At 43.9% G+C, this 72,058-nt stretch overlaps 1 long non-coding RNA gene and 1 other non-coding gene across 5 annotated transcripts; one reads left to right on the top strand and one right to left on the bottom strand.

Moving 5' to 3' along the window:
• The first annotated feature begins 32,476 nt into the window (after window positions 1–32,476).
• Window positions 32,477–32,580, top strand: Gm26159. The gene has a single exon (XR_003952060.1). It is a non-coding gene; the product is annotated as a U6 spliceosomal RNA (small nuclear RNA).
• A 1,809-nt stretch (window positions 32,581–34,389) lies between these two features.
• On the bottom strand, window positions 34,390–60,496 carry Gm29936. Of its 4 annotated transcripts, none has more exons than XR_875877.1 (5): window positions 57,110–57,831; window positions 52,069–52,255; window positions 50,129–50,217; window positions 37,999–38,111; window positions 34,390–37,244 (listed from the first exon to the last, which is right to left on the bottom strand). It is a non-coding gene; the product is annotated as a predicted gene, 29936 (long non-coding RNA). The 4 variants fall into 4 exon arrangements; XR_384640.2 differs by lacking the exon at window positions 34,390–37,244 and adding an exon at window positions 55,194–55,461 and having other exon boundaries at window positions 37,251–38,111; XR_875878.1 differs by lacking the exons at window positions 34,390–37,244; window positions 57,110–57,831 and adding an exon at window positions 60,320–60,496 and having other exon boundaries at window positions 37,251–38,111.
• Window positions 60,497–72,058: the final 11,562 nt, after the last annotated feature.

The following is a 72,058-nucleotide window of genomic DNA, read 5'->3' on the forward strand; positions in this document are numbered from 1 at the left end:
CATTTTGCCAAAGGGTTTTGTGGTTTCATTCTTTAATTTTCATAGGGGGGAGGAAAGGAAGGAGTAAGAGAAATGCTTCATGGGAAAAGAATGAAATTTGCAGTGTACTAAATACAGTGGGTTATTCTACATGGTAGAAGACTAAAACGCAGTATAGGAAATAGATGTAATGACTCCTTCATGTGTTTCTACAACTGAACAGTTTGCTTGAGTGCTGGTTTTCAACCCATTATCCCCTTGTGAACGTAGGGGACTTTAATGATCAGATAGATATCTCACCTGCTTCAAAGACCACTCTACAGTTATCGTATTTTTCCAATACTTTTTAAACCCTGTCACTTTTTTAAAATAAATTCCTGGGTTTTTAATGTCCACTCTTCAACAATACTGATTATATATCAGAACAAAACTGTATATATCAGTTGCTGAAGTGGACTAAGAATAGAAAACCAGAAAAAGAGAAGGTGCAAGTCTCAGCTTGGGACTGAGTGCAAGCCTCATCTCAGCTTCTTACTCAGAGGGGCCACTGAACACCAGAAACACTTGGGCTCAGAAGCAGCCCAGTTGAAGGGATTCGAAGGGTGGGAGGGACACATCCACAAGGTCAAAGTCACATCACTGTCTTTTAAACACTCTTCTCACACCCTCTACTGCTTGCTTCAAACCACAGCAAGCTTATCTACAGGGTCAGATGACATGAATTGAGCACCAGTAGCTTGCCAAGTCCTGGAAAATCAGAGATACATGTCTCGTTCAATGTCACTGAAGATCTCAAAATCTAATCCATGAACAACTAGAATTGGATTAAAGGAAATAAGCTTTAAGTAGTCATTATCCTACATAACACCCTTTGAGTCTGCTTTATAACATGAATTATTTCTGTTAATCCTCACAGCGGTCCCAGAAGGTAAGTTTTTACTGAGTCCCTTTTCTGAGAGGAAACAAGCTCTCAGAAGTCTAGTGAGATCTAACTGGTCATCACAGAAGGGTGGAAGAGGGACAGGGAATCCCTCAATGCCTGAGCCAGCCTCTCTCTCTCTCAGCCTCTCTCTCTCTCTGTCTCTGTCTCTGTCTCTGTCTCTCTCTCTCTCTCTCTCTCTCTCTCTCTCTCTCAGCCTCTCTCTCTCTCTCTCTGTATGTGTGTGTGTGTGTGTGTGTGTGTGTGTGTACATGTGTGTGTGCATATGTGCACATACTGTGTTTGAGTGCATGTGCACATGTATACCCATGCATGGAGAAGCCAGAAGTTAATGTCAGATGCCTTCCTCAGTGGCTTTCCACCTTGATTTTTGAAACAGAAGCTTACCAATTCAACTAGTCATGGGCATTCTCCTGTCTCTGACTCCTCAGCTCTGGGATTTACAGGCATGGCTACCACTCCCAAGTTTTACATGGTGCTGCAGATAAACTCAGATCTTCAAGTTCGTTCAGGAAGCACTCTCACTCACTAAGCATCCCTTCAACACGCTGAGCTCCCACTCAGGGCAATGTGCAAGTTATAGTTGTGGGCTGGAGGAGATATGGAGAGACAGGGGCACCATACTGACAGCCCCAGCTTGGGCCCCTGCTCTACAGTTGTTGTGGAGCTGGAGCAGAAGGATATAGAAAAGAGGTCACTACTGACACACAGCACAGTGTGTATATGGCTAATGGCCAGCAAGCAGGAGTGGGTGGGTTGGGAAGCAGGGCCGGGGGATGGTATAGGGGGCTTTGGGGATAGCATTTGAAATGTAAATGAAGAAAATATGTAAGAAGAAAAAAGAAAAGGAAAGGAAAGGAAAGGAAGAGAAGAGAAGAGAAGAGAAGAGAAGAGAAGAGAAGAGAAGAGAAGAGAAGAGAAGAGAAGAGAAGAGAAGAGAAGAGAAGAGAAGAGAAGAGTTAAATTGAGCCTCCTTCAGGTCTCCACTCTCCTAAGAGCAGACAGGCCGGCCGGCGTGTACATCCTCCTAAGCAGAGAGCATGAACCACATGTCTGTCCCAAAGGTTTCTCAAGTTTTCTGCGTTACAGGCATCAGTATGGAAAGCTCTTGCTAAGCAACGCCCACAAGGCACTGTGCTTCCTGTGTGGCTATACCACATCCAGTTCACACTGTGCCTGCCTCGCTAACCTCCCCCTCTACCGCCCACGTGTGGTTCACATCTCTTGTACTGCTTTATTCTTTCTTCTGCCTCAGCCCAACTGCCAGGTTTCTTTAAGAAATTTTCTTCCCATCACTCATATCCTCAGCTAGAAGTTTTACTTCTAGAGAAAAGTTTGCCTTGACATCCTCCCTTCCACCATCCCAGAGACCTTCAGAGAAAGGCAAAGACAGGAATTAATTTTATTCCTGTGTCTAACATTATGAAAAAATCCTGGGTGCTGGAGGAATAAATATCACAGGAACTTGGAATGTGTAGAAATGTAGAACTCCATTTCCATGTAAATGACCCAGACAAGCAAAGCCCTGACTCACTCCAAGAACATTCTACCTGGAAGGGGGGTGACGATGCTCACAAGAACACCAGATGTTGCACTGAAAATGACCCATCCTGATTCCTGAAGGCTACCAAGGGAGGTGCTGGGACTGGAGTGTGGGCAAGACAAAAGCAGGAGGACAGAGTACATTTAGAAGTGACTTTACATATTATATTAATTCCCAGTATAATTCAGGACTCTGAAGGGGGATGGAAGGGATAATGGAAAGAAGAGTCCTTTAAAAGTGCTGAAGACAGAGCAGAATCCATAATTCCATCTCCAGGTAATGGTAGTTGAAATTGGTTGTCCCTGATTTGAATAATCTTGATGGCATCGTTATTTTTAATTGTGATTAGTGGTCTTAATGTGCCAATAAATAAGACAAGGGAGAAGGCACAACCTTGCCTTGTCCCACAAATGATTTGGAATGGAGACTACTAGAGGCAGGCAGGCTCGGGATAGGCAGAGCCACCACTCAGACAGTATTTCAGAACTAAAGGATGAATTTCAAGAGCATTTGAGACAGAATACATAGGAGTAAATTTCCTCTACTCCAAGGTCAAGTAATTTCACCGAAAAAAAATAAAAAATAAAGGAACACTGGTCCTGTGCACCCAGGTGGCAGCTCTCTGGTGGGAAACAGTCTGATCCAGAAACCAAGGACCCCGCTGGAAAGTGGCACTCCCGGCTTCATCAAATGGCTTCTTAGCATTGTTCAGCCCTGAAGCAAGGTATCAGCACAGTGGCCCAATGGAAGGCTCTTCTCTGAATTTTAAATATATTCTCAGCGTTAGGAAAAACCAAAGTGGATAAGTAAGTGCATAAGAAAGTGATCACAGATCCAAGATGGCCCGAAAAGCAAGACTCTGCTGCCAGTAACAGGTGCATCCCTAATCAAACTCTGCCCCAGAGAAATGGCATTTTCTAGGACTGCCATAGTGAGGTAGCCACATGGGGGTTGGGGAGAGGGGAATAAAACAATTAACACCTGTTTTCTCACGTCTCTAGAGGCCAGAAGTCTGGAATCAGCCATGAAGCCAGTCTCCTCGCTTCACACTGTGAATAGTCTTCCCTCCAGCTGGTCTCCATGGTCACATAGTTACCTCCCCTCTGTGTGCTTGTGACTTTGTGTGCCATTCTCCCCTGTGTATCTCCCCGTTTCTGTGTCACTTCAACTTTAATGACACCACTCATAGTGAATTCTGAGCCCACCTCCCTCCAGTCTAACCTCAGTTACATCTAAATTATGTCCACAGAGACTGAGTTTCCAAAAGAAGATGCACACAGAGCAAGGTTAAACATCTGTTTGGGGAGTCTTACAGTTCTACCCTCAACAGGAAATAAGTTGCTATGGTGAGAAAAAAGGGCTAGACAAGAAAGGGAGGTGGAAGGAGGAAGGAAAGAAGGGGGAAAGGGAGAGAAAGAAAAACAGAAAGGAGGAGATGGGAAAGGGGGAAAGAAATAAAGGTAAGAGGAAGGAAAGACCTCAGTGATGCTCACTTAACGTGGGCATTTGAAGAATTTATCTATTCCAACAAATCAATTCTGAAGTTAATAAACTGCTCTTAGTTCTGTAAGTCCTATCGGCCTATAGCGCACTACACTAAAATTTCTGCTGAATGTCACTCAGTTGCTAGACAACAGGAATGAGTACAGCTCCCTCCCTTCAGTCCCGTCCAAACAAGGCTCAGAAAGGCTAAATGGTTTGCCAGTGCTTATGGCAGATGTAATTTTCATCCAGAAACTGTCTTTCACTATACTGCAGTACTTTTCTAAATTTTAAACTTCAGTAACTGAGTAGCTGAATAAGAAAATGAATGGGTGAAGGAGCTATACATTCACTCATGCAGTAATCCCCAAAGCTCCTGAGGCAATCCTAAGAACTGGAATAATAGAAAGGGAACTTAACCTATTTGTACCAGTATTTAGTGCAGATTTAATCATGGTGTTCCCAAATAAGATCCAATACTTTTAAATATCAAGCCTTTTAATTCAAAATAGTCCTTTTGACCAACTGACCCATGTCTCTGGCCCCAGATATTTATTAGCAATAGTCAATTGGTATTTGACTTACCTACACTATTGCTGTTGGTTTGGCTGAAGCATTAGTTTGCTAGCAATGCTCTAACAAAGAACCACAAGCTGGATGACTTAAACCACAAACGTATTTCCTTACAAATTGGAGACTAAAAGGTCAAGGAGTTGACAAGATTAATTTCTACCTAGAGCTAGGAGAGACCTGCTCTATGCCTCTTTCCTAGAGTTTTAGTTAGCCTTCTCCTTTCTGTTTCTTCCTCTGTTCCATGCCCATGTCTTCTCCTCCACCTCTGCCTGCTCCTCTTCATCCTCTTCCTCTTCTTCTTCCTCCTCTTCTCCCTCTTCCTCCTTCTCTTCCTCCTCTTCCTCTTCTTCCTCCTCTTCTTCCTTCTTCTCTTCCTCCTCCTCCTCCTCTTCTTTTTCTTCTTCTCTTCCTCCTCTTTCTTTTTGTTTTTTGGAGGATCATCACCATTCTAGATTAGAAGCCACCTAAAGATTTCATTTTAAATCACCTCTTTAAGGGCTCTGTGACCCAATATGGTTACATTCTAAAGACCTGGATATTAGAATATCAATACAATTCATCCCATGCCACTGTTTTCACTTGTGTTATAGAGACCTAAGGCAAGATCTTTAAAACAAGTTTAGATGATTCCAATGGATGCACAGCTTCATTTGGGCCCTGAGTTTTATAATTCTCGTACAAGGAATAATTACATGTCTGAGATATTAAATTTCTCAGCTACAGGGACATTGCAGATCCCAAGCTATCCATAGTCCTGAATAAACTTTGAACCTCAAATTTAAAGTCAGGAAAACTAAGAGTATAACAGAAGCTGTGTGAAAATTAGTTGGGCCTTGAAGGATTGGTAAAATAGGTATGGGGTTCAGGAGGAAGGGCAACAGAAGGTAGAATAGGAAAGGTCAAAGGTCCAATTGGAGGTCAGGGCACAACCTATGGTGTCAGTCTTTGACTCCCACCTTGTTTGAGGTGGAACCATTTGTTGCTGTCTACCTTTCCAACTGGCCCATGAGTTTCTGGGCATTTTCCTGTCTAAGCTTCTCATCTCACCTTAAGAGAGCTGAGATTACAGATGCGAGCTAGCATATCCAGCTTTATCTGGGTTCTGGGGACCCAAACTCAGGTACTGTTGCTTACATATCAAGAGCTTTATCCACTGAGCCATCTCCCCAGGAACCCTAGAGAGAGGGTGCTATGTCTCATAGTGAAGCTCTTTTCCATCTTACAAGAGTGTGTTTCCTCTTCTGATGTGTCTGTTCTTGCCAATTATCACACAAAGCTAATGGAGGGGAGTTAACAGGAAGTGTCAGAGAGTTTTATAAAATTATCGTGTCAACTCTCTTCCTGTCAGTGTGCATAAGGGAAGAAGACAAGAAAATGATATTGTCATTTAATAGTTCACTTAGATCTTCATCTCTTATCACTCATCATTACTCCATATTAATGACACTGTATTGGCAATCTCTGCCTGTCAGTTATCCCATAACGGATCTCACAGAGACTGTGACTGGACACCTTTCATTAAGAAGCAATTTGAACTTAATTTAACTTGGGGAGACTAACAAACTAACTAAAGCCATTACCTCTCCTCACTTCCTTGCTTCTAACCAAGGAGCAGGCAACCAGAGATAGGTGGAGAAGAACATGGCTCTTGAAGGCACATAAGCTTGGACCAGGATGCTGAACTTCTTCAAGGGAATCACTGTAGAACTTGAAACAAATGTAAAAAATGTTTGACTTGTTGCTCAGCCCTAAGTTGGTATCCACTTATGGCACCTATCAGACGTTTGATTAGTACAAACAGTGAGAGAAGACTTGCTGGGTAACTTCTTCCCAAAGTGATGCCCAGTACTCTTGTTCTCCCAGCAGGAAAGAAGCAAAAGAACTTGTTGAATTCTTACTGCAGTATCTGGCTCCTACTACATGCCAGGTGTGATATCCGCTAGTGGGTCCTTGAATGCACCATGCTGTCTCCAGCCTCACAGGTTCCTCTCTCTGTTGGGATGTTCTATTCCCTCTTAACCCTGATGATCTATAGGAAATAAAATGTCATTTCCTCTGAGGTCAGCTTCCTTGGTAAGGCATTCCCTGACCGTCCTGGACACTAGGAGCCATGGCTTCTTACAGTAGTTATCACAGCTGTAATTATTAGGAGTTGCTTATCTCTTCCACAGACCACAACCTCCAAGAACAATGTTTCTTATTCATGGGCCTGGCACAAGGAAGGAGGGGACAAAGAAAGGGATCTTGGAGAAGATCCAAACACATTAAACATGCAAAGTGACATAATTACCACTGACTTAACACAACTCAGATGATAGAGAGATGCCACCTTGTCCTCCTTCTCCAATCCTCAGCTCTGCATCCCATATATCTACAACTAGAGCAGATAAGCCAATTATGGTGTGTCCATGCAACAAAGTGCTATTTGGTAATTTAAAACAAATAAAGGAAGTGACTACTGATGTTCATGCCATGAATGAATTTCAAGAAATGTTATGCTGAGTGAAAAAGCAATGGACAAAACATGACACAGGGTGTCACTTCACTCATGTAAGATCCTAGCTTACAAATGACTGTCGCATCATAGAAACATAAAGATTGAAGTCTTCCCCCTAGAGAGGGTGATTAGGGACCTATTGAGAAAAAGGGTCCAAGAGAAGTCTTTTGAGTGATGGCAATGTTCTAGACCACAATGAGTGTGTGGGGTACAGTGTGTGCATTTATCAATGTGTGGGCAAATGGACATCTTAGATCTCAAGTGTAGCTAATTTCGTATGAGAGGAAACATCTGTAAAAAGTTAAGGTGAAGATAATATAATCAATAATGCTGATTGTTCCTGGAAGGGCTAACATTTTTACAGTCCACTCCCTAGTATGTGAATGACAGCAAAAGGATTATTAAAATAACCTTCCCATGCTACAAACCTGTCAGGATTTATCAATGAGTGTGGGACAATCCGAAACAAAGGCCCCTTTTCCTACCCACATTGTAGCCCCTTGTGGTTCTATTTCACTTCTACTCACCTTCTTTTCTCTCTTAAACCCCAGGAACGGCCTGTGAGAGCATCCCTGGCAGAGGCAGCTGCCTTGGCCTCTGGCTGTCTATCCCCCACCCCCAAGCACCTGCTAATTGTAAGAAACAACATATGGCAAGCAGCCTGGTTGCAGACCCCAACGGCTCTCCTGACTTGCAGCCCGACCGTGGAGGCAAGCTGCATGCTGAGCTGCTAGGATCGAAGCGATGTCATTAGAAAATGATTCATACCCCTCTGCCTTAATGAGGACTCACACCTGAGGGCTTCCTATTACCCAATCGATGGCTGTGGTGCTGCTCCCAGCCAGCAGACTCTTGCTTTTTCCCATCTCTAATAATATTTGCAAGTCAGTTAGGTGGGTAGTTTCTTTTCTCTCCTTGGGCAACCCAAATGGAGACGAATCCAAACCAGAGAAACATCTCATAAAACATCCTTGGTCAAATGATGGGTCCCATATGGGACACCCCAGAAGAGAGAAAACCCACAGGGTGTGATGGCACAAGTGTGTAATCCCAGCACTCCTGAATAGAGGCAGAAAGATCACACTTATGAAGCTATCTGGGCTACAGAGTGAGTTCAAAGCTGGTTTGGCCTGTCTGTGACCCCCAACTCAGAGGAACACAAACCCTTCAGGAGAGCTCCAGCTACGGGGGCTGACTCCATGAATACAGCACTAGGAAAAAGTAAGGGGACACAAAAGACCCAAATGCTAGAAGTAGCTTGGCATGTCTGAGGACTTGTAGACCTCTGAGGAAGGGGAGGCAGCAACACTAGGGATAGGAATCAGCTAAGAGAGAGATGAAAGAAGAAAGCACCAGAGTTTTGGACTCGGAGACTGAGCATGGACCCCATTACCCATGCCCTATGTGTGTGTGGTATTGGCATGGTGACAGCTTTGTATGAATGGTATTGGCATAATGACAGTCACCTAGTATCAGTCAAAACCTATGGTCTCATCTGCCACAGCAGTACAATTGTAGCTGAGATGTGACTGTCCATCCTACTTACTACTGGAAAACCTTGTGTTGTATACAGGTTTCCTTATATTCACATCTTTGCCAGAATCTGTTGTTATTTATTTTCTTATGGATCACTCTTCTGACTGGGGTAAGATGGAATCTCAGTGTAGTTTTGATGTGTGTTTCTCTGGTGCCTAGTGACATCCAGCATTTATTCATATGGTTTATTGGCCATTTACTCTGGAGGTTCTTATCAGAAATGAGTGAAGCCACATCAGTAAGAGCCCTAGCCACAGGGTGGCTCAGTGAGTGTATCTTCCTGCCTTGTCCCTGCCTCCTACAATCTGTACTCAGGAATCCAGTCTTAGATTCTGTCCTATTCTCTACCTGCCTGCCCCATGATCAGCCGCAGCTGGTTACGGCAGCCACAGGGCCTGTCACACAGCGCTAGACAGTTCCTTGTGTTTTTCTTACTGTCCATAGCACAGCTGGGTTTGTTTGCTTCTTCTCTTTGCTCTGTCACTGATGTTCCCCAATGGCTCTGACTCTTGATCTCTCCTTGTCAGAGCTTTCTAGAAGCCAAGGGAAGCTCCTATAATGCTAGACTTGCTTATTGTATGAATTCACCTGTAAAGGTAAAATTATATGGGGTCTGGACAGATGGCTAAAATATTTGCTGTACGAACATAAGGATCTCATTTCAAATCCCCAGCAACCATGCAAAAGCCTGTTGTGAGGAGTACCCGTAACTGAAGCACTGGGGGAAGACAGAAGATCCTGGGGACTTGATGGCCAGCTAGCCCAGTCAAAACATCACTTTGTCTTTTAAAAAAAATAAATAAATAAGGTGGAGCACAATAGACAAAGATACCCAGAGTCTCCACAAGTTCAATACAGGCAAGTGTGACTGTACACACACACACACACTGAACTATGCAGAGTCAATGGGAGTAGTGACTTCTGAGACCAGAGGATGCTCACTAGAATATACCTTTCAACTCTGTTGTACTGATGGAAAAACTGAACTCCAGGGATAAGAAAGTAACCCAAAATCACACCAGAAGTTAGGCAAACTACCAGCAAACGCCATCAAAATCAACCTACTCATATACTTATTCTTTTTTTTATTAATCATTCCATTCATTTATCTCAACTGATATCCCACTTCCTAAATTGATCCATTCTTATCTCCTTATACAAAGCTCAAGTCCAAGTGGATAAAAGACCTCCACATAAAACCAGATACAGTGAATCTAATAGAAGAGAAAGTGGCGAAGAGCCTCAAACACATGGCCACAGGGGAAAATTTCCTGAACGGAACACCAATGGCTTATGCCCTAAGATTGACAATTGACAAATGGGACCTCATAAATCGCAAACCTTCTGTAAGGCAAAGGACATGGTCAATAGGACAAAACAGCAACCCATGGATTGGGAAAAGATCTTTACCAACCCTACATTCGATAGAGGGCTAATATCCAAAACCTACTCATATTTTTAAAGCTTCAATAAATACTTATAGATAGTATCTCAGAAAGAAAAGTTAAGACTGCTACTGAGAACTGGCTTCTCTGACTTAACAGAGAAGGAGCTCTGTGAGAAGTGTGCCCTCCTGTACTTAAAAACTTCCTGTACTGTGACTTCAGCAGCAGATAGAACTGCACCTGGATGTCCATGCCAACCATGCATATAGCTGGGCTTTAAAGAATCACTGACAAGCACAATAAGAAATGTCCTCAGCCCCTCAGAAGCTCTGCTTCATAGCAAAGCATCACAGGAGTAATCCAAATATCGAAACTCAAGCAAATAGAGCTAGACATAGAACAACAGGGAAATCTTGGAAAAGAGGGACTAAGGGGCCTAGAATGTGGAGCTCTCTGCCCTGGGAAAGAGCCCCTGTGACCTGAGAGGATACTGAAAAGACTGTCTCCTTTTCCCATATTACTGACTCAATGAGCACTAATTGATCGCTTACTGCATACATGACCTCATCTAAGGCATAAAGGATATTACATTGAGCAATACAAACAAAACCCCCACTAAGATGGTCTTACACTCTCACCATATTTGACTCCCAGGTTTTTGGTCTGCCCAATGTCTGTGACTGAGAGTCCACATACACTCATCTGTCATCTTATTTCTCAGGGCCAATTGACATCTTATATTATTCCAGCTGTTTCTAGATCAATATGTGTGCCACACCAACTTACTTCCATGGTACGAATGACCTAGAGGGATAATTTCACACTCAAATATGAATGACTGATACTCAGGCTGTGTACAAGATGATGGAGGATGCCCAGGGTGCTTTCCTGGAGAAATCCCAGTGGTAGACTGTGACTGGCTTCAAATGTGCTGATGGATGCCTGGCAGAGTGAGGCAAGCTCTTACAAAGGGAAGGTTACATGGTGACAGAGGTCAATGTCACACTATTTAGAGCTAACAACAAAAGGATTTTCCTATGCCCTGGGCTTCTCCTTACTGGTGACATTTAGACATGGGTTGCTTGGCCATTTATTGAGTGAGGGTCAGTTTCTGTGGGCTGCTCGGAGTATATTTTACTCCCATTCTTTGTTTTAATCTTTGCCAACTTTGTAAGCATCTAGACTGAGTTTGGGGTATTTTCATATCACATTATCCTCCTCTCATTCATTATGTTAATCTCCCTTTCAGAACATAAGCGTTGTTTTAAATTTAGTTGACTTTTTTGGTTGGTTGGTTGGTTGTTATTTTCATTGACTTGTTTTTTGTTTGGTTTGGTTTTGCTTTGCTTTGCTTTTCGAGACAGGGCTTCTCTGTGTAGCCCTGGCTATCCTGTAACTCACTCTGTAGATCAGGCTGGCCTGAAACTCATCGATTCGCCTACCTCTGCCTCCGGAGTGATAGGATTAAAGGTGTGTACCACCATGCCTGGCTCTAATTTTAGTTTTTAATTAACATATAAAGTAATACTCTCCTTGAGGCATTTTCGCACTTGGTCTTTCCCCATCTCCCTGCCTTCCTCCTTGATTTCCTCCCCCAGTGTTCTCATTTCCATATTACATTGCCCTCCCCATCCACCTTCCTCATGGGCTGCTTTCTAGATTCCACACACACACACACACACACACACACACACACCACACCTTCTTTCCTGCATACATACACATGAAAATTAGAAGCTAGGATCCACACATAAGAAAAGACATGTGGCAATTTTCTCTTTGAACCTGGCTTATCTAACTTAATATGCTTATTTTTACAGTTACTTCTGTTTTCCCACAAAATTCATAATTTCATTTCTTCTTTACAGCTGGATAAAATCCCACTGTATAAAAAGGAATGAAATAATGAGCTTTACAGGCAAATGGATGGAACTGGAAAAGAGCATTTTAAGTGAGAAAACCCAGATCCAGGAAGGCAAACATCCCTTATTCTCTCCCATTGGAGACTCTGAGCTCCAAATCTTCATATCTTGGATATTCTGGAACAGCTGCAGAAATCAGGAAAGTTAAACCATTGCCGGGTTTAGGGATGAAGGTTAGCAATAGAAAGAGGAATCTCAGGGTACACATGATCTGATAGGGAATTGAAGAAGACAGGATGCTCTAATTAGTGGTAAGGAGGGAAGGATATAAATACAGAAGGAGGAAGAAAGGTAGAGTAAGAGTAAGGGTGTCTGGTAAAGTTGTAAGGAATCACACTATTAACTATGTACCTAAAACTACCATGCTGGATAGTTTTATGTCAACGTGACACCAGCTAGAGTCATCTGAAATGAGGGAACCTCAATTGAGAAAATGCCTCCATAAGATCCAGCTATATAGCCATGCTCTCAATTAGTGATCAATAGGGGAGGTCCCAGCCCATTGTGGGTGGTGCCATCCCTGGGCAGGTAGTTCTGGGTTCTATAAGAAAGCAGGCTGAGCAAGCCATGAGGAGCAAGCAAGTAAGCAACACTCCCCTATGGCCTCTGCATCAGCTCCTGCCTCTAGGTTCCTTCCCTTGTTTAATCTCTTGTCCTGGCTTCCTTCAAAGGTGGAATACAATGTAGAAATAAAAGCCAAATAAACCCTTTCTTCCTCAACCTACTTTTTGTTCATTGTGTTTCATCATATATGGTTTAAATGAAATGTTCCCATTTGCCTTGGCAGTGCTCCCTCCAAAAGCCATAGACTGTCTACTAAAATGTATATACACACTAAGTGTGAGAAGCTTACTTTCCAGTTGTTGGTCAGGCTTATCCAATAGAGCCTCAAAACATTACAGGTCATTACCGTTGGCCTTGTTAGTTCCTTATAATGGTGAAAGGGAAGTCTCTGTGACTTAAGCATCAATAAACATGCTAAAGTAGACAGGGGAAAGCTCACCATAACTCAACTACAGGCAACTAAGGGATGCTGGGTGTGAAAGAGTCTTCCCAAAGGAAAAGCACACCAATTGGGTGGCCAATATTAAATAGCCAGCCCTGAAAATTCACATGCAAATAAGATTATATAGACTGAGCTACCTATATACAGAAATACATATATGCATATAACAATTAATGTAAAAAATCATGAATGTGAAAGAGATCCAGTGATTACATCCCCAAGAGTTCAGCCAATGTTCACAGATCCAGTCCTCAAAGAGATGGCAGGGTTTGTAGAGGGCAAAGGAAATGAATAAATGATGTAGTTACAATCTCAAAACTAAAACTATATTAATAAAGCTCCATTCTGTTATGTACCCCATTTTCATTAACCATTCATCTAATGATGGACATCTAGGCTGATTCCATTCCCCAGCTATTGTGAATACAGTGGCAATAAACATCTATGTACAAGTATCTCTGTGGTAGGATATAGAGCCCAGGAGTTCTATAGCTGGGTCGTATCATAGTTGTATTTTTAAGTTTTGGGGAAACCTCCACAGTGATTTCCACAGTGACAACAGTTCACATCCCAACCACCAGTGAATAAGGGTTTTCCCACATCTTCAACAGCATTTATTACTTGTTTTCTTGATGATAGCCATTCTGAAACCAAGTCTCAGAGTAGTTTTGTGTTTCTCTGATGGCTAAGGACCTTGAACATTCTAAGAAATACTTACTGGCCATTCTCCTAACAAACTTTTCAGCTGCCCGAACTCAAGCTGGTCAGAATCAAAACCATGGAACTGCCCATTGATAGCTCTCCACCCAGCTACCCAGGATTTTCTGTGTATCCCACCCTCACAGACATTTAGAATCTAGGTGGAGGGCACTGCCCCACCGGAGCAACCAGAGCCCACTAACCTCCAATGATTACATCCCTGAGAGTTCAGCCAATGCATTCACAGATCCAGTCCTCAAAGAAGTTTAGCATGGCTGAGGGAGAAGATAAGGATTAAATCATCAAGCAGATATAACTCCATCATTTCAAGTAGTGTGAAGAGGAAGGCTGTGGTGCTTTGAGGAGATAGCTTCATTAAGTGGGTAGCACCACTTGTATTTAACTATACCCAATAATTTCTCATATAGTTATAGAACTGTAAAATTTTTAATTGGCTTCCACTAGCTTATATAATTCTCCCAGAAACCCAGTGATGTGGAAAAGACAAGGATCCTGATCTCCATTTTACACATGATGGACTTAGATCTTAGCAATAGGAACTGAGTGACAATCGGCTACATCACAAGAAAAGGATAAAAGCAGTAGTCAGGCACACAACTGGGACTCCTGTACTAGTGTGGGCTCACAGGTCTACATTTCAGAAATGCCCCATACACATGAGGAAAAGGGTAATGGCTTTGGGAGAAGTGAACTAAGAAGAACTATTAAATAGATGAGTTGAGGTGTCTCAGGAAACCAAATACTCAGACCAGCATCAGGGGATATCAACTGTATACCAATGTGTTGTCTCTCTGTCATATAGATAAGAGAATGAATCACTTATGCTATTTTGTTTTACACAGATAGGAAAGGGCAGGAATGTGGCAATATTTGTGGTGGTCATGGGCAATATCATTGGTACTATGTAAATCAGAGGTCGAAGTTTAATGAGTCTAGAATGCACTACTAAAATCAAATGGGAGAAGTTATTTGAGACAGTCTCTGTGTGGCTCTGAAGAGTTTTGGAGAAACTGTTTCAACCCAGATCACAGATATAAATGCCTGACAATCGGCTGTCTGAACTCACTGCTAGTGTCAGGCTCCTGCACAAGTGAGATGAGTAGCTGCTTCCGAGATGAAAGATAAGAACATCAAAAGGCTGAGACCCCAAGTGCGTGATGGACTCAAGACTACGGGGTTTCAGGGCTCTGAGACTGCAGCCATCTTATTGACACTCTATGCAATGAGCGATCAGCGTGGTCCCAGCAAATCCCTTTTCCTTGGAGATCACCACCACAGTAGCAAAATAACTACAATCACCTCCTCTTCCTCCCTCCTTAACCTAGTCAGCCCTGTTCCAGAAAATATCTACTGGGCAATGAGTCTGTCTTAGCTATTTTTCCTGTTGCTGTAATAAAATACCAGGGCAAAAGCAACTTAAGGGAGAAAGGGGCTTATTTCAGTCCAGAGTGCCAGGTTCTATATAGCCCGTTGTGGGAGGGAAGTCAGATCAGCTGATAGTCTATAGAGACAGAGAAACCACGGGAATAAGAACCTGGGACAGCTGCTCACTCTGCATTCATAGTCAAGAGGTACTGAGAGTTTGTGCTCAGCTCTCTGTCCTATTTTTATAGAGTCCAGGGTCCAAACTCAGGGACTGGGCCACACACAGAGGAGCAGTCTTCCCACCTCAGTTAGCATAATCAAGATAATCCCCCACAGGCATGCCCAGAGGCCCCTCCCTCAGGTGATTCTAGATCACATCAAGTTGACAATGAGATGACCCATCACAGTAACTGAGTCATAAAAGAGAAAATTATGAACTCTAATGAGCTTATTATTAATTCATAGGATGTGAGAGAATGGGATCGTATAAACAGAGTTCGTGGGTCAGAATCAAGTCATCCACAGTGAAAGTCAGTGTTAAATAACTGCCTATTGAATGTCTACTTGCTGCTCAGACTTGTATTTTCTTGTGATAGATTTTTTTTTCCTTCACTCAACTTTTATTTAATTAAGCATCAATTTTGCAGATCAAAAATCAAACTAGACCTTCAAGTGGCCAAGGAGGGGATGAATGCACCTAGAATACAGAGTGTCAACACAACACATGTGTGCAAAATTGTGTATTTAGATGTATTGCACCTCTGCAAACCTGTTGTGGCTGTGAAGGGAGGTCAGGCAAAACCGGGATGGAGATGGGCAGTGACACCCTGACACTCTTGACCAGATCATGAGTGTCCTGGGTCAGATAATATTCTAAAACAAGCTGGGTCCAGAAAGGGAGGTTTTCATGAAACGCTTGCAAACTCCAAAATTGCAGTCATTTCCTACACTAATTCAGCGTCCTTTCCCACCCTGCCAGTAATGACCTACGTCCATCTAGAATTGCACAGTAGGGGATGACCTACATCCATCTAGAATTGCACAGTAGGGGATGACCTACGTCCATCTAGAATTGCACAGTAGGGGATGACCTACGTCCATCTAGAATTGCACAGTAGGGGATGACCTACGTCCATCTAGAATTGCACAGTAGGGGATGGAAACAACCTCAGATCAGCAGCAGAGAAAACGGACATCTGGTCCCTCCCCCGACCTTCCTTCAAGCTCTTGTTTCTTAAACACGCATGTGAGCTAGAAATGTTCTCAATCCTACATTCTCTAAAGCAAAATTTCTATTTCTAAGCTAGGTGTCCCCATCTTTTGACCTAAAGCCTTGCTAGAAAATTATTACTCCCAGACTTCTGTTTTGAGGGCCTGTTAGCTCACAAGAGTACTGTAATTCTGCTAATTAGACAGCAAAGAGACAAAGAAAGGTCATTATAAAGATATCCAGTCATTTAGTACCAAGATGCTCTGGGCTGGGCAGATAGCTCAGCAGATAAAGGATTTGCCATGCAAGAATGAGGACCAGAGTTCAGAGTTCTAGCACTCTAAAACAAACAAACAAATAAATAAATAAATAAAATATATATAGCTGGGTGGGAATGATGACCCAGCATATGAGAGGCAGAGATGGGATCCCTAGATCTAACTAGACAAAGAGTAGAAAACAGTGCTGGGTTTGAACAGCTTCATTCAGACCTGTGTGTGCTTGATGCAGCTTTTACTAAAGTACAAGAACACTGTAAGACTCCAGTTCTCTCTATTCATGTCTCTTCCTGTCACCATTCATACTCAGAGAGTTTGAGCAAATTCTAGAACTGATAAGAAGCAGAGATGGGAGCCGGGCAGTGGTGTCACATGCCTTTAGTCCTAGCACTTGGGAGGCAGAGGCAGGAGGATTTCTGAGTTTGAAGCCAGCTGGTCTACAGAGTGAGTTCCAGGATATCCAGGGCTAAACAGAGAAACCCTGTCTTGAAAAGAAGAAGAAAGAGGAGGAGGAGGAGGAGGAAGAATAGATTGCAACTCATGGTTCTACATCACTACAACTATTATAAATTTCTCCTATGAATATTCAAGGCTAAACAACCCTGCTACTCCACAGAGCCAGAGCAAAGTACTAAAATAGGAATTTACACACACACACACACCCCAGCATCCCAGAAGTACATTCTCCATTGTCCAATGGATAAGCCACCTTAGTCCAGCCTCTTTCGGTTCAGATTCGATTTTCAGCTTTGATGTTGGGCACTTTGGTTTGCATATAAAATATCCCCCTATAGAATTATGTTTGAACATTTGGTCCCAAGCCCCCCCCCCACATTGCTCTCTCTCTCTCTCTCTCTCTCTCTCTCTCTCTGTGTGTGTGTGTGTGTGTGTGTGTGTGTGTGTGTGTGTGTGTGTGTGTGTGTGTGTATGTGTGTGTGTGTGTGCGCGCGCGCGCGTGTGTTTTCCTCCCTCCATTAATTCCCTTCCTTCTTCTTCACTCCTCCTTGCCTCCCTCTTTCTCTTCCTTCTTCCTTCACTCTCCTCTCTCCCTCCTTTACTCCCTCTCTCTGCCTCCCTTCCTCCCCCTCTCCCTGTCTCTCTCTCCCTCCTTTCCTCCCTTCCTCCCCCTCTCCCTTCCTCCCTCCCTCCCCCTCATCCTTCTTTCTCTCCATCCCTCCCTCTCTTTCTTTCCCTCCTCCTTCCTTCTCTCTCTCTCTCTCTCTCCCTCCCTTCACCCTCCCTCCCTCCCCTTCCCTCCTGCTCCTGCCACCATGCCTTCCACACCTGCCTCCATTGCTTCCATATCTTCCTACCATAATAGACTCCATCTGTATCCTCTCAAGAACTGTGAGCCAAAATAAACTCTTTGTCCCTGGAATTGCTGGCTTTTGTCTGGTTATTTTATCTATCATACAACAAAAGAAAAAGAAACTAACACAGGCATTCTACTGTATGGTCCAGCTTGTGCCTTGGACCATGCCCCTCCAGTGGTCTTAGGAAATAAATTTCCAACTGTAGTGGAAATTTGTGCCCTAGTAGCTGAGCCAGGCCCTATTCTCCTCTCCCATAAAAGGGAAGTTTGAACACACATCTACCTTTAGAAGTTAATTCACTTTTTCACCTTGGGGTAAACTCTGCATTTGGCAATACACACTCAACAAATGAGCTCAGGGAAAAAAATAAATAAGTAAAAGTCTTGCCATTACACTGGACAGTGTGAACCGTAATTAAAAAGCCCCATTATGCCATTTGAACAGGAACACTTGAGCCGTCATTAAGCTGAAACAGAATTCCTTCAGGGAGAAATTATTTCTCGTTTGATTTCTGTCAGAATGGCTTTGACTTTGAGGATACATCTACAGAATGGTGTCTCCAGGCTCCACCCCCGTGGCCGTGCTCAAACAAAGGAGACGGTTGCTTCGAACAGATGAAACCTGATTAAAGATTCATTTCAAATTAACTTCCCTTGCTTATTTCTCTTTTGTAATCTTTATTATTACTTTAAGGGGAGAGAAAAAAATAGAAAAAGGAAGCAACCCTTCTCAGCTCTGCACATAAATCTTCACAGTAGCCACTCAACGATATCACCAATTCCCTCTGAATATTCGAGCAATGCAAAGCAGCCAGCACTTACACAACGGCAATTTGTTGGGAAGTCAAGCCAATCTATTTTGGATGTTGTTTTATTAAAGTGGGAAAGGAAGCTCACTGACAAAATACAACGATCTGGGGGAAGATGCCGCATGAACTTGACCTGGTGTGTGTGTGTGTGTGTGTGTGTGTGTGTGTGTGTGTGTGTGTGTGTGTTCTGAGCCCTGTCCTCAAGGTCACAAAATAGACAGGAAGTAGGAAATGAATTAACCTCTGAGTGCCCATGCCCTGGCCTCTGCAGTTCATGGCTGGGCCGAAGTGGGGTTGCAGATTGCTTCTGCTGTCTTAAGGCGAACAGGCCAATCTATCTGAAATCTAGAGAAGTAGACATGCAACTTGGGATGGTGTGGGGAGTGGGGAGTGGGGAGGACATCCCTAATCCTGGATGCTACTGGGATGGCAGTATATGGCATGCATACGTGAAGGGTGGAATCCCAGAAACAGAGGTCAAGTGTGAGAGAACTGAAAATCATACAGTGTGACATGGCTCTCAACCACTCCCACAGACTTCTACTCTAAACTGCCATCCCCAGCTGTGGCTCCATTTTAAAAGCCGTGGAACTTTTAAGAGGAAGGGCCTGGTTAAAGAAAATAACTTACTAATGGTAGACCTGAAAACCTTGTGTGAGCTTCTTGTTTCAGCCTATTGGCTCCACCTCCTGGTGCTCACCATTTTGGAAAGCCAATGCCTCACACCCTCACTCTGAGCAACAAGCCCTCAAGACCAATGGACCACAAACCCTTTCCTCCAATGAGAATTTTATAACCCTGAATAATAATAACAACAACACAAGAAATCATTAACTAAGAAAGAAGAAAGAAGGAAATGAGTTATAGAGAAAGATGATGGGTGGGTAACATGGACATGTTTTTTATGTTAAATCTCTATGTAGCCTCTAAGGATGACACTCAACATTGGCTGTGCTGTGCCTAAATCTTTCAGAACACATGAGACTGGGGATATGGCTTTGGAGTTAAAAGAGTTGAAGCTATGGGGAAGGGTGTAATAGGAAAAAAATCTCACAAGTCTTCTAGAATTCTGAGAATCAACAATGACAGACACAGAAACTGAAGTAGGACATTGTTCCAAAAATGAGACAAAAGCCACGCCAAAATTCAGGGGGTTCAAATATAATAAAATTCAAGTGCCATGCCATTTCAAGTAAAAGACCAAATCAACAGTATCAGACACATTAATGAAATCTAGTATAATAAATGAACTAGACCCAACAAAGCCAAAAGCATTGAATATCTCAAAGAACATCACTGGGGCATTGGAGAAAAATCTGATAATCATTAAAAAGGAAATAAAATAAAAAGGAAGAAAATAAGAGCATACAACCCTTTCAAAAACATAAAGTAAGAAATGGGAGGGAATAAGACTAACAAAATCTTTGGGGAGATGATGGAAGGATTGATACTCTACAAGATAGTGGTGTGTCTTACGAAAGAGGAAGGACATCTCTACTCGACCTTGAGGAAGCAAGAGAGTGGTATGTCTGATGCAAGTGCACTCTGTGTCTCAGAGACTTGCCCCTGCTAGGCTTCCTTTCATACCTTGAAGGACTAATGGGTCTTCAGAGCTGTATATCTTGCTGTGGTCACCAAAAAAAAAAAAAAAACAGATGATGTTAATATCATTCCAACACACTTGCATGGTGGTATCGTGGCAGGAAGACATGTGGCATATCACACATCTGTGCTTAAAGCTGCTCTTATGGAGCTGGGAATGGGCTTATTTGGTAGAGGTTTGATGCTCAGCAACACAAAATAATAATAATAATAATAATAATAATAATAATAAATAATGTGATGGCCTACATCTGTACTCTCAGCACTTAGGAGGTGGAGGTTGAAGGCTCCGAAGTTCAAGGTCATCCTGAGCTACTTAGTGAGCTTGAGGCCAGCTTGAGCTACAAAAGACTCCATCTGTGATCTCACTTGACTGTGGTCAAAACAAGCCCCAGGGCCAATGCTTAAAGACTGATGTTTGTCTAGAAGAACAACGTGTAGAAATACTTCGTAAGAAGTACAGGCATTTACTACACTGACATTGTAGGTTCACTTCCCAAAGAGCCAGAGAAGTGTGCCATGAATTCAGAAGGATCTTCAAGAGACATAGCAGGGGAAATGATTTGGGATAAATAAAGGGATTGGCAAGTGGTCTTGGTGACCCACTGATGCTCAACAGCCAGTAGTGGTATCAACTTCACCCATTTCATGATCTCCTCTCAAAGGTTTTCTTATGGTCTGATGATTTGTAAGGGCCCTGACAGATCTTATATTGAAACACCATGCTGTTTAAGATCCCCTCTGCTGATCTTGAGTCTTGAAAGGACATCTAACACCATTGATAGCACACACACTGTTGGCATCTATAGCACCAATTCTGATGCATTTAATAAGTAGAGCACCCTCCCCCGCTTCCCAGACACTGTATGAGAACAAAATTCAATCAGTCTCTCCTCCTCCTCCTCCTCCTCCTCCTCCTCCTCCTCCTCCTCCTCCTCACCACCACCACCACCACCACTACACTTCTCTGCCTTCAGTTCACTGATGATGCACAGAGCCGCAGAGTGGGTGAGCAGAGGAAGAGGACAGAAAAGAGAAGTGGGGGTGGGGAGAGGCCAAGAAAGAAGGCATTACTAGAACAGAGGCACGCAATGATGAATTAAGGGAGGGCCATTAATTTTTCATTTTGACAGATTATTGTCTGTCAGAAGGCAAAAGAGCTGGCTCTTATGCCCAGAGATGAGGCATTTGCTCTTTGTGATGCAAGCTTCTCCATTTTTCCCCTAGAATAAAGTAGTGGCCACCCAAAAAATAAAAAATTTATGACAATCTATAATTTACATGCTAGAGATAAATAATGAACTACATCCTGTCATTAAATTGGCTCTTTGCTTTTCTTAATCCCTTGGGTGATAAATATGGTTTTGTAGCAACATTTACTATAAATTGATTTTTGTGTGTGTGGTAGAATGGAGAAGGGGAATTGTTTTAAATGCTTTAGATATAAATAGATGGTCTGGGATATTGTATTGCTTTGGGTCATAATACACAATAGTCCTATTAATTCAGCTTTACATTAAGATTGGCATTAATTAAAGGAGTGTGTCAGTGACACATTTTGCAGACCAATACTGATGGTACAAAGATTCTGAATTTAATGAATGGAAATATGGGACTGGAACTGTGGAATTGGACTAGCTTCCACAGAAAGACAATGGAAGAGGGTAGGATGACTTTGTTGGGAGCCAAGAGATAAATGTCTCTCCCAGACACTGATTAAAGTCATTAAAAACAATACTTTGTCTTTTAATACCTATACTTCCTCATCTATAAAGTGAGGGTGAAGATAATGGATGCTTAAAGGAGTCAATTAACTAATATATGTAAAAACAAATATTGGCAAAGTCATAAAGAGATGGTTGAAATCCTTAAAGAAGGTAAAATGGCTTCTGTAATCATAGTTTAGGTTGTTTGAGTTCCTAATGTTTCCTTGACCTTGTTTGAGGCCCCTGAGTTACATTAATTTTGCTATTGAGAAAACTGAGCTGTAAAGACAGTAAAGATGCATTAAAGTAAATCATCAGAGGGAATGACAGAGTGGTAGAGCTGATGTTATTGGTAGACTAAAAAACCCTAGACACACCTACCTTGAGCTAGACATCTCCCAGTGGGGAATAGAACAATAGAATAAAACAGAAGGCAGGACCTCTGTATTAAAAGAGTTTACATTTTTGTTGAAGAGATAGAGATAAAAAACATAAATGCATGAAAAACCTGAAGAAAAGAAAAGGGTGACTATCAAGAATTAGAAAATTAGTCAATGACAATCCATTGAGAAGGGGGAGGAGTGCCACAGTTTAAAGCAGTTGGTATTTTTAATCGAATAGAGAATAGGTTGCCTGAATCCAGGTAGATTCTGTCTGGAACATCATGTAGGTGAAAGACTTTAGGTCTGGAAATTGTGTAGATGTATACTTCCAAGTTGTCTCAGAAAGTTGGGGAAATTTGTTTAGTATCTCCTGGCTTCAGCTTCCCGGGTTACAAAGTGAAATTCAACCTTGGCCAAGATGTCTCGAAGATAAGGTGTGATAGCGATGACAGTGAGGAAGATGAGACCACAGAATACTTGAACACCTTCCTTCCCTCATCTCCACCATGGATGTAATCATGACACCTGTCATTTAAGTGTATTATATAATATAAATGAATATAAATGATTAAAATGGATATAAATAAGCTTAGAGGTGATGCTACACACCCCTTGAATCCATGAATTGTTGTGACAAAGTATCAGTTGTCATGACTTTAGAAAATACTTTCTTAGCTCCCAAACAGAGCCACAGGATATATGGCATATATATATATATATATATATATATATATATATATATATATATATATATGCTAGCAACATTCACAACTCCCCAAATATCTTGTTTGAGTTATGTGACTTCTCCTGGGGAGTCTATTACTTATTGGAACATAGTTTATAGGGCAGCTGTGCCATCAAGAAAAGTCTTCCCACCACTTAGATATCTCCAAGGCACTGAGGGACCTCAAGCACGCATGAGATTTCCCCCCTTGCACCAGGGGATATTACTGAGCCAGTCTTTGAGGATCTCATGCAGCACTCATGGCTTCTGTGGTTTCAAATGACAGTGGTCAGGGCATGTCTAAAGATCAGAGCAGTCAATAGCCTAGAATGTGGTAGTACTAGCAATGACCAGTTCTACATACGGGCTCAGAAAATTTAAGAAGGTTCCCCAAATCCATCCAGTAACCAAGTGGCAAAGCTGGATCTGGGACTTAATCTGCCCTTTAAGAATGATGTTCTTGTCTGAGAAGTTGTATATCATGAAGATATTTCTCAAGACATAGTAGCCGTTAAATACTGTTTCATGGAGAGATGATGAGCAAGCCTTTCTTCTTTCTGTGACACAAGAAAGCTCAACAGAGGGTGGCATCCCTTCTCCAAGATGTTCCATTTTTTATCAACAACCCCTTCCCAGATGCCAATATATTATATTTTGTAGTAAGACGTAAGATTTTCTGAGGAACATGATGTATCAGCATGTCTAAATACTGTTCCTTCTCTTTATCCATCACTCATAGCAAATGCATTCTACTAACCCAACATAAAGGACAGGTGAGAGGATGACAGTACTCAAAGTTATCACTGCCTACTAGGTGCAGCAGGTTTACAAGAGGATGCTAATCTACAAAATTCCTAAAGATTGGGGCCACATGGTATTTTCCATAACTGTTTAGATCTCATCCTTGGATGTGAAATCCCACACTACAGTGTGTTCGTTTTTATCCTACTAGATTGATAGCTAAAGAATTTCCCCATGATAAGTCCTTGTGAATGGCTTGGCCTGACTTATTGTGAAAGTGGAAGAGCAAGGTCCAGGAAAAGAAACTAGCTTAACCCAGTTCCCAAAGCAAGACCATTTCAGGACTGTTACCAGAAATTTTACCCTCTACAGTGAACTTTCCAGAAAAACTACTCTGACACACCAATTTCTTTAAGAAAAAATGAAGTGAAATCATGGTGAAGTTACCATTTCACAGCTTGGTAATAACTAGACGTTCTCCGTTGAGGCTCAAATTGCAGCTAAAGACTAGGCAAGGCTTTCTAAGAGACTTCAGTGAGGAAGGAATTCATATATGCAGTAATACTCTTCCTTCAGCTGAGAGAGATGTCCTTTCCCTCCATATCAAGATGAGCTTCACAAAGACCATGATAACAGGTGCTTCTTTCCTTTCCTAACATAATATGGTTTAGAGCATGTCTAAAATAATATGATAGTAAGGAGTGTTTACCTGTTTTCTTACAAAAGCAACTGATTTCCTTTGCCTGTAAGTCTTTAGGTCAAAGTTTATCTTCCCATACACTCAGATACATAATATTGAATGTCTACTGGATACCAGACACTAGGGGATACAGGCGTGAAAAAAAAAAAAACAGACAGGTTCTGTCCTTACTGGGAAACATATGGTACCTTCAGAGACAGGAGAAAGAGAGGAGGATCTAGAAGAGGAGAGGGAGGAAGAGGAGGAATAATAAAGAAAAGAGGAGGAGGAAGAGGAAGAGGAGGAAGGAAGAGGAGAAAGAGAAATAGAAAGAAATACAGGAGGAGTGTAAGAAGGAGGAGAAGAGCTGGAGATAGAAAAAGTAGGACAGGGAGAAGATGCTGGAAGAAGAAGAATGAGGAAGAGAAGAGGAGAAACATAGAGGCATAATAGTCACACAGAACAGAACAGAACAGAACAGGGTACAGGGTACAAGGTACAGGGTACAGGGAGGAACTAAGACCCACAATGAACAACCATCATAAGATGGCATAGAAACAAATAGAGAGCAGCCATAACTCAAGAGAGAAGATTGTACAGAAAATGACAGGATAAATAGAGAAGCAGCCATTTGGATGTCACTCATCCAAGGAGAAAGCTGATTGGCTCACAAGTTGGGCATGAAACCCAAATGGTCCCATAAAAGACCTGAGGTTATATGTAACTCCAGAAAAGAGAGGTTCTGGGCATAGACAGCTGTAACATACACCATTTCCAATGGCTCCAATCAGACAAAAGCCTTCATATGTTTCTTTCCCTAAAAGAATGAAAGGAGAAAATATCGCCTGACTCATGAACATGTGGAAGCCATAGCACAGAGACAGAGTAGGGGGAAACTGAGTGAGGCGTTATCAAGGAACACACTGCAGGCCTGTGTGCATTCATGAGGTACCTATCTCCTCTGTGTACCCAGCCTCTCCTGTGGAGAGCTCAAAGATACAAAAGCACAAAGGAATTGGAGCACTGAAGTGACTGCCCAAGTAACCCAAGAGAAGAATACACATGGCGAATCCTGAGACTCAGCTCAACTAATGATAAAGAGATGTTGACACCATTACCAAGTGGGGCTTGGTTCGCCTGTCTTTGTCACCCCACCCAGCAAACAGTTTTGTATGCCTTCCACTTATATGTAACCCCCATTAGACTATAAACTCATTTAACCAGCTACTACTTGATACCTCCATCCAGATGAACTGTATATAATTTAGGTTTAGCATTCCAAAGTTAAACAACTAGTTTTCCAATTTAAACAATTCAGGAATCAAATTATCCTTTTTTTTTTCTGTGAAATAAATGTAGATGAGGGTTATTCTACAAACCAGTAAGCTTCTAGTTTGAGTTGTTTGGTTTGGTTTGGTTTGGTTTGGTTTGGTTTGGTATGGTTTGGTTGTTTGGCAGACTCTCACTGTATAGCCCCACATGATCTGGAACTTTCTATGTATCCCAGACTGGCCTTGAACTTGCATCAATCCTCTTGTCTCTACTCCCAAGTACTGAGATTACAGGTCTGCACCACCACACTTGTCTTAAGTCATTATTTCTAGAAATCACCTGTCCTGACCACCCAAGAGGAGATATTGTTGCCTTAAACCAGGAATGCCACAAGATATGTGGAAGTCTTTACTAGAACATGTGTTCCCACCTGCTCACACCTGGTTAGAATTCAGTTTCCAGAATAGAGGTAGGAAAAGAGCTTGATATGTGAGGGGCTTTAGGTTCCAGTGCTTACAGGTAAACATTCTTTGACCATTCGCTCACACTGGAATGACCAGTGTCTGTTGAAACAGTGCGATTTTTTTCCTGGGAAGACCAATTAACTATGAGAAATTACTTACAAATACTTTAAGTGGGGCTCTAAGTTTCTTTTCTGTGGTGTTCGTTTCTTAGGCTGGATTAATTACTACAATTTAACTCTGCTGGAAATAAAATAAATATCAAAAGCTTTGCAGGAAATGACTGCTGGCCTCCAGTCTAGAGAAAAGATTGAAAGATTTCTCTCTCCAGATAAAGAAACTGGAAAGTCTGAGCCACTGTGGAAGCTTCACAGCCTCTCTCTGGGAGCAACTCCACAAAGCTCAGAAGAGAGTTCCACTCGGTTCTCTTCACCTAAGACCTACTGTCACCAGAACCAGATGGTGCCAGAGGATAGGGCTTGCTGGCTGGCCAGTCATCTGCTCATCATTGTCATGACTGTAAGAATGTGGGAAAGATCTCAGGACAGACTACTTTAGAAAAATGCTAGTTTCTATCTGTGTTATTGGATTCCAAGGGTGGTGGTGGTTGTGGTAGTAGTGTTTGTGGTGGTAGTGGTTGTGGTGGTAGTGGTGGTGGTGGTGGTGGTTGTGATGGTAGTGGTTGTGGTGGTGGTGGTTGTGGTGGTGGTGGTTGTGGTGGTGGTGGTTGTGATGGTAGTGGTGGTGGTGGTGGTGGTTGTGATGGTAGTGGTTGTGGTGGTAGTGGTTGTGGTTGTGGTAGTGGTGGTGGTGGTGGTGAAGAAGGATGAGGAGGAGGAGAGGAAAAAGAAAGGAAAAGAAGAGAAAGAAGAAGAGGAAGGGGATGGAGGAATAGGAAGCAGAAGGAGAAGAAAAAGTGGAAGAAGAAGAGGAGAAGGAAAAAGTATAGGGGGGATACAGGAAGGAGGGAGAAGAACTGAAGGTGGAGGAAGAGGAATGGGAAAGAAGACACAGGAAGAATGAGAAGGAGGAGGAAGATAGGTACAGAGAGGCAAAACAGTCACACAGAGCAGAAGAGGGTCCCAAGAGAAACAGCATCATCAGTGATGGCGACAGCTGTAGTCATTCAGTGTTCCTCCTCTAGACATTTCATCACACAGTTTTCACACGTGACATCACTTAGACAACACTGTCATCCCTTGCAAATAACAAAACCACGGCCTGGAGAAATTTTTTAAATGTACCTGTGTCAGTAAGATGCCTGAGCAAGTGAAGACAGTCGCCACCAAGCCTACCCACCTAATTCCATCCCATGGTGGAAGGAGAGAACTGACTTCTGTAAGTTGTCCTCTGATCTCCCTCCATGCATGCACATAGAGGCTATCCTCTGTTACACACACAGACACACACACACAGACACACACACACAGGATAGATAGATAGATAGATAGATAGATAGATAGATAGATAGATAGATAGATGATAGATAGTCTAAAATAACACCCCCCTAATTCACACTACTAAGAAAGAGAACAGTCTGAAGGGCCATGAAATTGCTCAGTCAGAAAAGTATTCACTGCACAAGCGTAAAAACCTGATTCAATTCTCAGAGCCCATGTGAAAAAGTTGGACATGACAGTGTAATACCAACACTAAGAGATGGAGACAGGGGCATCCCCAGGGCTAACTGGCTAGCCTAGCTTTCTTGGAAAGTCTTGAGTCTGTCAAAACCCTGTCTCAAAAATCAGTAGGTAGATCATATACTGAGGAATGATAATAGAAGCTGTCCTCTGTTCCAGACATGCACATACGTGCGCACACACACACACACACATAGAAACACATATGCACATGTGTGTGTTCATACACACAGAGAAAGAACAAATTATTTGAAAGCCACTGTTTTAGCATGTTAGTTGTCGATGGTTCTATAACACAATGCCCTGATGTGTCAGTACTTAGTGGGTCAGGAATCCAGGCGTGGCTTAGTAGGTGCCTCAGCTTCCCTCGGGGTCTATAATCAAGCTGTCAAAGAGGTCTGAAGTCTAATCCAAAGGTTTAACTGGACAAGCCTCCATTCCTCACCTCACTCAGGTGGGAAATCTCTTGGCAGGATTTATTTCTTAGTGGTCTGTTGGGCTAAGGGTCTCGGTTTCTTGCTGCTAGTCAGAAATGAGTCACTAGACTGAGTCTACACTTAAGGGAAGAGGGTTACACCAAGAGTTGCTGGTCCCTGAGACTGTGTTAAAGGCTGTTTACCCACAGCTGCTTTCCCTTTGGATTAAGCAGACTGCATTAATATGCACACGATTTAGTCTTCTGAAAGGGCCTTTTCCCGGTCTCACATGCATTGGCTGCATTTGTCTTGCCCACACCCTTGTGGGATTTCCTGATGCATTTGAAATCTAGTCTCCTTTTGGTTGCAATCTTCTTCCTCCTCACTTCTCCTCCACTCCTGAAATCTTCACTCCAGAGAAGCCTCATGCATCACATCTATCCTGGGAGCACCTAATCCAGTGTCGAGATTTACAGATAAGAGCATTGAGACTCAGATTCAGTCAAGAGAAGGGGCCTCCCCCAAATCCCACAGGAAGCCATAGGCAGGCAGGGCAGGGACCCTGAGCCTCATCTGCAGCATATCCCTACACACCAAGATCCTTGCTGCGAAATCAATCCAAACCAGGCTCTTGAGCTCTAGGGGAAATGCAGACATTTCATCAACATACAAATGAGGGAAACACTTTGGTGGCTCTTCTCCCCCTGTCCCCATCCTTTGCTTCACAGGGGGCTGGCTTCGTTCCCTCCTGGGAACGGGAAGAGCTCACTAGTTAGCTGAGCTGTGAGCAAGCCTTTTTGTGTGAAAAGCCGAAGAGTCCAGGAGGATACAGCTTCTCTGTGGTCACACAATGCCCTCTAGCCTTGAGTCAGGGTAGTTCCAGGAGGAAATTTTGGAAAACAATGAAGGACTGTGAATCGCACAAAGCCCACTGTGCCCTTAAGACAAAGCTGTACGATCTGGAGATCCTGAGGACCCAAGAACTGCCAGAGAACTGCCATGAGAAGCACGGGCACGGTGCAGCAGTTCCTGAGAGTCTGTCTGTCCCTTTCAGACTCTCAAGAGGGACCACAGCAGCATCCATGAACAAAAGGGTTGAGATCTTTTTTGTAACTTTCCAAATATCTGAAACATTTTCCCTGATGTAAAAAAGATTAACAAATGATCGTGCACCTCTTATTTGGCTTTTGGAGTGCAGGGGATTCATCTCAAGCCCTGCACGTGCTAGGAAACGCTGCCAGGGCTTCATCTACAGCCCACCTGTCATATATCCAGTCCAAACACTGTGGGCTTAATGTCACACATCTGCCCTGTCCTGTCCACCATTCAGAGTATTATACTCCTTCATCTGAATAGGCAATAGAAAGCTGGTGTTTGTATTACAGGTTTACTCAATAGATGTCTACTAATTACCTATGTGCTGTGTGTTAAGGACATGAGCCGAATGAACTCCTGAGGTATTAAGTAATCTCTCTCCAATTTCCACCTACTTTCTTGCTTCTGAGCTGTGCAAGTCCCTGGAGCCCGCTCAGATCACCTTCAGTGCCAGGGTTGGAGATGTTCAAAGCATCTCTTTTCTTATCCACTAAAATGGTTCCAGGGCATCAACATTCCAAGGTAACCCTTGGAACTGAGCTAAGTTCACCAGAGGAGAAGGCAGCTGCACTTGCCCCTAGAGTAGAACCTGCAAGAAAGCAAAGGCAAATCAGGCAAAGAGAGCTAAGCCCAGGAGAAAATACATCTGATGGTGGCCTGGGCCCTAGGCCCTTCATCTATCTTCTAAGAAAACAGAAACTGGCGTTCTATTATTGTCAACAGAAAATGTCATCGGTGGATCATCAGTCCTTAAGGAGCTCACAGTCCAGTAAGGCAAAGTGTATCTGATACAGAGTACTATGTGAGCATGATTGTTAGTATGGAAACATGCCTACAAAGGTGGTTTGTTTTTTCTGAAAATAAATAGAGGGAATATTAAAGAATCCCCCATAGGAAGTCTGCCTTCTGCTGTGATGTGCCAGAACAATTTGGACAGGCAGCAATGACCAGGAGGAAGGACACGGATACATAAAAAGTAGAGAGAGGCAGGACCATGTTCCAAAGTAAGCCTGTGCATTGGGGAAGTTTCCCTTAGGAAGGATTCAGAATCTTTATAAGGACAGTGAAGCTATATCTTCTGGACATGTGTACATGTATGTCCCACTCAAAAACTCACAAGATTTGATAACACTGAGTCCAGCCAGTATTCCAGCACAGGCTGGAAAGTAGCTCCTGAGACCATGACTCCCATTTGAGGAGCTGTTGGCAGTTAATGGTTGCTGGTGATAGGAAAAGTCCTTTTCTTCAGGGCTATAGCCTCTGGTAGGTTGCCCATGATACAGTAACTCCCACCCAAAACAACAGAAGGCATGAGAGCAAGTGGAGCTCCTTGGAAAGAAGAAGAGGCTCCACAGAAGTCTAAGGAGGATAAAAGATGATGAAGAGAGAGAGGGGGGTGAAAATACATGTATGAACTGGTCAAAGGTAAGTTTAAATTGGGATTTCATGTGTCACTGAAATGACTCAGACCTCAGCTATTTGGACCACAAAATAAGATCATACTTATTTGCTAAAATCCTTTATGAGCTACATCACATGCCAGAAAAGTTACCTTTTCTAGGTGTATATTTAGTGAATTTGGGTGTGTTTATAAAGTTTATAACGATCATCAATAACCCATAGTCATCTCTATGACTCCATCACACACTCCTGTTCACTCTTCCTCTTGGGCCTAACAGTGCTAATGTTTTCTGTCTCTGTGAATTTGACTATTCTTGAATTGCTTTTTATTGATATTGTGTTTATATTATTTTATTATTATTTTTAAGGTGCTGGAGATCAAACCTTAGTCTCTGTGCATGTACTTACTATTGTGACTATTTCTATCTAAGAAAGGGATCGGGAGTGAGGAACAGAAGAAGGGGGGAGAGAGAGAGAGGGAGGGAGAGAGACAAAGAGACAGAGACAGAAAGACAGAGAAAGACTGAGCAAGCAAGAGAGACCCAACAAGAAATGGGGGAGAAAGAATGAAAAGTGTTCTTTCAGGCACAGTGTAAACATCAGAAGACAACTTTCAGGGACAGTTCTTTCCTTTCTCCATTGGTTTCATGGTCTCAGGTTGATAGGCTTGTGTAACAAGTGGTTTCACCCCCTGAGCCATTTCAACAAGCCAACAATAAGATTCTATTTTTTTTTTCCTGTGGTGGTGGTGGTTTGGTGTGGTTTGGTGTGGTTTGGTATGGTGTGATTTGGTTTGGTTTGGTTTGGTGTGGTGTGGTGTGGTGTGGTTTGGTTTGGTGTGGGTTGGGTTGGGTTGGGTTGGGTTGGTGTGGGTTGGTCTGGTGTACATGGGTTAGTCATGACGGTAGACAGTAAGGAGATCATCCATTGTGTCTTTTTTTTTTTCAGGTTTTCTGAAATTATTTTTGTCAGTTAATTATTTTATCTGTGTTCATCCCAAACGTTGCCCCCTCTTCATCCCCCCTCACAGAAGGGGAAGGGGAGACCCATGGTGTCTTTTTTTAGTTGCTCTCCACCTTTTCCTGTTTTGAGACAAGGTTTCTCATTGAACCTACAGCTAACACTTTCAGATAGATTGGGTGGTTAATGAGACCCCAAGATCTCCCTGTCTCTACCCCATTCCCAATATCAGAGCCACAGATTCATGCCCACCCATGCAGCAAGTGCTCTATTGACTGAGCTGTTTCCCCCTCCTCAAGACTCTGTCCCCTACCCCATCCCTTCTTCCTGTCACTTGCCTACCCAGTCATAGCACAGAGCCTACCTGAAATGAAATCTTCCAAATCCAGTCAGGAGTACTTTGCTTTTGGGGATAATTGGGCCAAGAGATTACAGTTGGAGGTTGGAATAAGGATCATAGATGGAAAAGGACCTGAACAGTAAGCAAGATGGTGTACGGCCTGGGGTGAAAGGAGAGGGGATTGCCAGGGGTGAGAATGTGGAGGCCTGAAGCTCAGGCTCTATGTGGAGAAACCCCAAAGCACTGAAGAACAGAAAAGGAAGCAAACAGATTGTTCTTTAGGTTCATTCTTCCAGATAATAGGTACATGCTTACCACAGAATCGTCCCCTGTTTGGCTGGCCTCCAAAGCTAACTTCTTCTTGGCTCTATTAAAATAAACATCTTTATTAACTAGAGCTGGGGGTATCAAAGAAATTTGGAGATTTCAATTTTTTTCATTATTATCATTGAAAGACATTGCCACATTTGATATGAGACAGAAAAATGAAGGCAGTCTCATGTTTGCTTCAATATATATAACTAAAATTGGAACAGTACCAAGATGATTAGCATAGCCCCTACACAGGAGGGCACTCACGTCTGTGAAGCATTCCACGTTTTTTTAAATAATGAAGAAATTCTCAGGGCATAGTTCTAGAGAGTGGGATGAGTTTCTTCAGAATCTAGAGTATTCCATCTCAGGCTGAGGAGCCTGTGGAAGAAGGGCGGTGTTGTCAGAATAGTCTCCTCCTGTCTTGTAATATCTTCCAAAGTGCATGCATCGCTAAGTTATGCATCTACTTATTTGAGCAGCTCGAGACAGTGACAGCTAGATTAGCTTGTGTCAGTATTTAGCATGTCCCCAAATCACCTCAAGTTCTTATTTTAAAAGTCAGGCTCCTGAATGCTATCCCCAGAGTTTCCCAATGTCCTTGAAGCAAGTGTTTGAAAAAGAGACTTGGGCAGCACCAATTAAAGATTTGGGCATAGCAAATAGTTCTCAAGTCGCAAATGAACTCAAAGCAGTTGAGCTTGTCTGTTGGAGCTCTAGGCAGAGACAAGATCTGAATATAAGCCATCAACTGGTGATGTCTGCTGTGGGCAGAGCATGGCCAGCTGAGGCACAAAGGGCATGGGTTTCTCATTCCTATAGCAATTATTCACTGAGCACACAGCATGAGTCCTCCTTCCCCAGAGCTGTGGTAATCACCTTTGCAACATCCTGGCTTTAGTTTATGTATGCCAAAGAGATTATGAGAATTCCTTCATTCACATCTGATATGAGGATCTCTGTGCACAAACAGACCCAGGAACTCTGTCATTTCAGCCCCATACTGTAGGAAAACCTGTGAGGGGAGGCATCCTAAAACCAAAAGCGTGGTGGAATACAAGGCGTAGTGCTGTGACAGGGCAGTAACAGGAGCAAGGAACTAGGCCTATCTGAACAGAAGACAGCTGAGTCTGGTCCTAGAGAATGAACAGGACTTTTCCAGGTGAAAGAGGGAGAAAATAGACCAGAGTTGAGTACAGACGCTGTAAACAAGCACACTACAGGAGTATGTCTTTTGGAATTTGGTTACTTAGACACATACACACACCCATGTGCATGCACGCACACGTGCATGCACACACTCACACGTACATGCACACATGCATGCACTTTCCCTGGCTCTTCTTTACTACTATGTCCTAGCCCCACAGACATGCTGTTTCTCAAAGTTTTAAGACTTCTGGGGTGGGGGCATTGGAGGAGTTGGAACAAGGAAAGGGAAGGAGGAAATGATGTCATTATATTTTAATTAAAATTTAAAATAAACAAAAGACTTATGATGTTCCCAAATGAATTCTTTGCCTCCCTATAGGCCAGTCTGTGTTCTAATGTCTCAGTTTAAATGTCAACTCTTGAGTCACCAGAACTTAGTGTGGGGGTAGGGTGCACATACCTGCTGAAGTACACCATATGTCAGGTAAAGCAAAACTACCCAAGCCAGATAGGTATGAATACCTAGCCTCTATACACAAGTCAAGGCAGTGGCCATTCTGCCATATTCTTGTCTTGCCATACATACATCACACATCTGACAAACTGGAGACTACGCACTAAGTTCTTCCACCCCTCCCCGCCCCCATACCAAAGAGAAGTAGTATGTTTCCTGGGGCTTCCCTCTTTTCCTGAGAAGTGTCACATTAGTTGCTTTTCTATTTCTACAATGAAACACTATGACCAAGAAGACAAACCTTATAGAAGGAAGAGTTTATTTAGAGCTTACAGCTCCAGAGGGATAGGAGTCCATGACCATCATGGCAGGGAGTGTGGCCGTAGGTAGGTGGACAAGGTGCTGGAGGAGCAGCTAAAAGCTGACATCTAGACCCACAAACAGGAAGCAGAGAGTGCACACTGGGAATGGTGTGAGTCTTCTGAGACCTCAAAGCCCACCCTAGTGACACTCCTCCTCCAGAAGGCCACACCTTCTAATCCTCCCCCAAAATAGCCTCCAACAGAGGACCAAGTGTTCAAATGTTCAAGATTTATGAGGGAGACAAAATGCAAAGAACTGCAAACATGAAACTCAAGCTGGCCACCCCAGAGTGGCCACTCAAAGGTGAAGTTGAGCACTTGTTTGCATGTGTGCTCCTCAGAGGTGAAGAGCTGGACAGACTCCTGGTGCACACACTAATAGGGAGAGGGGCCATGACTGGGTAATAAAGTGGTGAACTTCCAAGATGGCCGGCTTCTTCCTCACCCTCCTGACCCAAGACAAGAGCCTGACCAATTAGAACAAAAGCTGAGAGGGCTTTTCTCACACCAGGAAAGCCTTCCTGCTGATGGACCGGTGGACTGGACAGAGGTTCAAGGCCAACCTGTCTTTATTCAAAATGACCAACCTTATTTAAGGATTGTGAGGGGTGCTGAGGGTGGCTGGGAGTATGCCTTTCCTCGCCCATAATAGAAGCAAGCCTCTCTACACTGGCTGGTTTTCTCTGCGCCTTTCTGCCGTGTTTGTCCCTGCTGCTGCTGCCTGTTATGCTTGAGATTGTTCCTGCCTTTTAGTCCTATACCTGCAGACAAAATGAACCCGACCAGGACCCCTAGACTTTTCCTTTCTCCTAAGAAAGCCCTGTTTACAGAGGTCACTCACTAACTGCCCTACTGCCTAAGGGCACCTTTGTTCAATGGAGGAGCCCTAGCTCAGTTAGCTCTGGACAAAAGGAGCGTCACCATGCAGAAGAACCCAAACAATTCAAAACTCAGTCCCAACTTGGGAGACGCCTTCAAGCCTGGCAGCATGGAAGGCAGCTCTTATTTGCTCACAGCTGCCCCCCTGTGAGATAAAGGACAAATACAAAAACACCTGGAACTTCAGGAGTCAAGTGGTGTAAGCCACCAAGAAGCGTGGAAAAGTCATAGATAGAATACCTAGGTGACTCCTTAAAAAAAAAAAAAGAATGTCTTATCTCTTAATGTAAGTAGAAATAAACCAGACAGGGACCAGATTGATAGCTCAGTGGGTAAATGCTTGTCCTGCAAGCAGGAGGACCTAAGTTTCATCTCAGAAGTCACCCTAAAAATACGAAACAAGGTGTGGGTGACACGGTTGTAATCCAGGTTAGACAGGCAGAGGCAGGCAGATCCCTGAGACTGTCTGGTTAGCCAGCCTCGCCTACATGGTGCATTCCAGGCCAAAGACAGTACTTGTCCCACAAAACAAGGAGAATGGCACTTGAGGGATAGCCACTGATGGCCACACCCATGCAGACAGACATGCATACAGAACTGCAGATGTGGGGTGGAGGAGAGAGGGAATGGGAGGAAGGAGAAGGAGCAGGGAACGGAGAGTTGACCCACAGAACCAGAAGCAGGGGACACAGTGTTCTTGTTTTTTTCTACCCATCACTTTGAAAGTACCACTTCTTGGCTTATATATTTCAGAAATTTTCGTTAAGCATCAGTTACTTGCCAGACACACTATGCATTAAAGATAAAGAAGTAAGACTTCCCTCCTTATGCAAAACAGCTAATAGCTGGGGACCCAGAAATCCCACAGGCAGATGTATCTGTTAACAGCAATCACCATAAGAAAATAAAACTGAATAATCAGAAGAGGGAGGGGATGGAGGGAACAGGTAGAAAGGGACAACTTTAGCTGGACAGGCAAAAGGTGATGTTTGAGGTGCGAAGGTGTTACTGGGGAGAAAATGGCTCATAGGAAGCCAATCCGGCAAAGATGTAAGAGGCAAAGACTCATTGCGGAAGCATCACTGTGAAGTAGGAATGAGCCTGGAAGCTTTGGGGACAGATGGAAGCTCCATAGAACTAGCACACGGCAGGAAGGGAGAAGAGCTGCAAAATCAAAAGCTGGTCTTGTTGGAGAGTTGAGCAAGAGGCAGACAATGAAGGGCTTTTACTCAAAAGCAGCAGTGTAGAAATGTAGCTCATTGGGGAGCGTGCTTGCCTAGCATGCAGGAAGCCCTGAGTTGGATCCCCTGGGCCCACATGAACCAAGACGATCCCTTTCATTCTAGTACTTGTGGAGTGAACGAAGGAGAATCAGAAGCTTAAGGTTATCCTTAGCTGCATAACACTTTTAAGGCCCTCTCTCAAACTGCAGAAAAGAACTGGGTCCAAATTGTATTTGTAACTATGATCCCTTCAGGCTGTACACAATTAATCGTAAAGTACAAAGGACAGCCTAGGAAGAGTAGCTGCTCAAGAGATAATGTCTAACTCTTGATCTAAACCCATTATGCCCATTGCACGGATGAAATCAACTGAGCATCTACATGGTTCATGTAACATGATGAAAGTCACATGACTAAGAAATAACAGTCAAGATTCACTCCAGTGTCTGAGCAAAGCATACATGCCATCGGCAAGCTCCACACTTCTCTGTTATGAGATGAAGCTAGGGCCATTTTCAGAGTCATGAAACTCCAGACACATGGATTCCCAGGCCTTCAAATCTGCAACTCAGACATGAATAAAAGAGCATTCTGAAGCTAATCCCAGCAGCCCACGAAGCAGAGACTCTTGGGAGATTAGCCTTGTACATGTGGAGTATTTCCATTGGACCTGTTTGTCTTAAAAGCCAGCAAATATTAGGCTGCATGCTCATTCTGTGCCGAGGAGTCTTCCGAGTGCTTCCCATGTTGGATCCCTTGCCAACCACATTATGAGGCCATTCCTGTGGTAGGGAACGAAAAGACGAAGATCTCTCTGCTTGATTGTCTCCTGACAACAGGAGGAATACCCTGAGCCTTTACCACATTCCAGTGGATCTTCAGATCCTGCAACAACACATTGCACAGTAGGTAGTCAAATGCAGCCAATGAAGAGATGCCATATTCCTTGAAATCACTCACTACACACACACACACACACACACACACACACACACCCTTTGGTCTCATCTTCCAGGTACCCCACAGAGCTGTACCACCTAACTTTCTGAGTGATTCTGCAACATTCTGCTCATTGCCTCCATTTTGTGACTGAGAAGCCGAGGCTAATCTAAGCTTTCACCTGCTAAGCTAAGACTCTAACTCCCGGCCCCCCAAAGGTATGGCTGTTATCCTGAGGTCTGAGGGAACCTTGGAAATGAAAACATGAATCAGGGGTAAAACTAGAGGGTGGAGTTGCTGATAGTAACAGTCTTGTCCCAACTACTCTGCTCAAGTCAAAGGCGGGACTGTATAACTTTTTTTGTAATGAATTAAAATAAATTGAAAAGAATGATTGCCCAATTGTTGACTCTCGCTGATGCTGTCCTGGGCCATATGTCAGCTCTGGCATGGGATTGATGCAGGGGAAGAGTTAAGGCTTGAATTATTATCAGAATTAGGGTGCTTTATTGGTTCACATCACCCAATCTTCCCCAGCCATTATGGCTTCACCAAAACATTAAACTACTTTAAACTTTCATTTTCCTCTTAAAACTAAATTAGTTCGGAGGAAATTGTGTTTTCTGAGCTCCAGTTCCAGCCTCGGGCAGAGGGAGTTACAGTACAGCACACAAATAAACAACAATCACGGCCTAATTACTAAGTAGCAGGAGCGTCCCTGTCAAGTGACAGGTCCTGGAGGGAGGCAGGGCTCAAGTGGACGCCTCTGGAAGCCTGGAGATGTTGACATGGTAATCTTCTGCTCCTCTGGCCCTGAAAGACAAAGACAAAGGACTGTCTAAGACACCTACCAGGTCCCTATCCCCCCCCCCCCCGGGATGCTAACCTATGCCATCCTGTGTTTACTTCCCCCATTGAGAACCCTGTAGGGATAACGTAGGAATAGAATGTGAGCCAACTGCCAGACCTCAGTGTATGGCTGAAACTGAGCCACTCATTAAAGTTAAGACTATTGGATTAAGATCTATTTGCTGAGGATCTGTTGTGTGTCAGAAAATATGCTGTACTCCTTGTTTTTAACCGCTTTCAGAGGTCTATTCTTCCTGCCTACCCTCTTTGATAAAATATTCCTTTCATGCCAAGCATCTACCAAATCCTTTTGGCTTCAAGATTAAAGATGATCCTATTGTAGACCCTCCAGCAATGGAGTGGTTGAGGCAAAGCTAAGCACAGGACTTGCAATCATTGCAGGACATTGGTCATTTGATTGCCCCCACACCAACCATAGGACCTCTAATACCCTAAAAGTAAAACTGAGCCCAGCACAGAATATCAGTCATGTGACTGAAGCTAAGCCACTTAAAGGACCTCACCACTCTGACATAAGATTGGTTCAAGGGCAGCAGTAGTTGGAAGCCAAGCCAATCACAATTTTTCTCCAGGATTTTTCTGCTTAAAGCTAGAAATAAGGTTCTGTCCTCCTAGATCTAGAAAAAAAATACAACTTTATCTATCAATGGCCATGGGGGGGTAAAAGCCATCCTCAGAAAAACACAAAAGTGATGAGTGGGGGTGGCAGGCCTAGAAAACTGAGGCATGGGAGGAGACAAAGATTCCTGTCTCTGACAAGACTCCCATTCTGTCTATCGGTTGCATTGCCCAAGCCTATAAATCACTCCAGCTTTCACCTCCCATGAGTTTAATCAAGATGAAGTCCTATCCTCCAGAAAATCAAATAACCCCATTAAAAAATGGGGCTCAGAGCTAAACAAAGAATTCTCACCTGAGGAATACCAAATGGCTGAGAATCACCTGGAAAAAATGTTCAGCATCCTTAATCATCAGGGAAATGCAAATCAAAACAACCCTGAGATTCCACCTCACACCAGTCAGAATGGCTAAGATCAAAAATTCTGGTGACAGCAGATGCTGGTGAGGATGTGGAGAAAGAGGAACACTCCTCCATTGTTGGTGGGATTGCAGGCTTGTACAACCACTCTGGAAATCAGTCTGGCGGTTCCTCAGAAAATTGGACATAGTACTACCAGAGGATCCCACAATACCTCTTCTGGGCATATATCCAGAAGATGTTCCAACCAGTAAGAAGGACACATGCTCCACTATGTTCATAGCAGCCTTATTTATAATAGCCAGAAGCTGGAAAGAACCCAGATGCTCCTCAACAGAGGAATGGACACAGAAAATGTGGTACATTTACACAATGGAGTACTACTCTGCTATTATAAAGAATGAATTTATGAAATTCCTAGGCAAATGGATGGACCTGGAGGGTATCATCCTTAGTGAGGTAACCTAATCACAAAAGAACTCACATGATATGTACTCACTGATAAGTGGATATTAACCCAGAAACTTAGAATACCCAAGTTACAAGTTGCAAAACACATGAAACTCAAGAATAAGGAAGACCAAAGTGTGAATACTTTGCCCCTTCTTAGAACTGGGAACAAAACACCCATGGAAGGAGTTACAGAGACAAAGTTTGGAGCTGAGACGAAAGGATGGACCATCTAGAGACTGCCACACCCGGGAATCCATCCCATAATCAGCCTCCAAATGCAGACACCATCGCATATGCCAGCAAGATTTTGCTTGAAAGGGCCTGATATAGCTGTCTCTTGTGAGGCGATGCCAGTGCCTGGCAAACACAGAAGTGGATGCTCACAGTCAGCTATTGGATGGAACACAGGGGCCCCAATGGAGGAGCTAGAGAAAGTATCCAAGGAGCTGAAGGGGTCTGCAACCCTATAGGTGGAACAACAATATGAACTAACCAGTACCCCCGGAGCTCGTGTCTCTAGCTGCATATGTAGCAGAAGATGGCCTAGTCGGCCATCATTGGGAGGAGAGGCCCCTTGCAAACTTTATATGCCTCAATACAGGAGAACGACAGGGTCAAGAAGTGGGAGTGGGTGGGTAGGGGAGTTGGGGGGGAGGGCATGGGGGACTTTTGGGATAGCATTTGAAATGTAAATGAAGAAAATACCTAATAAAAAATATATTTAAAAAAAAGATGAAGTCCTATCATAAGCAGGTAGGGGCTGAAGGATAGCCTCACGGCCTCATCTCAATAGCTAAGTTACTGAGCAAGCGCTGCAGACAGGCACCTACATGACTCATTTCAGTGAGTTCCCAAATCCATAGAACTATGGAGGTGGTACCACGGATATGCCCATTTCACAGTTAAGGAAACTGAGGCACAGAAATAGTAAAGTGATTTCTCAAAGGTCACACACCTTAGCATTGTAGAATGAAAACAGCTCTATGTTGTAAACTTTTGTGATCCTTTGCAGAGAATGGTGTGGAAACCAGGCATCCCCATTCCCAGGTGTGGGAAGATTTAGAGTGTCAAAGCTTGGGACCCAGCTCTGAAGCCACCTTCTTCATCTGTCTCTCCCTTACTCCTAGACAAAATCTGCCCACTGGATTCTCTCAGCCACTGCACAAGCCCTGAGCTGATCCCTTTTTATTTCCACGAATGGAAACATCTTTATTGTGTTTTCTTTTTCCGCTGTATCTGAAGATGCTCCACGCTGCCTGGTGTTATTCTCACTGGTAGTGCTCCAGTCCACAAATGCCAAGGGCTGAAACTTCCCTGTTATACAACTGTTCCCAACTTCCAGGGCTGATTGCCCCTGGCAGAAGCAGCCCCAGACAGGCCAGAGCGTTTGATGCCGAGCGATCGTGTCAAGGCTGCCTGGGCATTTGCTAGTCCCTTTTAATTTTGAGAGCAAGAGAGTCTGGATATACAGAAATGAGGGGAAGGCAGAAAGACAAGGAGAGAGAAGGGCAAGGTGAGATAAAGCAGGGTTTGTGAAGCCGAAGTGAAGAGCAAAACCAATATCATCATTGCTCATTCCCCTGCTGGGTTCCTGATAAGACAAGGCATTTGAGATTGCTCCTGAAAATGGGGACTTGGCCAGGGTGACCTTGGATGCAAGAATTCTTCACTCACAAAGCAACCCAGAACTCTTCCTGTCCCAGGCCCTGCAGTGGATGTGGCCTGAGAAGAGTCCCTGTGCCCCTGTGAGAGCCTTGCCTGTGGCTGGGATTGCAAATAAGCCACCTATTCTGGCGTATTTTCTAGTAACTTCTTTGGGGAGGGAAGAAGGGACTTCAGTAACAACTAATGTGGGATGCTAGCGTGGTTTGCATGTAAGGGTCAAGTGTGAGTCTTTTGGCAACAAATGTGAGCAACCCCTGGTAGCTGGAGTGCCCTCCATCAGCTTCCCACCCTCTGGCTTCCATAAAACCATCATCCAAAATAGATTCCTCTCTGCTGGAGGCTGAAGGGAGGAGGGAACTTTTATATAGGGGGTATATTCCTTTCCTACCATGGATATAAGCGATTACTATAAACCTACAGGCTTAGAACCATACATATGAATCTACAGCCCTGGAGTCTGGAATTGGCTCCAGGGAAAAATTCACTTCATTGTCCTCTTCAGCTTCTGGTGGTCACCAGCAGTCTTTGGCTCACATTGCCTTCCTTCAAGCCAAGTTACTCTCATTCTATCAGCTCTGTGTTCTGCTCTTCCTCTGCCTCCCTTTCCTACTGTGAGGAAAGCCAGTGATTATAATACACCTACCTCGACGCGCCAGGATGACCTCCTCACTTCAGAGGTCAGCAGTTCCACCCGCTGCCTTTATTCCCCTCTGTGAGAACCTAACATAGTCATGGGTTCCTGGAATCAGGATGTGGACATTCATTTGGATGATTATTATACTGCCTATTATAGACGCTTTGGCAGAATTCTCCATTCTGTGTATGTGTGTGTTGTTACTGTTGATTTGGAATAGCATCTCAAAAGGTAGCCCAGGCTAGTCTCCAACTTGTAAACCTCTTGCCTCAGCCTCCAAGGGGATAAGAGATGTGCTCATGAAATCTTCACTAATATACAAGGTACCTATGGCCTCCTTTTTCTAAGGTCAGGGAAAAGATTTGACAAGTGAACTCAAAAACTTGCCTCTTACCACTGCTCCCCCAAGAAAATGATGTTTGTGTGGATGTCTGCTAAAATACTGTCGACACTCAAATGTGCTTGAGACCAGGCTGGCCTCAAGCTCTCGTCCTCCTTCAATGAAATTAGAGGTCTGCACAGCAATGTCTGAGAAGAAAAGCTGGAGAATCTCCAAGACTGCCCCTCCCTCCCTCATAAGCAGACCATGAGACCTTCTTGCATACATACAATCACCACAGTCTCTCCTAGGGAATGACACTCTTGATTACACCCAAGATGTCTTCCTGTGCTACTGTGTGGTCATGGTGCTGACACAGGTCCTGGATCGCCAGGATGTTGCTTCCAAGAAGACTTTGCTGTCCTATCAGGGCCACCACTCTGAGTGTTGTTGTGCAGTCCGGTGCAGCAGTACCATGGGTAGATTAGCACAGACTCATTTGAGGACCTTGGTGGGATTATGGGCTTTCTAGCCAAGGCTAGCTGGGTCACCAGCCAGAGCATTGGATTTAGATCCTTGCTCCAAAGCTGAGAGAGACTCCAATGAAGACATCCTGACATCTCAGGACAGATAGTTTGGTGGCTGTGGGTGGCTCAAGGGTCTTCTGATGCAGCCTATGTTCTGGACATGTGAGTTTTAAAGGCTCCAAACTGCAAACTGACAGTCTTTCACTGTCAGGTCAGGGCTGTCACTGGGGAAGGCCCCCTTCTGATTCCTTCTATGCCTCTCTCTGCCTCTCCTGCATTCACCCCCCCTTTTCTCTCTTCTTTCTCTCTCTCCAGGTCATCTCCCCCATCCCTCTGTCTCTGTGTCTCTTGTCTGTCTCTAGCTCTATCCTTCCACATGCTCTGTCTCTGCCTATCTCTTTATTTGCCTCTCTGACTTTCTTTGTCTCCCTATCTCTGTTTCTCTACTGGTTTCCTGTGTCTCTGTCTCCTGCCTCTGTCTCTGTATCTGTCCCCCTGTGTCTCTGTCTCTTATCTTACTCTCAGTGAGACACACTTTCTTCTCTGTGTGTTATGTGTGTGTTTATGCATGTGTTATTTGTATGTGTGTGCATGTGTCTGTGCCTATGTATGTTTATGCATGTGTTATTTGTATGTGTGTGCATGTGTCTGTGCCTATGTATGTTTATGTGTGTTATTTGTATGTGTGTGTTGTTGTTGTTGCTGATGTTGTTGTTTATATGTGTTCTAGTTTGCTTTCTGTTTCTATGATAAAATAGTGACCAAAACCAACTTGGAGAAGAAAGGGTCTATTTCACTTACAGCGTACAGTCCCTAGCTGAGGGAAGTCAGGGAATGAACTGAAAACAGAAACCTGGAGACAGGAATTGAAGCAGAGGCCATGGAGGGATGCTGCTTACTGTCTTGCTTTTCCTGGCTTGTTCAGTTTGCTTTCTTACACAACCCAGGAGCACCTGCCCACTGGTGGCACTACCCACAGTGAGCTGGGTCCTCTCATATCAAGCATTAAACAAGAAAATGCTCTGTGGAAATGCCTAGAGGCAATCTAAGGGAGATGGTCTGTCAACTGGCATTTCTTCTTCTCAGATAACTCCAGTTTGTGTCAAGTTAACAAAGGCTAACCATCACGGGATGTGGGGGGGGGGGGGTATTATTTGTGTATATATTAGGTGCCTGTATGATTTGTGTGCCTGTTGTTTGTGAGTTGTTTGTGTTTGTGTATATACATTGTGTGTATTGTGTGTGCACATGGTGTGTGACTTGTTTCTGTGTGTTTACATCTACTTTTTGTTTTCTTCTCTGTGCCCTTAACTGTCTTCAGGGCTCTGGCTTGGATCTTATTTTTCCCTTGGTTTGTTTCCTCCCTTACCTACTCTCCTCCTCTGTCACTTCAGCCTGTATTTCTCTTTGATGCTCCTCTCATTTCTCTGCGGGATGAAGGAGAGGAGAGTAGGAAAGACAGAGGCAGAGGAGGGGGCTATGTTCCATTCTCCCTCCCTTCATTCCTCCATCAGTCCCGGCTCTGAACTCAAGTGCCAAACTCTGCCCACACCCCTACAGTGTCCCAGTCAGCTAGCACCAGTGTCCCTCCCAGTCAGCTAGCACAGACAGGAAGCCCAGCCTCCCCTTAGTGTCCAAAGCACAAGAGCATTGGGTGGGAACAGCCAAGGCTTTTAAACAGGCTGCAGTTCTCCCCAGGACAGTCTGATTTTTCTCAAAAGAGGAGAAAGAACTGCGCAGTGTCCCCATTCACGGTCGGCACTTTTCCCTGTTAACTTTCTCCATGAGGAAACTCTGACATTCCAGAGCTTAGACGAGGGTTTGGAGAGGGAAAGAGAGAAAAGAAATAATTATGTGCCCAGCTCTTGGCAGTTGCACATTTTTTTCTTCCGTTTTATGTTCCAAGTCATAATCCTGCACATATAAAATTTAACCACCACTGCATTGTTAGCATTTTGCAGAGAGAATTCTTCAGCTATAGCAACAACCAATTTACTTGAAAGAATTGCTGGAGTCTGTTTACAGCCAACAGGCCCAGATTGGCTTGTAACACTCCTGGTGTACCTGGTGACCGGTACCCCAGCTTTTCCTCATTTGCTTCCTCATCTATGCAGTATGCAGGCTTATAGAAGTGCCTGCTCTTTGATGAACACCCCTCTCATGGCTTCTTTTCCGGGCAGGCATTGGAGTATTGCCAGAAAAAGCAAGAGGAGAGACTCCATTCTGGAACCTTCCCTAGCTGGGGTCACAGCTAGCTCTTCATTTGTTCTCTGGCTAACTTTGGGACAAATCAATAAACCCTCTGAGCCCCACTTCTGGTTTCTTCCATGGTAGATAGACAGCCTGTCTCTCAGGCTGGTGTAAGGATGGATTGGGACATTGGATGAGATGAGTCCAATACATACAAGAGACATGTCCTGTGTAAAACAGTGTATGTCTGTTTCACTCTTCATTCAACTCAGAGGATGAAGTCTGCCAAGCATTTGTGCTCACAAAATGGGTAAAAGAGGATAGGAGCCTTGCATGAGTTATGGGTGAACCTCCTTCCTACTTCTGAGATCAGACTTCATAGAGAAATACTAGCTATGACTTTGAAATATTCCTTCTTTCTCCCTGCCTCCTCGATATCAAAAGGCCTTCCCAGCCACACACATTTTGCAATTTTAGGACTCTAAAACCAGGGCACTGCAAAGAGTCCATAGCAGTTAAGACTCTTTGACAACAAAACCCTATCTTAAGTTACCTTAAACACCAGTCATTGATTGACATGGCTGGTATGCCCATGCCTGCAGTGGTGTCACACTGAGGATCCTGTATCCATTATCACAGCTTCTTCTACAACTTTTATCTGCTTCCTGAATCAGTCTGTTTATAGCCAACAGGCCCAGGTTGGCTTGTAACACTCCCTGACAACAGGTTTCCTCATTTGCTTCCTCGTCTAGAACATCATGTTAGCTATACACATGTTGGCTCTCTTCAGAAGCTGGGTCCTACAGTACTATATCCCAACGGTTTCAACACAACCAAGGACTGACAAGCTGACTCTGGTCCACTGCCTGCTCTGTAAATAAAGTTTTACTGGAGCTCAGCCCATCTACTCATTGGTGTGTAGTCGATGGCAATTCAGAAGCTTCAATAGCCATTGACAAGAAAGGAAGGAAAGAGAAGAGAGGCAGGGAGGAAGGGAGGAAAAAGAAACAAAGAAAGAATTCTCTGTGTCTGTCAGCACTGGGGCCATGCCAAAGGGTGCTTGCTGGCCTTCTCTACAACAGGCCCAGCTTGTGTCAGGTTAGAGTAGTGGTTTGAATGAGAATGGGCCCCATGTAGGGTCTCATACTTGAATTCACAGTCCTTAGTTGGTAGAACTGTCTGGGGAAAGATTAGAAGGTGTGGCCTTGTTGGAGGAAGTGTGTCACTGCGGGCAGACTTCCTTGGTTTCAAAAACCCACACCAGTCCCAGCTAGCCCTCTCTGACTCCTGACTCTGACTCCTGTTTTTGGATCTCAGCTCTTGTGGTTGTAAGCTCTCAGCTACTTATTGCTCCAGCACCACGCCTGCCTGTCTGCTGCCACACTCCCCAGCATGGTGGTCATCAGCATGACGGTCATGGATGCACCCTCGGAAGCTATAAGAAAGCTTCCAATTAAATACTTTCTCTTTTATAACTGCCTTGGTTTGTTGCCTTTTCACAGCCATAGAAATGAAGATTAAAATGGGGGAGGGGTATAGAGTCTCAGTGGTCAGGGACTTGGCTCTCCCTAAGTCACTCTCTGGGGCTTGGGAAACTCTAATAAGCCTACCTTCACCCTGTGGGTGAAGCTGGAAGGTGAAGCTAGCCAAAGCACCTTGATTGGAATTCCTCCCCAGCAAGACCATAGAGAACAGGAGAGGACTGTGTTCCTGGGGAACAGGAGAAACAAGGACAGCTGCTTGAGGAACAGGAAAAGAGTAAATCAGGCAAAACACAGGAACCCGATCCCACAGACTGCGTGAAGGAGCATAAGCCTCGCGCCCAGGGTCATAGGCACAAATGCAGACTCCAGCTTGCCAAAAGTGCTCAGTTCCCTAAGAAACTGTGGATACAAGTTTTCAGTTAACAGACAGTTGCTTCTCTTCTGGAATAAGAATTCATGTGGACTCCTGTATCGGGAACTCCAGAGCCTGTCCTCAGTGCCGATGACTGAGCAGAGAGCAGAGAAAACCAAGCAAAACACTATTGATCTTTCTGTTTGAGATACAGCCGTGGGCAGAGGCTCAACAACACAAACCTCTTAAAGCGGAGGCAGCGTCTGAAGCTGGAAATGACCCTTCAGACCCTGCCAAGGATGCCAGCTCCTTGTTCATCAGACTGTGAAACTCTCCCAGTTCCAGACAGCATTCCATGAGCACAGCAGACAAAGCCAATCAATCACAGAACTCTTTACCCCACTCTTCAATGTAATGGCCATACATGTGCTCATTCCACAATGGTTGTGTTACTCCTCCTGACTATTCATGTTCCAGAATCCTCATCAAGACACAAAGAAAAGCCTGCAGTGCCTCTCTCTAGTCTAAATACAGATCTCTTCATAATAGTCTCTCATTGAAATATATCAAAAAACCAAACACCCATCACTATGTGAAGAATAAACCTGAGTAACAGGTACATACAATACTATTGTTTAACCTTTAAAAGGGAAGAAATTCTGGCATCTGCTGTAGCATGGAGGAAAGTTAAATGCAAAGTAAAAGAAACTGCACACAAATGACAAATAGTATAATTCACTTAAATAAGGTCTCCATGCAGACAGAAAAATACATGCTTTCAGAGTCTAGATGCTGAGAAAATAGAGAATTTCTAAGTGAAAGTTCTGGGATTGGATGGTGATGGCACTGGCTTCTCAATGGTATTAGTGTCTTTTAAAACCACTGAATTGGCCGGGCGTGGTGGCACATGCCTTTAATCCCAGCACTCGGGAGGCAGAGGCAGGCGGATTTCTGAGTTCGAGGCCAGCCTGGTCTACAGAGTGAGTTCCAGGACAGCCAGTGCTACACAGAGAAACCCTGTCTTGGGGGAAAAAAAAAAAAACACTGAATTGTGCCTAAGGAATAATAGAGCCAGAGGACAGGAGGGGTCCTATGACAGAGCAGTCACACACGTGATCTAATAGCAGCTGGGGTTACATGCAGAAAACTTGTACAAGATCAGCCATGTGAGTGAGGGTGATGATGGCTCACATCTTTAATCCCAGCAGTTGGGAGGCAAAGGCAGGTGGAGCTCTGTGAGCTCAAGGTCAGCCTGGTCTACAGAGCAAGTTCCATGACAGCCAAGGGTTACACGAAGAAATCCTATCTCAAAAAAACAAAAGAGAAAACAGACTTGTACAAGATTGTGGGGCCGACATAGGAAGCCTATTTTGGTTGAATGGGGCTTGCTCCAGAAACCCAGTAGAGAACTCTACAAGGGACGGAAAAGCAAGCCACGTTCCCAGAGTCAAGTGCCTGACACTACAGAGCTCCCAACTCCAGAATTCTGTGACTATAGGTCAAGCAGACAATGCCCGAGCTTCTAACAGTCTGGCTAGACCCCACCCCCACAGTTATCTGACTATAGCCAGGTATGCTCCTACCCACAGTTACCTGGCAACAGCAAGATAGCCCAGCCCTCTATAAAAGGGACCCCTCCTCACTCTCTTTAAGCTCCCACCTTTCTTACTCTCCTCTCTAGCGCTCCTTCTCTCTCTTCCTTCCCCACCTCTCTCCACATGACCATAGCCGGCCTCTCTCTTTCTACCTTCTCTCCTCCCCCTGCCTTTCTACAATAAAACTCTAAAACCATAGACTGTCTCTGCTCATCAAGGCCCACTGTGCTTGAAGATGAGATAGGCTTTCTCCAAACGAGCTGCATCTAACCTCCTGCTCACTCCTCCTTTTGACCCCAGAACTGATTGAGCCATCCCCGGGCCCCCATTCTGTTCTCAGATCAGCAGTGTATGGGATGACGGAGGCTGACAACCTAATTCCTAGGACTGCCCCTTGTCCACCACCCGCCAAGTTGGGGTCCATGTACTGCACACAGTCAGACACCCACCCAGCCCCGTGGAAAGTGTGCGGCAGTCCATCCGCGTCCGCCTGCCCAGAGCACCAGAACTCTGGCAGGATGTGGGTTTTCCCCCACCCCCTTTATCTCCCCAGCACCCACTGCCCCACACAAGATCAAGATAGCTGAAAGTCCAGCATGAGTGGAAAAGTGGCTCATGAGTCCCCACCCCTGGCTGAGATGCTCCACCCCTGGCTGAGATGCTCCACCCCTGGCTGAGATGCTCCACCCCTGGCTGAGGTGCTCCACCCCTGGCTGAGGTGCTCCACCCCTGGCTGAGGTGCTCCACCCCTGGCTGAGGTGCTCCACCCCTGGCTGAGGTGCTCCAGCCCTGGCTGAGATGCTCCACCCCTGGCTGAGGTACTCCACCCCTGGCTGAGGTGCTCCACCCCTGGCTGAGGTTCTCCACCCCTGGCTGAGGGGCTCCACCCCTGGCTGAGGGGCTCCACCCCTATCAAGGCACTATTACAGCTACTGAAGGAAAGACAGTCACTTTTCTTTGGGAGTGTGGCTACGGTTGTCTAATCCCCTGTGGTTGGCCCCATAATCATGTGCAGATGGACGACACTAATGGGACTAGGGAGAGAATTTCAAATGGTAGAGGAGACAGGAAGTTGATAGGGAGACGTGGGAGCTGTGGAGAGTTGGAGGGAGGAAGGAGGTGTATGTGGTCAAAGTATAAATTGTATGTATGCATTTATGCATGTGTGTATGAAATTTTCAAAAATAAAATATACTTTTAAAATAGCTCGTGTAAAACAAACTGTCTCTAAGGTGTATTTCAGGTTCTGCATTGTTCCTGTCCAGCTTGGCCCCACTGTCTTTCATGTTCTCCCCTCACCCAAGCTCTTTCCCCTCTGGATACAGATTGTGATAATTGCATGCCTTTTTCCCCCAGGTCCTAGAAACACTTGGTTCTTCTCCATCCTTGCAGTCCGGGACTTACATTGACATCCTGCAGATCTCACTGCGAACAACCTTTCTTCTGTAATTCTAACTGGATCCCACTGGAGTGGGCTGTCTCTCACTTCCTCGGTGTCCTTGGCTTAGCACAATGGCTTCATCTCCGTTCCCCTTGCTCTATGTCACAGTGTGTCTGTCTTTCTGCCACTTCATCTTGATATTTGCAGAGTCATACTGAGCCCAGCACACACAATCCATAGAAACATTTCCTCATCATGCCAAAGCGCCCAGAATACCTGACCCCAAGCATCAACGGGTATAAGCTCACCTGAGCATTTGTTTTAAAATGTAGGTTCTTGGGACACTGAGCTGGCTCATGGGCAAAGGCACTTATCACCCACCTGACAACCTGAGTTTGGTCCATGGATCCCATGTGTTGGAAGGAAGAACTCCTGCAAGGTATCCTCTGGCCTCCACACATAGTGACATGCTTCAGTACATACAGAGACACATAAATAAATAATGTAAAAACTTACTTTTAAAATATGAGTTCTGAAATCACTCAGAAATGTAGACTACTTGTCCAATATAGATCAGAAATGCCATTGTGGAACCTACCCTGTTGAGGTAAATTTTAAACACTAGTCTATGAGGACCTCCACCTGAGGTTGAGGGAAATAAAGCTTTGGCTTTAAAAAGAGTGCTACAGTGTGCAGCCAGGTATAAACTTCCTTTAGATTACACTGCAATCTTTTACTTCACATCCAATCTACTCTGTACTTAGTCCCAAGCAATTACTGTTAAATATTGTCATTGTGTAGCTTGTTTTCCTATAAATAGCATAATTATGAAATTTTCGCAGATGTTGCCACTTTCTACTTAATTGTCTACACCTGGGCTATTTTAACCACTGAGGTTATAAACCTGGAACAGGCGCCAGCGCTCTCAATGAACAGCAGCCACAGACTGAGAACTACCAAATCTACTGGCAAGCTGCAGAGAGGGCCGCCCAGACGCCCATCTACTCATTTAAGTAGTATCAGCTGAGGTTGGTTTGGTTTTTTGGTTTTGTTTTGTTTTGTTTTGTTTTTTTCATATATCGTGCAGATGAACCCTGGGAATCTGGCTGAGGACAAGGTAGAATGATCTACCAGTTAGAGCAGCAATGCCAGCCATCTTAGAGGCTGCTCCAGCAGTACTTGATAGAGGACATGTCTGGTGAGAAGCAAGAGACAGAAACTTCCTACAGTGTACTAATTATCCATGGTCTTTTATGGCTTCTCATTGTCTACCTGCTCCAAATTCTTAGCTGAGCAACTCAACCCTTCCTCTTGGCCATCCCTGGGCCAGAGTGATCAAGAAAGGAAAGTATTCTGACGTAACTAGTCTAGCCCATGTGTTATCCCTGGGGATGAGACGAGGGGGCTGGGCCAGCACTAAGCCAACCGTAGACTGAGAGCCAGCTGCAGGTAGTTCCTTTTGGTTGCTGATATTAACAGTAAACTGGAAAGAGCCTAGATCACCATGGAGACAAACCTCTGGGCATGTTTATGAAGCTTTTAGACTGGGTTAACTGCAATCAGACCCACCTTGGACGTCTGCTCTACCTGTTGGGGTTCTGAGTTGAATAAAGAGCGGAGAGTGAACCAGCCACCAACACTCATTGCTCTCTGCTTCCTAACTGTGGCTGTGATGCGAGCAGCTGCCTCAAGTTCCCGCTGCTCTGCCTTCCCGCCGTAATCGACGACACCCTTAGACTGTGAGCCAACATAAACCCTCCCTTCCTTGAGCTTATTTTGTCGGTATTTTGTTGCAGTGGCGAGGCAAGAAATAAAGCCCCAGAGAAAACCCTGTGTTGTCATCGGCAAAGGGGGGCTAGTGCTGAAGAACCCCCATGAGAATCCCAGTACTTTCCAGAGAGCCCCTACCCCTCAATCCCAGCTTGGTAACACCGCTACTCTAGGGGATTATGAATTGATAATATCACGCCTCATCCCCATCCCTAGCCCTGACCCACAGTTTCCTGAGACTCCAAACCTGTCCCTGATAGATCCCCACATCTGCCATGACAGGATGAGGAAGTGAGGACTGGCTACAGATCACAGACGAGGCAGAGAACCTAACATAACAGATGGGCACCTGTCAGAAAAGCCCTCAGGAAGAAATGTGGCCTCTCAAGGTCTCCTGCATGTAGAGTTTAAATTTTTCCACTGCACCCAGGCATGGCTATTAATTAATATTATTATTATTATCTCTCATTGAGATGGATGGGAATACTAATTACCCCTCTCATTCAAATCTCTCCATAGTCGTACTTATCTTTAGACAAATAACAACATACAGGCAGATGACTGATGCTCCGTGTTTAGCTCGCGTTCGTAACTGAGTCGTCTGTGTTGATCTCCCTGCCATGGGCCTGGGCTCTTTGCTTCTTTTCCTCTTTTCCTCTCTTCGCTATTCTTCTCCACTGCGCATCCTTCCCTCTTCCACGTTCCCTCCTTCCAGTGGCCATACCATTAGTTCCTTGGCTGGGAGCAGAGAAAAGGAGAAACCTCTTGAAATAAAGCATGGCGTGGTAAAAGAACAGTAGCTTCTTTCCCATAAAATCAAATATGCAACCAAAACCCAAGCCTGTTTCTTCTCTTCCTTAATTGTAGGAACTTGAGATAGTATCAATTGCCCAAAGCTGCCTCCATTTGGGATGTCATGGGTACTTTTCTATTGATGTCATTAGACACCACAACCACTAAAACTTCTAAAAGAGTTTATTGGAGGTTTACAATTTCAGAGGCTTAGCATCCATCCCCTTCATGGTGGAGAACATGGCAGTAGGCAGGCAGGCACAGCACTGGAGCAGTGCCTGAGAGCTCACATCCTGGTCCACAAGGATGAGGAAGAGAGCTAACTGTGATCGGAAGCTCTCTCAAACCTCAACCCCAGTGACACATCTCCTCCAGCAAGGCCACACCTCCTAATCGTTCCCAAACAGTTCCACCAAGCATTCAAATATGTGTGGGCCATTCCCAATCAAACCACCACTTAGGGTAAATACACAAAGACCACCCAAATATGAATGAATAAAAGCCATTTGTTCAAGGTTTCTTATCATGATGGGATCAGTCATAATGCTTGAATCTAATCAAGATGCAGAGGAATGGGAGACAGCTAAGGCAGAAGACCAAGAAAATGTTAGTTGTGCCCTGATGGGGGTTTAGCAACAGATGCTGGAAGAGGCTCCCTCTCTCAATGAGCATCCTGCCTGATGCATGGCAAATGCACACCGAGATTCTTTGGTTGATCCTGAGCCATAAGCAAGAGCAGAAGTCCTGGCAATGAGAAGCAGAGTGGTGCTGTCCTACATTGTCTGACCATTGCCATGTAGAGACCGTGCCATTGGTACTGAGGGTGAAAACAACGTCTAACAGTAGATATGGAGAGGAGCAACAAGAAATGACATGTAAATTGCTCAACTTCACACCCAGCATCTGTTTGTACACTTAACAAGTAGCTTCTTTGTCCCTGTCCTGATAATGGGAACCCCACTGTGCGCAGACAAGAAAAGTCTCTAGGCTTGCATGGCTCCTCTTCTAGTGTTAGAAGACACCCATAAAGTATCAAGCAATAAAGGAATACATGCCAAGTTAAATGCCTAGAAAGAAATAAGGGGTTGAGGGGGCATCTTCTACTGGACGTGAGAGGTTGTCACTTAGATATAGAAGAGGTGTTCAGAAAAGACCTTCCTGGAAAGATGATGTCAGACATGGAGGCAACCTTTGCCATTCAGTGGCTCAGGAAAGAGCCAACAACAAATAGCAAACAGGATACATAGGTACAACACATGACATCTCAAAAACATAATGAAGGCCAGAATGGTTGCAATGGAGTAACTGCTGAGGACCAGTGAGGAAAAAGTCTCAGAGGGGCAGGCATGTCACAGATAGGCTACTGAGCATGCTCCATAGCTTTTACTTTAAAAGCAAAGGTGAGAAACACATTGTTGGTTAAAATGGTGCTGCCTGGTTTTCCTTGAGGATACAAGATTAGATGTCTTATTCACCCCAGAAAGGCAACAACAACAGACCCAAGGAACTGTTCCAGCCATGTCTATGTTGATAGGTGAATACTTTATAGGATTTCTCTGTAGCTGTTATAAATACCATGACCGAAAATAAACTGGGAGAAGAAATGGTGTAACCTCACCTTACAGTTTATAGTTCATCACTGAGAGAAGCTAAAGCGGGAATTCAAGACTGGAACCTGGAGGTAGAAACTGAAGCAGAAGCCAGGAGCTAATGCTGCTTACTGGTTTGCTCTGGCTTGTTCATCTACCTTTCTCATATAGCCCATGCCAACGTGCCCCAGGGATGGCGCTGTCTGTAATGGGCTAAGCCCTCACACACCAATCACGAATCAAAATAATGCCCCACATGCTAGTCTGAAGGAGGCAGTTCCTCAGTTGAGGTGCATTCCTCCCCGGTGACTCTAGTTGATTCAAATTGACAAAAAAAAAAAAAAAAAAAAAAACACTAAACAGCACAGCTCACTTCCAAGAACAAGAGCCAATCAGGTACAGGAGCATGAGTGGCCTCAGAGCAGCTACATCACAAGAAAGTCCCAAGCTAACATGAATGACAACCTCCCCAAAACTCCAAAGATGAGGTACCCTCACCACCACCTTTATACCCTAGTACCATGTGCATCTGAAAGAGGACTGCATGCATCAGGATGGGGGTGGGAGGCTCCTCTCAGGTGATGCTCTAATGACCTTCCCATCCCCCTCTCCTATGAGGAAACATTGACAGGTTCAGTCTTAAGAGGACCCTGTGAGATTGATCACAGTAGCCGATGGAAGGTGGTGATGGCCGTGTCATGTCCAGAGGACAATGTCCACAGATGCAGCTGTAACGGGAACTCAGTCTGCACTTTTAGCGTATGCTCCAGAACTGCAAAAGCGCCATCGTGGTCTAGCTGTGGGCTATATCATCAGACCTGGAAGGACATCATGATCCGGTGCATGTGGCGGAAGCTGAAGCCACAGAACCTGCCAGTGGGCAGGACTCGAGGGAAGATCAAGAAAAGTGAGGACTCAAAGATGGGCTCTGGGTTTGATGGATAGAGGAGCCATAATGTCATCTTAAGATCTGTGTTCACCAATTGTGGGCAAGAGTTTGGAATTGGAAGAGGTAAGCAGGAAAGGACTGTGAGTGGAGGGAAGGAGAGAGGGCAATCTCACCAGCCTCTGGCTTCTTTTAAAGACAGATATGAAATAACTATCCCGAGTTCCATGCAGGTGCCTTCCCTTCCATTCCTGTCCCCTCCCCTCTCACCTGGGGCTGAGATTTTTCTCCCAGCTGCACAGTGCGGGCAGCTGCTGGGGGTGGAGAGAGGCACCCATAAGCCCTGCATCACCCCTCTTTCTCCACGGAGTGGGAGAGCAGGGTCTCCCTGGCCAAATTTCCTAATTACCTTCACAGCAGCTCTCGGAGGCCTAGTTGACACTCCTGGAAAACTGAAATGCATCTAGATGAGGAGCCAAGCAGGGAGCTGGCCTGCTATTGGTCGGAGATAACTAAGCTGTTGTCCGAATCTCTCAGAAGGGGCTGTTCAGGAACATTAGCTAGGTCTGCTGGCATTTTGCAGGCTGTAGCATGCAGAGAGCTGGAATGAGCCAGGCAGGGGATGTGGCGGTCATCAGAAACAGACTCTGCCGGGGCTGTGGGACTGCATGGGTGTCCTGGAGATAGGGGGAGAAGGAGATTCCCGCACTTGTCTGGAAGCTACAACAGATATCCTGTCTAGGTGCTTTAGACAAAAGCCCTCCTTAGAGGTGCACGGAAAGAGAGTTTAAGCTTGACTTGAATAACCCAATTTGCCTCTGTAGCATTCCATTTCTCACTGGTAAGATGGAGTTACCAATGCTTTCTTGAGGGTTCTGCTCAAGACTCAGAGAAGCCTTGTATACAAAGTAGCCTCAGGACAGTGGTTAATGCTACCCAAGCATAAGGACCAGAGTTCAGATCCCCAGAAACCCAAGTACACATCGGTCATGCGTCTCGGTCTGTATGTGATTCTAGCTTCAGAGAACAGAGACTGGAGGAATCACCAAAACAAGCTGGAGACCACATTAGCCACACTGCCAAGCTCTGGGTTTGACTGAAAACCCCTGCCTCAATTAATAAGGTAAAAAAGTGATCAAGAACAAATCCCAACATCAACCTTGAACAATCCCCAACATTTGCACACACACATGTGTGCATCCATACACAAATGAAACAACACAAATACATACATTCATGCCATACACAAGCAACTGAAAAATAGTTTAAAACATTAAATTAATATCTCATAAGGTCCCTGAAATGTGACAGATGCTCAGTAAAAGCCCAGTAAATGTGGTTTCTCAGTTCCACACTCACTTTGTCTGTTTTTCCTGCTACTTATTGTTTGTTTTACTTTCGTTTCCATTTTGTTGTCCGTGATGATTTTGTTTCTGATATTTTTGCACTACAGGGTAGGTAGAGCCCATGATAGTAGTTTGGGCTTTTATTTTAAAATCAAAAGGAACTTCTAGGAGGGCTAGGGCAGAGCACTGGTAGGCAGCGTGTGCAGTGCTGGCTCCGCAAACCTCTGCTGCAGTGAGCCCTCGCCTCTGGCATCACTCTCTTGGATCATTCCTGAGGTCTCACATTTTCAGACCTACTCAATACCCCAGACCTCTCCTGGGTTCCTGCAGCCACACACGAGTTACCTGCTCCATCTTCCAACCTCACTACTCACCCCTGACCTCCCTCTTGCCCCCCCCCGCCCCCAATTCTGCGAAGCCATCTGATGGGTGACTCTCAAGGTCCTGCTTCAGAGATATAGTAGCAACTGTTTTTGAGATGTTCGCCATGCACCACACATCGTGGGAGCATCTTCCATCCACTCTCCCATCCCATCATCACGTCTACACACAAAGCCAGTCTTCTTAGTGTCTTCATTTAGAAATAGACAAACCGAGGCTCAGAAGAACTCAAACACCCCCTGAGGATGCCAGTGAACAAATGGCAGGGCAGGGCTGAGGGGGCAGGGCTGGGAGGGGGAGAAGGGTTGGGGCTGGCAGAGCAGGTCTCGGGGAGCAGGGCTTCCTTCTCCTACTCTATTGAACACAGTGTACTTAACCTAACCACCATGGTGTGCTTGTACAATGCCATCTCCCCACCATGTGTTCTGCACTTCCTCCTCTCTTCTTTTCTCATTCAAAGTCCATAGTAACCCAGAAAATGAGAATTTTTCTTCAGCCTGACCTGACCATTTCACATGTAAAAAAACAAAAAAAAAAAAAAAACAAAAAACAAAAAACAAAAAAAAAAATCAAGGTCTGATAGTAAAAAGCAACTTACCCAATGCTGAGGGACATAAACACGTAGGACATAAACGTAGCTTTAGACGAGGTTAGAGATAAGACGTGGTACAGCAATGGAGCATCATCCCATCAACACGGACTCACCCATAGAAGAGGAGAGTGCTTGTGCTGTGTGAAAACTTGAAGTAACAGAGTCTCTCTCTCCCTCTTCCCCTCACCCCCTCTCCCCCACAATGCCTCACTTTGCATGTGTGTTCCAGGCATCACACCCAGGTCCTCATGCTTCTTACCAACAGAGCCATCTCCTAGCCCTCACAGGTTTGCTTCTGCTTATGACACTAAACAGTCACCTTTAGTGTTAGATCAGGAGAGTAACCCTTGTCTTCTCTGAACGCTTGTGATGGTTTTTCTTAAGGGAAAAGTGAGGGCATCTTCCCCAGATCAGTGCCCAAGAGGGAGCAAGGGAGCTTTCTGAGCTGTCAGTCAAAGCTCCATTGGGATCGCTGTCATGAGTGCTCTTGCCTAGGCAAGATCTTGAGATGTGTTGGTCCTGAGCACATCACAAGAGGAAAAGGCAAACTATCATGGCTACTGAGAACACAGCCTGGCTGTCCACTAGCGATTGACTGGGACTGGAATCGGGGTTCACATTGTTTCCTTAAACAATCTGAGGATAACATCATCCTCCTTTGAAAAATTAGTGGTAGAAGTAACACATACATACAACACAACACACACACACACACACATGCAAATACAACACAGTACAGCACACAGAGATGTACAACATAGAGCACAAACACACACACACACATATATATGCACAAACACAAATGCATATAACACAAAGCACACAGATGTACAACACACACAGTACACACATATACACAAATGCATACACTGCCCTGTTATGAATCCTGGAGGAAGTACTGAGTATAAAGAATTTATCCATGTTCCAAATCAGTGAGAACTCAAGACATGGTACCTTAAACATCAGGAAGCCCCAGTAGAGATAAAAGAGCCCAACACTGAAGTAATAGAAAGACATAGACAAGTGCAGCCTCCTGTATGGAGCATCAATGGTGAAATGGATCAGAAAGACCTAGCTTTGACTCCTAACCACCGCAGAGGCCCAGTAACAAGTGTCCACTGTCAAAGCCGCGATGCTTTATGAGTAGAGTGGTCAGGCTACAGCAGGCTACTCAGTCAACTTTGGGCATGTCTCTCTCCACCCACAACATCCTGCCTAGCATTCCACAGAGGAGACAGAAGATTAACCGTCACCCCCGCATCCACTCTGTTTCCTCTTTAATGGGTTACCTCCTCCCAAGAGTCCCCTCCATCCTTCTCCATCATCTGCAGGCTCCGCCCACACCTAACCACTTCTGCCTTCTAACTACCTCATGGCTCCCTGAAGATTCAGGTTTTTGTCTTTCCCACTGGTTCATTTTCTCTCTATAAATTTAGCTCTGCCACCCTCTCCCAGGAGCAGTCTCAGAGGCCCTGCCAAGACAAAGATTAGAATGTTTTCAATATGGCCTAATTGTGCTTCAGGGACTGTGTAGGGTGTCTCAACCCTCCCTCGCTTTCCCATGATAAACAGCCTCTCCTCATTGACTCCCTTTCCATCCAGGAGGCAACCATCTCCTCCAAACTGCGTCTCTCTCACTGAAGAGCCCTTTGTTTTCTCTGAGTCCCTCTGTGTGTGCTCAGGTGTAGGCGTGTCTGAATGGCTTTGCAGTGTTAACCAGAGCCCTCAGGTGTTGAAAATACCCTAAACAGCAGAGAGCAAATGTGTCCATTCTCCAGCCCTGTGGCTGGTGTTTCTGAAGTGGCTTCTGTAGGAATCTAGCCATGTTTCAGTAGGAGGATGGTTTCATTGCTGATCTGGAGAAGAGGTGAGGTGTTGACTAAGGATTTGAGTATGAATTGTGGTGGGAATCAGAAGACAGAGCCAATGTAGTAATGTTCAGGAGTCAGAGAGCAAAGTGAGGTTACAGAGAGAAGCAGTCTGAGCTGACACGAGGAGTAAATTGGAAAATGGGGAGCAAAAGGGGATGGCGGTTGGGTAGCCAAAAAGCCTAGGGGTAGCACTACACCAGCATCAGAGCCCACCCACATACACCTTCCCTGCTCTATCACTTCATGTCAGTGAAATCAGCTACAGCAAATTATTTATACCATAGTCATGGGCAAATGCTACAATCAGAGCATTGTGCAGTGCTTGCTTGAAACTGGGCTGCTAGCCTAGATGTCCATCAAAAGATGCATGATGGGAGCTAGAGAGATGGTTCCTCAGTGAAGAGCATTGGATTTTCTTCCAGAGGACGCAGGTTCAATCCTTAGCACCCAGATGGGTAGCTCACAATCACCTGTAACTCTACAAGAGATCAGATGCCCTCTTCTGATTTCTCTAGGCATGGCAAGCACATGGTACAGGGTCTATACATGCAGAGAAAACATTCATATACATAATTAAAGGTGCATGCTTTTTAAAATATGTTAGAGCATGACATGAGTGCAAAAGGATTTGGGGGTTTTATATACATCTGTGCATATATATAATATATATGCATATATATTATATATAATATATATATGCAAACTCTCTAATGAAACCCACTACTTTAAATACAAATAACATTTGATTAAACAATAAAAAGAATGAAACTGCCATTTGTAGAAAAATGTACTGAAATGGAGTTCTTCATCTTACATGAAGTAAGCCAAACTCCAAAAAACAAGTAACATGTTTTTTCTTGTGTGAAGAACCTGTGTGTGTGTTTATGTATGTATGCCTGTTTGTGTGTATTTGTGTGTGTTTGAATGTATGTGTATATGTGTGTGTGTGTGTGTGTGTGTGCGCGTGTGCGCGCGCGTGTGTGTGTGTGTGTGTGTGTGTGTGTGTGTGTGATAAAAGCCCAAGAGTTCAGAGGAAGAACAGGGCGACTAACGGAAGCAGAGGCAGGCATAGGTTTCAGGCAAGGGGAGCGGAATGGGAGGATGGTAGGAAGTAAGAGTGCAGGACAATCTGTGTGTTGTACAAATATAATGAAGTTCATCATCTTTACTCATCTGAAATAGAAAAAATAAACACATGCACTATTTAAACTAGAGAAATCTGGCATTGAGCATTTGTCAGTACACCACTGGAGAGCTGGTGGGTGGTAGAAGACACACACACAAATACAAACAGAGTAACAGATATGCACACACATATTCTCTCACACACACATACACACAGTACCTGGGCAAGGAAGCTTAGGCAGGCCGTGGTTCCTCACAGAGCCTTGGGTGCATAATCTGTATTGAGTAACCTTCAAGTGATTCATCCAGGTAAAATGTTCAACATCAGAGCCTGAAAATGGGAAAGATAGTTGTGAAAGCTAACCATGGGGTGTGACATGGCTAACAGCTGTGGCCACCTTGCATAAGGTCAAGCCTTGAAAGTTTCATCATGGATAGGGAGGACCAAGGCCACACCCACACTGCTGCTGAGGCCTCACCCCCTGATGAGCCCCACCCTACCAAGGAGCTATTGCCGATTGTCAGCTGCCAGGGGATGTGGCTATTGATAGGTTGTCTATGACCCCACACCCATGTGTCTATAGGGAGACCAACTGACTCAGGGTTATTAATGATAATTTTTAAAAGAGAGCATGATGTGGGGAGACAGAGTATGGGAGTATAGGGATGGTAGAGGAGGTAGTGATATGTGCACATGTACAAAATACCTTGCCAGATGTATGACATTTTCAAAGAATAGGTAAAATATCATCTAAAAATAATTAATGAAGCTCATTCATCAAAAACATATTCAACAAAGTGTCAGGTCCCAGAAAACAATAGCCACTTCAGAGTCATTGTTAGGGACTCAGTGGCTATTTTCCTGATTAGCTTGGGTCCAATTCACACTTGGTCAACTTGAAAGAGGCAGGGGCAAGACACACAGCCTAGGATAGGAGCAAAGTAAAATTGGAGAAAAATATCTTTTCTCTCTCTTTCTCTCTCTCTCTCTCTCTCTCTCTCTCTCTCTCTCTCTCTCTCTCTCTCTCCCTCTGTGTGTGTGTGTGTGTGTGTGCATGTGTGCGTGCGCATGTATATAGATATAGATATATTACAATTTAGAAGTTCAGAAGTTACCAAAATCAGGAAGAAAATTTCTACTATTTCTCATATTTGCCAACTTAGTTTTAGAGTATTTATTTTAAAAAAATAGAATTCAGAAAGCCAAGCCATTCTATAAGTATTCTTTTTTAATAATTGCCTTTTTTCCCCTTCAGATGTTCAGAGGTGATTTCCACCACCATGAAGACACAGATAAAAAGAAAGTCAGTGTTTGCCTGTAAGCCCAGCCTGCCTCGAGAGCAGGGCGGTTATAACAAGAAGATGGCTGTCTACGAGGAAAGCTAATCTGTCGTCTTCCTGTCCAACCTTTACAAACTGTGCCCGTGTGGCAGACTTTGAATCACTTTCTCTAACAGTCTCTGAAAACAAATGCAAAATCTTTCAAGTTCATTCAAAGTCGTTACAACACTTTCCAGAACTGAATCAATTGCCGTAACCTCTGTGGGTGTGTAAAATATGAAATTACCAGCACTCTTGCCGAGCTTCAGAATTGGTAAATTAGCAGAAATTGATTATGGGAGTTTGGGGAGCAGCCCCTGGTGGACTGAGTGTCTGGATGACAAACAGCAATGTGTTGTTTGTGAGATTCAGTTTGATGGAATCATCTTGTCCGCTAATGACACTCTGCTTCAGTTGTCGCTGATGTCGCCCTCTAACAAATTGACACCGTGGCTGATGTTTCCATGCTGTGATGGACAGGAACAAGGCACCCCGATTGTTCCTGCAGACCTGGCATCCATCTGTGTTGTAATACAATCAAAATGAGAGCTTTCGCTCTCCAGGTGAACTTCCCATGGCTTCTCCTGGACACTTCGGGTCACACATTCAGAACAGGAGATATTTAAGTTCCCGGTGTGGGGAAGGCTTGAATTGTTCTCATCTTTTCTCATATCCTATTCTTTGCTCCCACTTCTGTAGATCCTCTCTCTCTCTCTCTCTCTCTCTCTGTGTGTGTGTATGTGTGTATACATATATGCATGTGATGTTTGTACCTAGTGTGTGTTTACATAGTATGTGCATACATGGTACCTAGAGGCATCAGGCATCTTCCCCAATCACTATACACATTGTTTTTGAGATGGCAGAATCTCTCACTGAACCTGTAGCTCACTGGTTTGAATAGACTGGCTGGCCAGCAAGTTCTGCCACCCCAGTGATCCCATTATAGATAACTATATTATGATAATTATATTTTGTGTGCCTACTGGGTATTGAACTCATATCCTCATACTTGCATGGCAGGTACTGTATTCACTGAGTCATTTCTTCAGTCCTATATTCACTATCTGAACCAAGCTTATTAGAGAGGGCTGGACCACTATAGCTTTAAAGTCGATACTTGGCAACAGAGTTTCTAGGACATGAACACGGTCCTATGGGCCTATATCCCCAGCCAGGAGGCGGAGCTGATCCTCAGTCCTCACTGCACCTTCCCTGCCAGAGGAGAGCTTGCCTCCAGGGAGTGCTATGACCACCGGACTCAGGGGAGATCACCATTTTCTCCCCGGTGTGTCTCTAAGGTGGGTCCCCTCAGGAGAGCACAGGCAACAGAGCTTCTAGGATAGGGTCCTATGGGCCTACATCTGCAGCCAGAAGGTGAGGCTGTTACACAGCCATCTGTGCACTGGTCTTGCCAGAAGAGAGCTGGTCTCCCAGGAGTGCAGACAAAGGCTTACAGACTCACAGGAGGAACAAGCTCCAGCCAGATACAGCTAGAGCATCTAACACCAAAGATTACCAGATGGCGAAAGGCAAACATAAGAATCCTACCAACAGAAACAAAGACTACTTGGCATCAACAGAACCCAGTACTCCCAGCACAGTGAGTCGTAGATACCACAACACACAGAAAAGGCTAGATTCAGATTTAAAATTATATTTCATGATGCTGGTAGAGAATTTTAAGAAGGACATTAATAACTCCCTTAAAGAAATACAGGAGAACACAAGTAAACAGGTAGAAGTCTTTAAAGAGGAAACACAAAAATCCCTTAAAGAATTACAGGAGAACACAACCAAACAGATGAAGGAACTGAACAAAACCATCCAGGATCTAAAAATGGAAATAGAAACAATAAAGAAGTCACAAAGGGAGACAACTCTGGAGATAGAAATCCTAGGAAAGACATCAGGAGCCATAAATGCAAGCATCAGCAACAGAATACAAGAAATAAAAAAAGAGAATCTCAGGTGCAGAAGATTCCATAGAAAACATGGACACAACAATCAAAGAAAATACAAAATTGCAAAAAGATCCTAACTCAAAACATCCAGGAAGTCCAGAACACAATGAGAAGACCAAACCTAAGGACAATAGATATAGATGAGAATGAAGATTATCAACTTAAAGGGCCAGTAAATATCTTCAACAAAATTATAGAAGAAAACTTTCCTAACCTGAAGAAAAAGATGCCCATGAACATATAATAAGCCTACAATAGAACTCCAAATAGACTGGACCAGAAAAGAAATTCTTCCCAACACATAATCAAAACACCAAATGCACTAAACAAAGATAGAATATTAAAAGCAGTAAGGGAGAAAGGTCAAGTAACATATAAAGGCAGGCCTATCAGAACTACACCAGATTTTTCACCAGAAACTATGAAAGCCAGAAGATCCTGGACAGATGTTATACAGACACTAAGAGAACACAAATGCCAGCCCAGGCTAGCTAGGCTTCTTTCAACAAACCTAAAGGAAGATAGCTACAAGAACAGAATCCCAACTCTAGCAACAAAAATAGCAGGAAGCAATGACTACTTTCCTTAATATCTCTTAATATCAATGGACTCAATTCCCAAATAAAAAGACATAGACTAACAGACTGGCTAAGTAAAAGTATGCAACATTTTGCTGCATACCAGAAACCCACCTCAGGAACACATACAGACATTAACTCAGAGTAAAAGGCTGGAAAACAATTTTCGAAGCAAATGGTCCCAAGAAACAATCTGGAGTAGCCATTCTAATATCGAAAAATCAACTTTCTTTTTTTTGTTGTTGTTTTGTTTTTTGTTTTTTGTTTGTTTTTTGAGACAGAGTTTCTCTGTATAGCCCTGGCTGTCCTGGAACTCACTTTGTAGACCAGGCTGGCCTCCAACTCAGAAATCCACCTGCCTCTGCCTTCCGAGTGCTGGGATTAAAGGTCCAGCCTGAAAAATCAACTTTCAACCTAAAGTTATTAAAAAAAAAAAAACAAACAAACAGGGACACTTCATACTCATCAAAGGTAAAATCTACCAAGAGGAACTCTCAATTCTGAACATCTATGATCCAAATGCAAGGGCAGCCACATCCATTAATGAAACTTTAGTAAAGCTCAGAGCACATAATGCACCTCACACAATAATAATGGGAGACTTCAACAACCCATGCTCATCAATGGACAGATTCTGGAAACAGAAACTAAACAGAGACACAGTGAAACTAACAGAAGTTGTGAAACAAATGGATTTAACAGATATCTGTAGAACATTTTATCCTCAAACAAAAGGATATACCTTCTTCTCAGCACCTCATGGTACCTTCTCCAAAATCGACCATATAGTCAGTCACAAAACAGGCCTCAACAGATACAAAAATATTGAAATAATCCCATGTATCCTATCAGATCACACAATAAGGCTGATCTTCAATAACAACATAAATAATAGAAAGCCCACATACACGTGGAAGCTGAACAACACTATACTCAGTGATAATTTGGACAAGGAAGAAATAAAGAAAGAAATTAAAGACTTTTTAGAGTTTAATGAAAATGAAGCCACAACATACCCAAACTTATGGGACACAATGAAAGCAGTCCTAAGAGGAAAACTCATAGCTCTGAGGGCCTCCAAAAAGAAACTGGAAAGAGCATACACTAGCAGCTTAACAGCACACCTAAAAGCTCTAGAACAAAAGGAAGCAAATTCACCCTAGAGGAGTAGATGACAGGAAATAATCAAACTCCGGGCTAAAATCAACCAGGTGGAAACAAAAAGAACTATTCAAAGAACCAACCAAACCAGGAGCTGGTTCTTTGAGAAAATCAACAAGATAGATAAAGCCTTACCCAGACTAACTAGAGGGCCAGGGACAGTATTCTAATTAACAAAATCAGAAATGAAAAGGGAGACATAAAAACAGAATCTGAAGAAATCCAAAAAATCATCAGATCCTACTACAAAAGCCTATACTCAACAAAACTGGAAAAGCTGGATGAAATGGACAATTTTCTAGACAGATACCAGGTAACAAAGATAAATCGGGATCAGATTAACAATCTAAACAGTCCCATATCCCCTAAAGAAATAGAAACAGTCATTAATAGTCTCCCAACCAAAAAAGTCCAGGATCAGATGGGTTTAGTGCAGAGTTCCAACACATCTTCAAAGAGAACCCAATTCCAATTCTTCTCAAACTATTCCAACAAAATAGAAACAGAAGGTACTCTACCCAATTCATTCTATGAAGCCAAAATTACTCTGCTACCTAAACAACACAAATACCCAACAAAGAAGGAGGACTTCAGACCAATTTATCTTATGAATATTGATGCAAAAATACTCAATAATATTCCCAAAAACTAAATCCAAGATCACATCAAAATGATCATCCATCAAGTAAACTTCATCCCAGGGATGCTGGGATGGATCAATAACACGGAAATCCAGCAATGTAATCCACTAAATAAACAAACTCAAAGACAAAATCCACATGATCATCACATTAGATGCTGAGAAAGCATTAGACAAAATCCACACACATTCATAATAAAAGTCTTGGAAAGATCAGGAATTCAAGGCCCATACCTAAACATAATAAAAGCAATCTACAGCAAACCAGTAGCCAACATCAAAGTAAATGGAGAGAAACTTGAAGCAATCCCACTAAAATCAGGGACTAGACAAAGCTGCCCACTCTTTCCCTACCTATTCAATATAGTACTTGAAGTCCTAGCCAGAGAAATTACACAACAAAAGGAGATCAAAAGGATTCAAACTGGAAAGGAAGAAGTCAAAATATCACTATTTGAAGATGACATGATAGTATATATAAGTGACCCCAAAAATTCCACCAGAGAACCCCTAAACCTGATAAACAACTTCAGTGAACTAATTCAAACAAATCAGTGGCCTTTCTCTACACAAAGGATAAACAGGCTGAGAGAGAAATTAGGGAAACAACACCCTTCACAATAGTCACAAATAATATAAAATACCTTGGCGTGACTCTAACTAAGGAAGTGAAAGATCTGTATGATAAAAACTTCAAGTCTCTGCAGAAAGAAATCGAAGATCTCACAAGATGAAAGATCTCCCATGCTCATGGATTGGCGGGATCAACATTGTAAAAATGGCTATGCTGCCTAAGGCAATCTACAGATTCAATGCAATCCCCATCAAAATTCCAACTCAATTCTTCACAGAGTTGGAAAGGGCAATTTGAAAATTCATCTGGAATAACAATAAAAACCTAGGAGAGAGCAAAAACTATTCTCAACAATAAAAGAAACTCTGGTGGATTAATCACCATGCCTGACCGCAAGCTGTACCACACAGTAATTGTGATAAAAAAACAAAAACAAAAACAAAAACAAAAACAAAAACAAAAACTGCATGGTACTAGTACAGTGACAGACAGGTAGATCAATGGAACAGAATTAAAGGCCCAGAAGTAAACCCACACACCTATGGTCACTTGATCTTTGACAAAGATGTTAAAACCATCCAGTGGGATAAAAGACACCATTTTCAACAAATGACTCAACTGGCTGTTAGCATATGGAAGAATGTGAACTGATCCATTCTTATCTCTTTGTACAGAGCTCAACTCTAAGTGGATCAAGGACCTCCACTTAAAACCAGAGACACTGAAACTTATAGAGGAGCAAGTTGGGGAAAACCTCAAACATATGGACACAGGGGGAAAATTCCTGAACAGAACATCAATGGCTTGTGCTGTAAGATCAAGAATCTACAAATGGGACCTCGTAAAATTGCAAAGCTTCTGTAAGGCAAAGGACACTGTCAATAAGACAAAACGGCAACCAACAGATTGGGAAAAGATCTTTACCTATCCTAAATCAGATAAGGGGCTAATATCCAGTATATATATAAAGAACTCAGAAGAAGTTAGATTCCAGAAAACCAAATAACCCTATTTAAAAATGGGATACAGAGCTAAACAAAGAATTTTCAACTGAGGAATACCAAATGACTGAGAAGCACCTGAAAAACTGTTCAGCATCCTTAGTCATCAGGGGAATGCAAATCAAAACAACCCTGAGATTCCTCCTCACACCAGTCAGAATGGCTAAGATCAAAAATTCAGGTGACAGCAGATGTTGGCAAGGATGTGGAAAAAGAGGAACACTCCTCCATTGCTGGTGGGATTGCAGGCTTGTACAACCACTCTGGCAATCAGTCTGGCAGTTCATCAGAAAATAGGACATAGTACTACCAGAAGATCCAGCAATACCTCTGGGCATATTCCCAGAAGAAGTTCCAACTTGTAATAAGGACACATGTTCCACTATGTTCATAGCAGCCTTATTTATAATAGCCAGAAGCAGGAAAGAATCCAGATGTCCCTCAACAAAGAAATGGATACAGAAAATGTGGTACATTTACACAATGGAGTACTACTCAGCTATTAAAAACAATGAATTTATGAAATTCTTAGACAAATGGATGGATCTGGAGGATATCATCCTGAGGGAGGTAACCCAATCACAAAAGTACACACATGATATGCACTCACTGATAAGTTGATATTAGCCCAGAAACTTAGAATACCCAAGATACAATCTGCAAAACACATGAAACTCAAGAATAACGAAGACCAAAGTGTGGATACTTTGATCCTTCTTAGAAGGCGGAACAAAATACCCATGGAAGGAGTTACAGAGACAAAGTTTGGAGCTAGATGGAAGGAAGGACCATCCAGAGACTACCCAACCCAGGAATCCATCTCATAAACAACCACCAAACCCAGACATTATTGCATATGCCAGCAAGATTTTGGTGACAGGAGTCTGATATAGCTGTCTCCTGAGAGGCTATGCCAGTGCCTGGCAAATACAGAAGTGGATGCTCACAGTCATCCATTGGACAGAGCACGGGGTTCTCAATGAAGGAGCTATAGAGGGTTCTCAATCAAGGAGTTTTAGAAAGTACCCAAGGAGTTGAAGGGGTTTGCAGCCCTATAGGAGGAACAATATGAACTAACCAGTACCCCTAGAGCTCCCTGGAACTAAACCACCAATTGAATAAAACACATGGTGGGACTCATGTCTCTAGCTGCATATGTAGCAGAGGGTGGTCTAGTCTGTCATCAATGGGAGGAGAGGCCCTTGGTCTTATGAAAGTTCTATGCACCAGTATAGGGGAGTGCCAGGTCCAGGAAGAAGGAGTAGGTGGGTTGGGAAGCAGGGAGAGGGTATAGCAGAAAGGGGATTTTCAGAAAGGAAACTAGGAAAGGGGATAACATTTGAAATGTAAATAAAGAAAAAATTTTTTAATTTTTTTTTTAAAAAGTAAAGTCAGTGCTCCCAGTGAATTCTCTCTTCAGGCCTCTGCATTCCTATCTTGATTGGTCTCAAAGCAAGAACATTTACTCAAAGTTGTCTTTGTGAGGGATGGAAAACAACAGCAAAAGTCATTCCAGTGTTAGCACCCAAAGACCTGTAGAATGTCCATAGGGCTCCCCCTCTTCCATTCAGCCACAGCTGGATGGTATCAACCAGGAACAGTTTATTGAAGCTAGAAAAGTCAGATTCCCCCATTGGGCCTTTGACATTTAAAAAATGGGGATTTAGAATCTGTGTTACTGGGGCTATGTCACCACCAAGCATCACAGAGCCTTTAGGTCATGTCCCTGGAGCAGACCTGGTTCTTGTCATTATTGGTTCTTTTCCTTAAGATTTATTTTTATTACTTTTAACTCTGTGTACGAATGTTTCTCTACGTACAGCTATGTGGATGCGAGTGCAGAGTTTTATGGAAGCCAGAGGTCATGGGTCCCCTGGAGCTGGAGTTGCAGGGAGCCACCTGATGTGGGTTCTGAGAATTGATCCTCTGGAAGATATTAATAATCTTAACTCTTAGCCATCTCTCAGCCCAAAGCTTTTCCATTTTTAATCCTATGTTTGTTGGGTGGAAGGGTCAGAGTATGGGTGCTTTCATCAGTCACACAGGTATCAAACTCCCTGGCACTGGACTGCCCATTGTGGGTGCTGGGATCCAAATACAAGCCTTCTGAAAGAGCATTACATACTCTTAACTGCTGAGCCATCTCTCCAGCCCCATCTTAATTGATTCTGGATTGTCTTATACCTTCTAAATAATCCTTACCTTTCTTTAAATGTTTCACTTTTTATCTTAACTTCCCACAGTCCATTCCTGTGCTCACAAGCCAAATAAATACAGTAAGCCCACGACTGTCAAAGCAATCAAACAGCACTGAGTGACAGGATCCATCCCCTCCACAGACCTCTGCTTTTCTCATGCAGAGGAGGAAGATTCTGGGATTTGAAATCAGACAGAGATCTAGATTTTGACCCAGCTACAAGAGCATGTATTAGAGTCAGCTACCTCCTGCCTCTGGGCCTTGACTTCTTGCCTGTACAATGGAGATAAAGCTGAAAGCCTTTTGGAGACATTTTGAAAAATGCATCAGACAATAATCCTAATCACACTATGAAGATAGGGAGTTGACTCAGTCAGTGCCTGTTGCACAGCATAGGGACCCAAATTCAGCTGCCAGTGCCCACATAAACGCTGAGATTGGTGGCAAACGACTGTGACCCCAGAACTGAGGACACACAAGCAGCAGGATCCTCGGAGCTCTCTGCACAGCCAGCAAAGGCAAATCAGTGAGTTTCAGGTCCAGTGAGAGACCCTGTCTCAAAAACAAGTCCAACTAATAGAAGAAAGATGTCCAGGTTGCCCTCTGCTACCTGTCCATGTGAGCATACACACATACACAGAAGAACTCACAAAAAAGCACAGCATAGGTACAAGGTAGGTGCTCAGTAATACTCTCGGAACCGATGGCCTAAGACAGAATTGGGACTGTCCTCCTACAATAGCACTGGAAGCAGGAACAAACATGGTGGCTGTACCTTGATCATCTAGGAAGCCTCACTTTCAGGAGAATGGCATGGTTAGTATTCGAAGGTGAATGTGTTCCCCAAGATAGGGCACTTGGAGGCAAAAGCCAGAAGCCAGATAAAGGGCTGAGAAGATGGATGCCTATCAGCATGTGAGCAATGGCTTTCCCACATGGGCTATGACCTCCCTGTCTAACAGTGTCCACTTCCCACTGCCATCCAGCCATGCCAAACAATGCCCTCCCTGCCTGGAAAACAGGAAAAGTTATAAATACATAGCGAGTGCTTTCCCTGGTGTTTCATCTTGTTGCAAAAACAATCACTGTGACAAAAACATGTGGGAGGGAAGGGGTTTTGGCACTCAGTCATCTTGAGGAATTCAGGCAGGAAGGAACTCAAGCCCCCAGTGTCGTCACATCCACAGTCAAGACCATAGAGAATGGCACACTCTTGCGTTCTGCTTGCTTGCTTGCTACTTCTCTAGATTTCTACATTGCTATACAGGCCCAGGCCCAGTTCACAGAATGGTGATTCCCACCATAGGCTGGGATTCTGACACCAATTAACAATCAAGACAGACCAGCTTACTGTCTACAGGCCAACAGGCTAACCTGATCAGGTCAATTCCTTAATTGAAGCTTTCTTCCCAAGTGAGCTAACAATTAAAAACTTCCCATCACATACACTAACTCATAAGCATCCTCCTATCACCAGCACCTAGGCGTTTAATAGACATGGGAATACAGTAAGCAGAAGGAAAAAAAAACAGACAAAAAGGCAACATATTGATTGTCTGACCATATCCTCACTGAATGCCAGCAAAGGAAAATTTACAAACACAGGAGTAGATGGAGGAGGAGGAGGAGGAGGAGGAGGAGGAGGAGGAGGAGGAGGAGGAGGAGGAGGAGGAGGAGGAAGAGGAGCTAGGGTTTAGAAGGAAGTAAGCAATTGCTTTTCAGATTATAGAGAGTACTTTCTGGAGTATTGAGAGAGATTAGATAATGGCAGATTTGGGCAATGGTGAGAATGTGGAGGGAAATGGAGTTGGAGGTAGTTCTTGGACTTGGGATGAACTCCAACAAGAGATGCTTAGGAAGGTGGCTAAGACTGTGGAGTCCTCATTTAAATGGACTGTATTCAAGTCCTGACCTTACCTCCTCTGAGAGGTGCCCAGATGGTGAGGGAAAGCATTATCAGATGGATGAGCCAATGAGTGGAAAGTCCCTCAGAGGGAGCTAGCTCCTTTGCTGGGAAGATTAATAAAGTGTTTGCCTCTTAAACACAAGGGCCTGAGTTTGATCCCTAGAACCCATATAAAAAGAAAAACACGAAATCTAGGCTTGATGCTATGCACTGTAACACTAAGGAGGGAGGTAGAGGAGGTGGATCCTGGAGCTCACTGTACAGTCAGCCCAGGTGGAAGGTTCCAGGCCAGTGAAAGACCCTGTCTCAAAAAGCAGAGTTCCAAAGGGAGGACACTTGAGCTTGGTCTCTAGCCTCCAACTGTGTAAATGCACATGCAAGTGACATGCACATATACACTCCACACCCATGCATAAACACAGACCAAAAGTGGGGGAATAATCCAAAAATATCAAAATACTGAAATGTGAGCCTTCACAATCATCTGCAACTACAGTTTCAGGGAGTTTGACATCTCTGAACCCACCCCACCCTGCACACCACACACACACACACACACACACACACACACACACCCCTATACATAATTCAAAATTAGGTACTAGAGAAATAGTTCTG

Source organism: Mus musculus, chromosome 16 (genome assembly GCF_000001635.26).
Source record: "Mus musculus strain C57BL/6J chromosome 16, GRCm38.p6 C57BL/6J".
NCBI classification, from domain to species: Eukaryota; Metazoa; Chordata; class Mammalia; order Rodentia; family Muridae; genus Mus; species Mus musculus.